The sequence below is a fragment of the Lycium barbarum genome, chromosome 11 (assembly GCF_019175385.1).
Source record: "Lycium barbarum isolate Lr01 chromosome 11, ASM1917538v2, whole genome shotgun sequence".
NCBI classification, from domain to species: Eukaryota; Viridiplantae; Streptophyta; class Magnoliopsida; order Solanales; family Solanaceae; genus Lycium; species Lycium barbarum.
Window position 1 is genome coordinate 55072438 of NC_083347.1, and position 72089 is coordinate 55144526.

General features: G+C 38.2%; 2 protein-coding genes and 1 long non-coding RNA gene across 52 annotated transcripts; 1 reads left to right on the plus strand and 2 right to left on the minus strand.

Annotated features, from left to right (window-relative positions):
• Nucleotides 1-28828: 28828 nt before the first annotated feature.
• LOC132617058 (coatomer subunit alpha-1-like) lies at nucleotides 28829-39248 on the minus strand. Its single transcript, XM_060331931.1, has 3 exons — nucleotides 38782-39248; nucleotides 33687-34181; nucleotides 28829-32030 (listed from the first exon to the last, which is right to left on the minus strand). Exons 1-3 carry the CDS (start codon nucleotides 38987-38989, stop codon nucleotides 29074-29076), a joined length of 3660 nt encoding a protein of 1219 aa, XP_060187914.1. The 5' UTR covers nucleotides 38990-39248; the 3' UTR covers nucleotides 28829-29073.
• A 16363-nt stretch (nucleotides 39249-55611) lies between these two features.
• On the plus strand, nucleotides 55612-59067 carry LOC132618926 (uncharacterized). The gene is made up of 3 exons (XR_009574387.1): nucleotides 55612-55749; nucleotides 57549-57599; nucleotides 58872-59067. It is a non-coding gene; the product is annotated as an uncharacterized LOC132618926 (long non-coding RNA).
• Nucleotides 59068-67159: 8092 nt separating this feature from the next.
• LOC132616977 (uncharacterized) lies at nucleotides 67160-71246 on the minus strand. 50 transcript variants are annotated; one of them, XR_009573508.1, is made up of 8 exons: nucleotides 70665-71173; nucleotides 70525-70577; nucleotides 70388-70423; nucleotides 69422-69444; nucleotides 69264-69351; nucleotides 67878-68556; nucleotides 67623-67697; nucleotides 67160-67468 (listed from the first exon to the last, which is right to left on the minus strand). XR_009573508.1 is itself a non-coding variant. In XM_060331802.1 (8 exons), exons 1-6 carry the CDS (start codon nucleotides 70800-70802, stop codon nucleotides 68283-68285), a joined length of 486 nt encoding a protein of 161 aa, XP_060187785.1. In that variant the 5' UTR covers nucleotides 70803-71246; the 3' UTR covers nucleotides 67160-67468; nucleotides 67623-67697; nucleotides 67878-68282. The 50 variants fall into 50 exon arrangements, 14 of the variants coding, with proteins under 14 accessions (XP_060187785.1, XP_060187784.1, XP_060187782.1 ...); XR_009573493.1 differs by having other exon boundaries at nucleotides 69205-69312; nucleotides 70525-70581; nucleotides 70665-71171; XR_009573505.1 differs by having other exon boundaries at nucleotides 70525-70563; nucleotides 70665-71170.
• Between the last annotated feature and the right edge of the window lie 843 nt (nucleotides 71247-72089).

The following is a 72089-nucleotide window of genomic DNA, read 5'->3' on the forward strand; positions in this document are numbered from 1 at the left end:
ACGGGGCATCATGCTCGGACTATAGTCAGCGACAAAGTCCGCTAGGGCTTGCAACTTAATAGCAGTCTGGGTTGATATGTGATATTGTATGTGCATATCTCAATCGACCAACTTGCTAGTCTACCCGAGAGCTCGGGCTTATGCAAAATATTCCTTAAAGGGAAAGTTGTTACCATGCAGACCGGATGGCACTGGAAGTATGGTTTTGAGCCGCGACCACTATAGTTATGGCCAATTTTTCAAGGTGTGGGAAACGCAGTTCAACCTCGGATAGGGTCTTGCTGTTATAATAAATAGGGGATTGTGTACCTTTCTTTTCGCGGACGAGCACAACACTTACCGCCGTTTCTGAAACAGTCAAGTAGATCAGTAAAGGTCTTTCTTCCTCCGGTTTTGCTAAAAGGAGCGGGTTTGATAAGTATTTTTTTCAGATCTCTTAAAGATTGCTGACACTCGGAGGTCCACTTGAAATCATTTTTTATTTTTAAGCACTCCGAAGAACTTTTAGCAGCACTCGAACGATCGTGATATGAATCTTCCTAATGAAGCCACTCTCCCAATCAGTTGTTAAACCTTTTGGGTGTTATCATGGATGTCCGGTATTTCTTTGATGGCCCGAATGTGATCCGGGTTGACCTCGATGCCTCTGTTAGACACGATGAATCCCAAGAATTTTCCAGAGCTTACTCCGAAGACGCATTTTTCTGGATTCAGCTTCAGGTTGTGAGCATGGAGAATATCGAATGTTTCCAGTAAATGTCTTATGTACTCCTCTATTCCCAGGGATTTAACAATTATGTCATCTAAGTAAATTTCAATACTCCGACCCATTTGATGCTGAAACAGCTGATGGGCAAAAAGATGAAAGGTGACCCCTGCATTCTTCAAGCCAAAAGGCATGACGCAATAACAGTATGTCCCTTACTCCGTGATAAACGAAGTCTTTTCCTGGTCTGCGGGGTCTAACCGAATTTGGTCGAACCATGAGAACACGTCCAGGAAGCTGAGCAATTCGTGCCCGGCCACCGCATCAACCACCTGATCTAAGCGAGGCATAAGTATGAACTCCTCGAGCATGCTTTATTCAAATCTTTCAAATCTAAATACATTCGAAAGCCCTCAGGCTTCTTAGGGAGTACCACGACATTATCCAACCAATCCGGGTATTTTACCTCCCTGATTGCTCTACACTCTATGAGCTGGGCTACCTCCTCTTTGGCGAATTCACTGCGTTCTGCAGACATCGAGTGCCTTTTCTGCTTAATCAGTTGGTAGTCTGGACTTACGCTCAACTTGTGGGTGATATATTCCGAAGGGACACCGGCAATATCTGTTCCTAACCAAGTGAAGCATTAATGCTATGTGTTATAAACTTAAGCAGTTTCCCCCGGAACTCTGGCTCTAGGCCTGAGCCCAGGTATACCTGTTCCTTTGGAAAATCTGGACAGCATGCAATGAGTTCAAAGCATTCTGGCGTGATGTTCCCTACGTTTTCCTCCTCTAGGGAAACAAATCCTCTAGGTATCCTTTCCTGCGAATTTCTGTTGAGCGGCCCTTTTACCTGTTCTGCTCTTTCTTCATGCCCAGCCATGGACTAGGCCCCAAGGTCGGCATTCTGTAATTGCTAGTAGTCGTCGTCCCTACGGTTGTTCTCTCCTAGGGGTAGTGCTTCCTTTACCAGGCTCTGGGTCCCCTCGAATTTTAGCTATCCCCCAAAGAGTGGGGAATTTCATGACTCGGTGGAAAGTAGAGGGGACTGTTTTCATGCTATGCAACCACGGTCTTCCAATCACCAGATTGTAAGGCATGTCTCCGTCCAAGACATCGAATAAGCCCTTTGCTAAGACCCCCTGCATGTGCATGACCAACTCGATCTGCCTCGTGTGGTCTCACTCGACAAGTTGAATCCAGTCAGAATTTTGATAACCGAAATCACTTACTCCATTAACTGCATTTCTTTGAGAAAAAAGAGTTGTACACGTTCACAGTGCTACCTGGATCAACAAGCACACGCTTGATGTTAAAATCAGAAATTTGAAGGGATATTACCAGTGCATCGGCATACGGGCCACTGACGTTTCTTCCCTCCTCTGCTTCAAACGTAACGCGATCCTCGGGATGGTTCCTTCCCCCTTTTCTGGAAGGGGAGGTCTTCTTGTCATAAGGATCTCGTGCTATTTCCCCCACGGTTCTTCCCTTAAAAATCACGTTGATCGAGCCCGGGGGAATCTACTGTCCGTGCAAAGTACCAGTGTCTTTTTCCCGAATATGTTTGGACCGGTTATTCAAGTACTTTTTTAGGTGCCCCCTTCATAACAAGTCTGCTACCTCATAACGTAGGTGTTTGCAATCTTCGGTTAAGTGGCCTGGAAGGGTGTGGAACTCATACGATAACTCCACATCACATTTGTTTGGGTTGGATCGCGTTGCAACCGAAAACCTGTCTTCTTTCATTTTCTTCATGGTCATGACTAGTTCAACATTGAAATTATATGACGCCACGCGTGGGGGGCTTACCTTCCTAGGTTGACCCTGATTGTATCGTGGTTTTCGAGTTCCTGTGTTGCCTCTCGGGGGGGACGGATTGTGTGTTGACACCTAATTTTCACCTCATAAGACGCGTATTTTATTTTTCAAGTTTTTCGGGTCAAAGACGGAGCAAAAGTACACCCTTGAAAATTTTAAAATTTAAATATCCCGAGAAAATTGCAAAAATTGACATTTTATTATTATTTCATAAAAATTGACAATTACAAGAAAATTACGAGTTATTTACTTTCACAAGTATGATTTGAAAAGAAGATATATATCCCGCTCCGTCTAATTCGGAAAAATTGCTAATTAAAACGACGTATGAATTACGGCTCATTTTGACCGCATTTTTCACATTTAAAATAATGCTCGAAACTATGTCAATATTAGGCTTGTTTTAAAGATAGTATTTTGAATCTACGAGTTTTAAATTTTAATTAGCCTAAATAATTATTTTACTTAGTAATATGCATATTTATAATATATAGTCTTTAATTGATTTAAATTGGGGGGGGGGGGGGGGGGGGGTTAACTTAAATGTTTTTAAAACTTAAAGGGTGGGGATTTTAAAAAAAATGGGGATAGAAGTTTATTAAAAATAAACTTCCACCCCCCCCCCCCCCCCCCCCCCCCCCCCCCCCCCACTTCATTTCCTCAACCCCGACTCTCTTTTCTCTTTCAGGCGACTTAGGGCTAGGTTTTTTTTTTTACCACCATTCACGATGGTTTCACGGCAGATTTGTGATTGTTTTGACTGAAATTAAGAGGGCTTTTATGTCCTCCCATGTGTTCTTGTGAGTACCAGGTTTAATTTCGTTTAATTTTAGTTATTTACATCATTTTGAGCCGTGTTTTGGGGATGTTGCTCGGTTTTATCCACACGTGATGGTTGCCATGGGCGGGACCTTGAGTCCCTAGCCATCTTACGCACCACACGCATTTGTGTGGAAGACCTAGGGTAATTTCCACAAATTTCCACCGTTTGGGTACGAATTTGGGGGATTTTATCCATTTGGTACAATTCTGGTACAATTGCACTGTTGGAATAGTACCATGAGGTGGTTTGCGCTAGCAAGTGTACTATTCCTTGTATTTATATGATTTTTGTGAATTTTATTGGATTCTAGGGTACAAGTTTGTTAGCTTTTCGTTTTGTCCTATCTGTTTTGATTTTGAAATCAGGATGAGGTACGAATTTTAGGGAATTTGGGGGGGGGGGGGGGGGGGGGTTGGGAAATAGTGGCCAGGTGTCCTTCTATTTTTGTCATAGGGTTCCTATAGATTTGGTGCTATAATAGCAAGTGGGAGAACAAGTTACCGGTCCAGATTTTATTCCTTAAAAAAAAACCTATGTCTCATCTACACTAGCTATACAATTGATAAATATATACAAAAATACAATATAGAGAGAGAAGAATATAAAAATAGAAGAAGCAAAAGGTGATTTTAAGGATTGGAGAAGGTTTTGTGGCTTGGAGTGTTGAATCAATCCCCTTTTGATCTTTAGGTTGCCTCAATAAAAGGTAAATTCTTATTTCAAGTTATGATTATATACTGTTTGTGATGTTTATTAGTTAGAAAAATGATAACACATTGGTTTGGTTTCTATTTAAGTGATTAAGTGAGTATTATGTGTCCTTATTGTTGTTTTGAAATAGAAAAATGAATTAGGAAGCCTACACTTAGATAATGTTAAGTAACTTTGAGTTGCTTAAGTTAATAAAAATGAAGAAAAGATAGTTTAGGTTAGGTTTCTTGATACTAAGTTAAGTAGAGTTGATATTTTGGTCTAAGTTAGTTACTTTTAATGTCTCTTGTTAAATAATATTAGTTTGTTTGAAAATCTGTCTCATTTTGTGCTCTTATATCTTCTTAAACACTGTTTAATGGTTTAAAATTATGAGTTAGATTAGTAAAATTATTTGAATAGTTTGAAAGGTAGATATGATCAAGTTGAAAATGCTTCTAGGATTAGGAATATGCCTTTTTGAACCTGTTTTAGTCTTAAGTATAAAAACTAACCTTTTCCTTCATTACAGAGTAGATGTTAACTTGCTTAAGTAAGTTTGGTCCATTTGAAGAATATGTGATTGTTTGAAGTATTGGAATTGTTTTAAATGAGTAAGTTAGTTCTTAAAATAGATTATGAAACCTTGTTTTAAATTTTTAAATGAAATTCTTGAAAGTTGAGTGTCTTGTGTAAGTTTGAATTTGAAAAACAGAGCTTGTAATTCATTTTTAACTACTAAAACTGTTAAAACTTGATACTTAGTGAAGTTATAAGACCTTAAGCTTGATTGTAATTTGTAAAGTTTCTAGTTTTTGTCAAAAAATGATTTTTAAAGAGGTACAAGTTATTTTGGAATGTAGTTTATAGATTTTAAGATTTCAAAACTGTATAAGTGTAGGTTAGAGTCTAAAATGAAAGTTAGATACCTTTGATGATTCTTAACTTTGCCTAAGTAGTTTAATAGGACTATAACTTTATCTTATGTGTGGTTTGTGGAATTTTTGAGATCCTGAAATTGACTAGGTCCAAAAATTGAAACCTGTTTTGCCAAATTATAGTCCTATAAGTCTATGCAGTCTTATGTGTGTTCTTGTTTGAAAATTTTGAAAGCTTAAGCAACAAACTAGGCCAGAATACCCTCTATTTCAATATTTGTTTTGTTTGAAGTCATTTAAGTTTTAAAAAGTGGGAATTTAAGTTGTTGTTTTCAAAAGATAAAAGTTGAGGTTCAAACCAGTGTCCAGGTTGAGTGTAGTGCTTGATAGCTACATAAGTTGTTTTTCTTTCCTTTTATGTACCACAATTTGTGAAAACTCATTTTGTTATATAGCTTAACTTCTTCTAAAGTCATCTAGTTGATTACAGATTTTTTAAATATTCAAGTTTATTCTGGGAAATGGAATATACAGATGCTTTTAAGTAGAAAAGGAAAGATTTAAACTCTGTGCTACTCCTACAGAATTTCAGTTTGCCTTTCTTAGTTTCAGAAAATAGTCTCAAAGTGTGCATTGTCTATCTTATCTTGTGTAGTCTTGACTGTGTCCATCTCAGTGTACCTTCATGACCCTAGGCTAGTTACCATGTACCCTTTATGATTTTCTTTTTAGATTTCTGTGAACTAGTGCATTTCCTGGTAAAAACTACCCTAGCTGTGTGACCTTAATGAAAATCTTGCCTTAAAAACTGTTCCTAGATTAGACTGTGCTTCATGTTAACTCATTAAGGTATTATTTGGTATCATTTGTGATCCATTTGGTTTGGAACACACCCCTGTGTATTGTAACTTACCCATGCTTGTAATTTGACATTGTCTTGGATTCATTTGGCAATTTTGGAAGAGATTTGAGCTTGCTGTTTGATAAATAAGGCTTTTAAGACTAAAATTTTAAGAAAAATGAACTTGTTTGACTTGAGAGTAGTGAATTATGATTGAAGGTTGTGTTATAGCTTGCATTTGTTCACTTTTTTCAAAATTTGAAGAGTTAAGATTAAGAAAACTAACTTCTGTGTCAAAACTGTTTCTTTATGATTCTTGTTAAGTGTTGAAGTATTGCCTGAACCTAGCATTAGTTATTTGAAGTTAAAACTGTGAATCGTTTTTTTTTATCTATCATTGATCATTAAGTCTACTTGACGAATAGGCTATCAAAACTGTAAAAAGTAGAATTTCAAAACCCTTATGTGAGACTATGTGTTCTTGGGCTCATTTGATTGCTTGTTTTTTACCCTATAGCTAAATGGAATCCTTTTAAGAGTATTAAATCTTAGTCTGTAAAATTGGTTTTTGACAAGAAGCGGTTTTTGGCATAACATGTAGTGTTGAGGGGATTGAAGGATAGAAAGTGGAATTCTGTGAAGGTTCAGCCTTTCCTATTTTACTTGGATTCTCTTTACATAAAACCATGAGTCATTTTTGTTAGCTCAAGAATGTATTGTCTTTGGATTTGAAGAATTAAAACTGATTTGAAAATAAGAAGAAGAGGCTATGTGTGTGAACTGTATGGACCATTTGTGTGTTCATTTGCCTTGCTTCTTCCTTGTTAACTGTTTTTGTGACATTTGGAGTCTGGAAACTTGTCTAAAATGATTGAAAAGGTGCTAAGTATAAGATTGGGAACCTTTTCTTTTCCTGGAAAAAGATTATAAGAGTTTGAAAAGGAAAGCTGTGAATATTTTAGAAAAGAATGAAACTACATTTGTTTGGTTGTTTAACTTGGCAGCTTCTCAGTTCTATTTAGTGTGTGATCCCACCTTAAAACCACTATAATACTGCCTAGAACCCTCTTTGAGTCTTGTTTGGATTGATATACTTGACTAGTTAGGAAAACTACTAATAAGAAACTGTATAATTCTGTCCTTTTCTCCTTGATGGAAATTGCTGTGTTTTGAATATAAGTCCTCCATGATTATTTAGATATAGTTTCCTATTTGGAATTACTTTCTTCTTTTATTAGACCTATGCTTGAATCTACTTGAAATCTGTTTGAAAGCTTTTTACCTAAAACTAACTTAGACTGTGTGTAATTGATAATTGCGTTCACTAGTTTAATGAGAGATTGAAAACAATTTGAGACTTGAAGCTTCATTTCAAAATCTGTGAAAACCTTACAAAACTGAACATTCTTGGTTAGTTTTAACTTACCTTAACCTGTGCCTGGAGACTCTGATTGCATCATTTTGACATGTTAGTACCCTTGAATTCTTGGAAGATAAGTTTAAAACTGAACCTGCATTATAGACTTTATCTGTAGCCTAGTACTGCTTAAGCAAGCTTGAAACATCTGTGACTATAATTCTAAAAAATTGGAAATTTAAGAATTAGTATTGTCAAATTAGAAATTTAAGAATTAGTATTGTCTTACTTTTGATTAAATTGACCATTCTTTCCAAATAACAATTTGACCTTAAAATTGCTCTTTGCATTAATGTTGTGGAAACCGGTTCATGTGTAACTTGTTTGGTTTGAAATTGCTTCTCTCTTCTCTTCTTGTGTTGGTTGAATTGCCTTATGATACTCTTGCCTGAATTTGTTGTCTTGAAGCTGTGATTTTGACTGTTTACTTGGTCCTAGTTGTTGGTTAAGTATTGAGTAGTACAAGTCCTAAAAACCTATTTGACATCTGCTGGAAATTTTGAGGGCTTTGTGTGTGATCTGAATGTGGTATTTGGAAGTGAGTATTAGATGAGTATATAGCGTATATTATTGTATGTAGAGGGTATGCCCTTAACTGGATTTTGCTCTCTATTTCTGATAGTATATCAATGGTATACTATGTATACACAGTCTTGACACTTAGGAAAAATTTGAGAAAAAATGTAGTATACCAGTGGTATATCATGTGTACCACCTCTTGACACTTAGAAAAAAATAATTAAGAAGAAGACGGCTTGGGCTTGTTCTTTGGGCCTGTCATTTGCGTTTCTATACTTGACTTATTATTACTACTGTTTTGGGCCTATTTCATATTTAGGCCATTTTAGTTATTTGATGTCGTTGATTATGGATATGCTCATATTACACCTATTAATGGTATAACGCGGACGTTGTCAAATATAGTAACCCAATGAGGTTGGAGTCGAATCCTATAGAGAATATGGCGTGAAAAGTTTACTAAACGAGTATTATACTAATCTTGCAGTCCTGGTGTATTCCAGAAAAGGATTTTATAGTTGATTTGGTTTGTGGACTAATTTAAACTGACTGGAAATTTAAAGTTGTAAATATATGGGTAAAAAGAACCAAGGTTGTGTCCCCGTTAGATAAAGTGTATGATCATGAGTATCGATCTTGATATACTTCTAATGGACTGTTTGTATGGATGCACTTAACCTCTATATGAATCTAAACTATTTCCCAATAAGAAAAGATTATTTCTTTCTATACTTTTTCCAAAGATAAGAAAGTATGCATGAAGAACGGTTAATTATACCAAGTAAATTCCTCTTATTCCTAAGTGAATTTATTAAACAAGGTTTAAAGCCTTGAGTTCTTGTTATTTGTTCTTACCTAACCCTAGCTATTTTCCCAAATAAACTAAAGTTTATGGCGTGAGCTAATGTTTGCAACCACTAACTCTATGATGAATACGAAGAACAGATAAACCCTAACAATCCATTATGTGTATATCTTTCACGATCCCCAATCACAAAACACCCATCCTTGGGTTCACAACCTTAGTAAAGGTGTTTAGCTACTCATTGCAACAAGAAAACAATAAAAGATTGAAGATTGCATAATTGAATTTGTGTAAAAACTTACGAATAAAACTGGAAATCAAGCAATTGTAATAGTCTTGAACACTATTGTAAGCTACTAAGAACAAATTGTCTCAACACCAATCTCAGAATTTTAGAATTCAAAATATGAAAAGTGATAAAAAAAATATTCAAAACCCTATTGGCTATTTATAGGAGTCAAATCCCTCTTCAATATGGACAACAATCACGTCACCCGCACGGAAGGAGTACGGGACGTACATTGAATTACGTCCCGTTCTTGCAAAGCACGACCGCTGAATAACTTCAAGGTGCGAAAGATGTACGGGAAAATGTATGTCCCGTCTTTTGGAGTGCGGGACGTATTATCAGGTCGTTCCTTCCCTCACAGGTGTATTGCCTCTCTGTTACTTCAGGCCAAAGGACGAGCAACAAGTACGGCCCGTCTTTATAAGTACGGGACGTACTTTTCAAGACGTACTTCCCTCAAATCTGACAGAGACTTCTATGACTTTCCTTCAAAGTGCGGGGAACAGTACGAGGCGTTCTTTGATATACGTCCCGTCCTTCTTCGCGTTTTTATCCAATTTGCTAAATTCTCCATCTTTGGACTCCTACAATGCCAAATACCTAAAACACAACAAAAACACATTAAATTGACAAAGACTTGCTCAAAAACAAGTAAAACTCATAGCCAAAAGCGTCAAATGTGCCATAAATTCCCGGCACATCAACACCCCCAACTTAAAGTATTTGCTTGTCCTCAAGCAAGCCATACAAAACAACGACTCAGTCTAACATCTAGATATCCTAGAATAACAATGTCTACATTGGTTTTGACTCTGAACTACCGGCATGCATGTTTTTCTTCAAAGGACCACCCCAATTTTCTATTTTAAAGCAATATACACAACTCAAGAACACTATGACTAACAATGAAGCTTCAATGCATGACATTACATTATCAAACACATTATGATGCACACAAATTCTACTTTAGGCGGTCACTTTATTTTGCTCAATTCTCATCCTTATGCCCTTACATAGACCAAAGAATGTCCCAACACACATAGATACAACAAGAATGGGACGAAGACGAAAGAGAAAAGAAAAACACTCACACTCACAAAGAAATTCATATCTACACATGCAAATACCATAGGCTTGCCCTTATTTTCTATGTTTTCATCCTAGGCTCGTTCGGTTATGATCACATTAGGACTGGTTTTGGCTTGTAATGTAGGCTTAGGGATGGGTAGGATTCTTTTTGGATATTAGTGACTCACCCTCCTTGAACACTACAATATTTTTCACCTTAATTCACCTCTTTTCTTTCCAACCCCTTTATTTCCTTTCAAGTTTTCAACCTCGATGTGGTTTTATTCCTAACCCACTTACAAATCTTTTTGTGTTACAATTTTCTGATTTTTCTCTTTTTTTTTTTCTCCTCTCTCTTTTTTTTTTTTATATATGCAACTACCACATCGAATTTCCACTAGCAAACTCCATCACCCCCAACTCATGTTTTTAACATCTACTCCACATTTAATTCACCCCCAACTTAGGCATTTTGCCTCATCTATATAGTAGCATCAAGGAGGGAACGAGTGTGAAGATGAATTAATTGTACAAAGGGTAAGGTTTCATAATTGACTAGACAAGAAAAAGGTCAAAAGGCTCAAAATGGGACACTAGGGGTATTTGAAATATTGGTAAGGCTTATTTAGGCAAAGAGGCTATTTACACAAAGAAAGCCTAAGATTATCTCACAACCAAACTAACTTTCGGATTTCAAACAAGACCAACCGGGCAAGTTCTAGATTATACATGCATACACAGAACCAAACTAACAACTCACACACACATTGGCATAAGGATAATTATTTTTACACTTGTGACCTCCTAAGTAGTCATTCATCACACATAATACCCCAATAATCATAATGTCATATAAGGAATCAATCATGTCAACCAATAACTGTTCTAAGTATGCATTTTTCAAATTTTCGAGGAGTCCAATATTTCCAACAACTAATAATGACATGCCATCAGTTACAGAGTAACACCAAATAAGTCAAGACTACTCTATTCAATCTAAGCAAACAACCTAAACATGTCAGTTTCAACAAAAAACTAAACCCCTCGGGAAAAGAACTTTGGTAAAGAAAAGCCGAGAAGGTTCCTAAACAAATATCTACATTATGACAACGCCAAAAATCCCCACCCCCACCTGAAAATTATGCAATGTCCCCAATGCATCAACTGTAACTATTCTACGGGTAAGGAATACCTGGCAGCACTAAGTGCTAGGATCAGTCAGAGGCACTAGCCCCCCGTAGTGACTAGAGGATGTGCCAGTAATACAGCTCGTCGGTGCTGGACGGCGATGGTCAAACAACGATCTCTCCGTAGCAATCCGCATATGCTCCTCTTCCTCCTCCGCTATCCGGGCCAGCATTTCCAACTCTTTCGCCCGAGGAACTGCATCTTCTGCAACCTGTTTCCCTCTATCATCAGGGGGTGCAGTGTCCTCCTCGGGCATCAAATTCACCACATTTATCAAAGAGGAGAGATCCACCTTGCTCGGCTAAGGGGGATCCTCAACCACACTTTGGGTCCGCGTCTGTAAGGCCAACATATCAGCCTTTAACTGATCTAGCTCAGCTCTCATACCTATCAGATCACCACCCGAACCTGCACGCTCCACAGTAACCAACCGTGCCTCAAACCTGTCAAGTCTCGCCTGATATAACTCCTGGGCCTAGTTGGCAACGGCTGTCACTGGTGCTAAGGCAATGTCTATCTGCTTCTTCACATACTTCTCCATTTTCCTAGTTAAAATCCTCGATTGCTTGTCACCTTATGCAGCCTGAATTACAACCCGTCGAAAATTCGCTTTGTTGAATGCGAATGGATCTTGGGAAGGCTGATGGGTGGTTGGAGGACTAGTATGGGCTCTCTGTCCTTCCGAAAGATGCAAGGGCACTGTGCTAGTGGCCTGATGTTGTGTCATTGTTGTGGGAGGCGCCTCCGTGGCAGGTGCCTCAGTGATATCAGGTCTTGTGGCCCCCAAAATCTACCTGAGTGTCGTCCCCAACTTGCCCCTCAAGTGCTGCTGCCGATGGACCTTCAAGTAATAACCTCGCTTTTTTTTCTTTGTTATCCTCCTCTTTCGTCTTATGAATGTCTTACATGTGACTGGATTTTACACAATGATCTATCATATGTAGTGGTTCCACATTCGCTTGTCGACATAAAGCAGTAATAAGGCATGGGTATATCAATGAAGTGGCATCATGCTGTGCCCTATCCCGAATCTCCCTTGCAATAATCAATCCTATGTTAAGTAGGTATCGGGTCATGAGAGCTGCCACTGTCACTGCTTGATCGGCAGTGAGTGAATTATCACTTTGGGTAGGAAGTATCCGAAACCGCAATACACCCCACCAAAATTTTGCCTCTAGGGATAGTGTGTTCTTGAATATCTTTGACTTTTTACTCAACCACGATGGGCTACCCTTTGCTATAACCGACGCCAACCACTCCGTTACCGATTCGGTCATCCTCCTCTGCATCTTATCATCATACTCAGCTGTGATAAGAGGTAGAATAAACTCAGCCCCAAAATAATACATGTTTACTGCGGCGAGTGATACATTAATTTTCACTCTTCGAACCTCAACCACGTCCGCCAGTGGGACATCCTGCTTCAGCATTCCAGGCTTTACAATTGTGCTCAAGTGTGCTCCATAGTTGGCATAGAATTCCCGCACGAGAACTGGGCAGTAATCACCCGGTTCTCTGTTAAACACTTCGAATTTGTAGTAGGACAGCAGGTCCCTGATCCCCGAGTGTTCTTCCAAGTCTCGGAATCCAATTTGCCTTTCCTCCCAAATATTTCGCCTAGGAGTACCCCCTGCCTTTATACCTTCAATGCCCCTGTCGAACCGCTCTCGTGACCCTTTACTGCGAATCGAAGAGCATCCTCCGTCTCGACCCTTATTAGGTTTGCCTCATCTCTTTGATAGTCGGCTACTTCCTGGGGGGTGACAGGGGTTACCACTGGATTCCAAACTACTTCTGATCCTCGGACTTGTTCCGGCTCGGACCCTTCCTCACCTGAGCTAGAGGAGTCCTCCTCCTCAGACTGGGAGGACACCTGAACTGGGTTAGCTCGGCCATTTATTGAGGTCATGATTTGTTTCAATGGCCTGGTGTCCTCATCAGACAAGTCTTGGTCTGAGGGAAAATGTTTAAGCCTCGTGGTAACCCTGCCCCTCTTTCTTTGCGTAACACCTCCAACTTTGGTTTTAGGCGGCATATCTGTGAAGAAAAAACATTACGTGTGTTAGACAGTTGATCCATAAACCACGAAATAAGTGGCAAGCTCTTTGCTTGCAAAATGCCATGTACGGGACGTACACTAAGGTACGGGGCATACATGTATCACGTATTCTCAGGAACTGCCAACAGCCCTTTTTTTTGCGCATATTCTCTACGACTTACACAACATCACCAACACATAATTTACTTCTTTCATGCTTCAATTTCGGGGTTTTGGGACGCGAGTTACTCAGACTTCACCCGTGTTACAATTATTTTCTTTGTGGCAATTTATGGAACAGTTGGCGGGCATAGCAACTTTAGGCTTCAAAACTGAAACCATTCGTTGGAATGCCCTCCAACCCAGTGGAAAGTACGGATTCGTACTCCCACGAGTTCTTAATCATGACAACATACCAATCCCTGCCCCGGATTACGCCCAATATGATCCCAAACAAGCATGAACATCATTAATCTATCACCCTACAACTAATACCGCAAGTAAACAATGAAAGAACTAAAGGTGCCATACCTGTGAACAAATGATGATGAGACTATTGTAGCAATACAAGTTAATGACACAAGTTTCTTTCCTTCACTTACTTCTTGGGCCAAGAGATGAAAATTTTGCGTTTGTAGATGGACTATTAAGACTATGATTTATAGGGGGCTTATATAATGAGTTTGGGGAGTTAATAGGGGTGAGTAGGAAGGTGGAAGTCATGGGTTTTAATGGGGAAAGTGGAAGGGAGACGATGGAAGACGAGAGGGCAAAGATGAGGGAGAGTACGAGACGTAGGGGAAAGACGGGGAGGAAGACGAAGGTTTCAAACCTTCGTCAACTTTTTAATAATTTTTTTTTTGTACACGGAAAAGATACGCCACGTACAATGGAGTACGGGACGTACTTAGAGCACGTACCTCCTTTCCTTCAGCCAGTGAGTAAGTTTTTACTTACCTGATAGTACGCGGATAAGGTACGGGACGTACAATGAAGTATGGCTCGTTCTTGAATCATGTACTTTCCAATATTTTTCGGTGAGTTTGGAAATTTTCTTCTTTGAGTACGGGCAAGAAGTACGCCTCGTACAATAAAGTACGGGACGTTCTTCGCAGCCCGTACTTCGACCGTCGAACCTTTCCCAGGTAAGTAAATATTTCGTGCTTCCTACAAAATGAACAAATGTTACACTATTCTAAGAAAGCTGTAAAACATGGGTTGCCTCCCATTAAGCGCTTGATTTAACGTCGCGGCACGACGGTGTTATCAATTTACTCTTGGTCGGGACTCTCCGAGTCAGCATTCGTCCCAAGGTGCTTCAACCGATATCGGTCCGCAATTCTATCTCCGTCAATCGTACCATGGTAGTGCTTCACCCTCTGCATGTTCACCTTAAATGTCCGAGTTCTGTCTTCGGACTTCAATTCAATAGCTCCATGGGGTGAGACACTTACCACTTCAAAGGGACCTGACCACCGTGATTTTAATTTGCCTGGAAGCAGCTTCAATTTAAAATTAAACAGCAAGACAGGGTCACCCTTGTAGAATTCCCGCTTCAGGATTTTCTTGTCATGATATTGCTTCATCCTCTCTTTGTATAGCGCTGCACTTTCATATGCCTAATAACGAAACTCATCCATCTCGTTAAGCTGAAACAACCTAAGTTTGGTCGCTTCTTCCCAATTCATGTTCAGCTTCTTCAAGGCCCACATGGCCTTATGTTCAAGTTCAACTGGCAGGTGACATGCCTTTCCGAAAACTAGCTTGAAGGGTGAAGTCCCAATCGGAGTCTTGAAGGCAGTCCCGTAAGCCCATAGAGCATCATCGAGTTTGCGCGCCCAATCAGTTCTGTTTGCATTCACCGTCTTTGCTAAAATACTCTTTATCTCCCGATTAGAGACTTCAACTTGCTCGCTTGTCTGAGGATGATACGGGTTTGCCACCCTATGCTTGACTCCATACTTCTCCATCAATCCCGCAAAGGCTTTATTGCAAAAGTGAGAACCACCATCACTAATTATTTCCCTTGGGGTACCAAAACGAGTAAATATGTTCTTTTTCAAGAATCCCATGATACTCTTGACTTCATTATTAGGTAAAAATACTGCTTCTACCCATTTAGAGACATAATCAACAGCCACCAAGATTCATGCCACAAGAGCTTACAAAAGGACCCATAAAATATATTCCCCAAACATCGAACACTCCAACCTCCATTACAAAGTTCATAGGCATCTCTTGCCTCCTACCAATATTCCCTTGCCTTTGGCATTGATCACAAGAACTCACCATCAGATTGACATCATGAAAAAGAGTAGGCCAATAATAACCACATTCGAGAACCTTGGCAGCAGTCCTCGTACCACTATGATGTCCCCCAACCGGAGAGTCGTGGCACGCCCTCAAAATCTCCAATACCTCACTCTCTGGGACACAACGCCGAATAATATTATTAGCGTAAGTTCTGAATAAGTATGGTTCATCCCAATAGTACTGACGAACATCCCGCAAAAACTTCTTTTTCTGATACGATTTTATCTCGTCGGGAATGACACCAGTCACCAAGTAGTTGGGAAAATCGGCAAACCAAGGTGCCACCTGCATAGTCACCGCTAAAACTTGCTCATCTGGAAACGCATCTTCAATGTCAAGTTCTTCTGTTGGCACCCCAGTTTCTTCAAGTCTAGAGAGATGATCTGCGACCTGATTTTCGGACCCCTTTCGATCTTTTACTTCGAAATCAAACTCTTGTAACAGAAGGATCCAACGAATCAGCCGCGGCTTAGCTTCCTTCTTTGCCATCAAGTACCTCAACGCAGCATGGTCAGTGTATACCACAATCTTGGACCCCAGCAAATAGGACTGAAACTTCTCAAAAGCATATACTATTGCAAGCAGTTCTTGCTCGGTCACCATGTAGTTCATCTGTGCCGCATTAAGTGTCCTACTAGAATAGTAGATCGGGTGTATAATTTTATTGTGCCTCTGACCAAGCATAGCACCTATTGCAAACCCACTAGCATCACACATCAACTCAAAAGGTAAGGACCAATCTGGAGTAACAATCACAGGAGCAGTAGTGAGGTGCTCCTTTTATTCATCAAACGCCTTTCGGCACTTGTCATCGAACACAAATTTAGCCTCTTTTTCAAGAAGCTTGCACATCGGGTTAGCAATCTTGGAGAAATCCTTGATGAAGCGCATGTAGAACCCAGCATATCCTAAAAAACTTCGGACACCTTTGACTAAGATGGGTGGAGGAAGTTTCGCAATCACATCTATCTTCGCTTGATCGACCTCTATTCCCTTTTCAGAGATTTTGTGAGCGAGGACGATCCCTTCCTTCACCATGAAGTGGCACTTCTCCCAATTTAGCACCAGATTTGTCTCCTCACATCTTTTCAGCACTTGACCCAGATGGTCAAGACAATCATCAAACGAATCACCCACAACAGATAAATCGTCCATAAATACCTCCAAGAAGTCCTCTACCATGTCAGAAAAGATCAACATCATACACCTCTAAAAAGTGGTGTATTACACAACCCAAAGGGCATTCGGCTGAACGCAAACGTCCCATATAGACAAGTAAAAGTCGTCTTCTCTTGATCTTCCAAAGTAATGTTGATCTGATTATAGTCTGAGTATCCATCTAGGAAGCAATAGTAAGACCTCCCAGCCAGCCTATCCAGCATCTGATCGATGAAAGGCATGGGAAAATGGTCTTTACACGTGGTAGTATTCAGCTTCCTATAATCCAAGCAAACACGCCACCTAGTAACTGTACGAGTGGGAATTAGCTCATTCTTTGCATTAGGCACCACAGTGATACCTCCTTTCTTTGGTACACATTGAACAGGACTTACTCACTTGCTGTCTACAATCGGATACACTACCCCAGCATCTAACCACTTTATGATCTCCTTTTTCACGACCTCTTGCATGTTCTGGTTCAATCTTCGCTGATGCTCAACACTCGGCTTGTTGTCCTCCTCTAGTTGAATTTTATGCTCACAAATACCAGAAGGAATACCCCCCCGAATATCTGCTATGGTCCAACCAATAGCACATTTGTACTTGCGCAAAATCTCCACTAGACGCTCAATTTGTTCCTCAGTCAATAATGCTGAAATAATTTTTGGCAATGTCTTGTTCGGACCAAGGAACTCATACCTCAAATGTGATGGGAGCTGCTTGAGCTCAAGCTTTGGAGGCTCGACAATAGAAGGCTTAGCTGGTGGAGTAGTTCTATTTTCAAGATCAAGATCAAGCTTTCTTGGGTGATAAGTGTAAGAACCTCGACCCTCAAGCGCGTTTACAGTTTCCACGTAGCCCTCCATATCACAAGCATCAAAATTTATCAGAACTGCAGCGAGAGCTTCTCCCAGACTTTCTTCTTCCAGTTTATGTTCAACAGCATCATCAATCCCATCAAACGAATCAATAACCGAGATACTCTCATAAGCGCTTGGCAACTTCATCCCCTTTCTTGCTTGGAAAGTTACTTCTTCATCATTCACTCGGAACTTAATTTCATTCTTTTCAGAATCCATAAGCGCTCTTCCCATAGCAAGGAACGGTCTTCCCAAGATAATGGGAATATCTCTATCCACCGCACAATCCAGAATCACGAAATCAGCAGGCAACATGAACTTACCCACTTATACCACCACCTCATTTATGACTCCAACTGGTTTCTTGATAGATCTGTCTGTCATTTGTAGCCGCATAGAAGTCAGTCTAGGGGTCCCCAATCCAGATTGTTTGAAAATAGCAAGGGGAATCAAGTTAATACTCACCCCATTATCACACAGAGCACGGGCGAATGCATGAAGCCCAATATTGCACGGAATAGTGAACGCCCCTGGGTCTCCTTTCTTCTGAACTGTGGTGGAAGCAATAATTGAACTCACTCGATGAGTTAAATTCACTGTCTCATGTTGAACAGACCTTTTCTTTGTAAGCAGATCTTTCACAAACTTAGCAAATCCGGGCATCTCTTTGACAGCATCTAAGAATGAAAAATTCACTGTTAACTGCTTCAACTGATCATAGAACTTTTGACTCTTAGCATCATCATTCTTCTTTGCCAACCTCTGAGGAAAGGTAGGCTTTGCTTTGTACATCTGAGTCAAAGGGCGAAGAGCCCCTTTTATCGTGTGCTTCCCTGTATCAGCAGCAACTTCTGGAATATCAGCAACTTTTTCTTTACCTTGGACTTCCTCGTCAATAATGGGCACTTCATAACGCACCTCTTCTTTCTCAATCATAGGTTCTAGATCAACCATATTCTTGTCAGCACCTTGAAGTATTTTACCACTCCTTGTGCTAATAGCAAAAGTACGTTCCACTCCCCCACCATTCTTCGGGTTTGGAATAGTATCACTAGGAAGCCCTCATTTTCTAGAAGGATGCTGTTCTCTAGAAAGATCACGCATTTGCTGTTCGAGATTTTGAATAGCTGCTGAATGAGAGACCACCGTCTCTGAAAGCCCAGATAATGTCTTTTTAGTGTTCGTTTGACTTGCTAACACTTTCTCAAGCATTGACTCCAACCTTGAACTACCTTGATCATTAGATTTCCCTTTTGGTGGAATGTAAGGGTTGGAACTTCTGTTCCCAAAATTACCGTTGTTGTTGTTGTATCTCCCTTGGTTCGGTCCACCATAGTTGTTATTGTAGTTCCCTTGGTTGTTGTTGTAGTTTTCTTGATTATGTGACCCCTGCCCTTGTTGGGGTCTCCAGTATCTCTGAATCGGCCCAAGAATGTCCCCCTTCGCTTTGTAATCTGCATATTAAACATTCTCAACTTGCGGAGGGGGGCCCTCTTGATACGACCCTCTGGGACTTGGTACATTCCAGGCGGCATGCCTGAGATATCTTCACATACGTTCTCCTTCTCCGCTTCTCTCTCATCAAGCCTCTTTGTCAGTAGAGAGAGACTTGTGGCCAATTGTGCCAATGTTTGCTGCGTTTCTTGGCTATCTTTCACAATGTTTTGAATCAACGGTGTTCCAAGTGATAGCCCATCAGAATTATTTGAATTCCATGCTTGGCTGTGTGTAGTCAATCGATTAAGTATATCAATAATAGTAGCATAGGACTTATTCATGAAACACCCGCTGGCAGCATTGTTGGCATAGGACTCTTTCAAAATTTGTTCTGGAAAACCATAGTTTGGACTCCTATCCAAATATTCTTTGTACCTCTCCCAAGCTTCAAAAAGTTGTTCCCCATTACGTTGTTTGAACTCGTAAATCTGATCACGAATTTCAGCCCTTTTACTCGGGGGGTACCACTTCCTGAGAAAAACTCTAACCATTTCTTCCCATGTAGCAATAGAGTTCCGGGGTAGCTTTGTGAACCATTTTATTGCTTCTCCGGCTAACGAATATTTGAAGAGTTTCAGCCGGACTGCTTCTTGAGTCACACCTCGTTGGATATGCTGAGAGCACACATCCAGAAAGTTTGTTATATGTTGGTGAGGGTCATCATCGACTGCATTCCGAAAGTATCCCTCTTGTTTGAGCATATGATAGAGGGAATTGTCAAACTTGATAGTAGTAGCAGTCATCCTTGGATGAACGATTGCGGATGCAAAGTCTTCATCTGCTTCTGGTTCATCAGCAAAAACATTCTCGACTGGAAGTTCGTTGTTGGTCATGATCACCTGGTTTACAAGGTAGCAAACGAGGTGTGTTGGAATATGACAAAGACTTTAAGAAGAGTAAACACTATTTGGTAATTTAAAAACCGTATTCCCCGGCAAAGACGCCAAAATTTGGTACGCTCAAATTACACCTATTAATGGTATAATGCGGACGTTGTCAAATATAGTAACCCAACGAGGTTGGGGTCGAATCCCACAGAGAATATGGCGTGAAAAGTTTACTAAATGAGTATTATACTAATCTTGCGGTCCTAGTGTATTCCAGAAAAGGGTTTTATAGTTGATTTGGTTTGTGGACTAATTTAAACTGAGTGGAAATTTAAAGTTGTAAATATATGGGTAAAAAGAACCAAGGTTGTGTCCCCGTTAGATAAAGTCTATGATCATGGGTATCAATCTTAATATACTTCTAATGGACTGTTTGTATGGATGCACTTAACCTCTATATGAATCTAAACAATTTCCCAATAAGAAAAGATTATTTCTTTCTATACTTTTTCCAAAGATAAGAAAGTATACATGAAGAACGGTTAATTATGCCAAGTAAATTCCTCTTATTCCTAAGTGAATTTATTAAACAAGGTTTAAAGCCTTGAGTTCTTGTTATTTGTTCTTACCTAACCCTAGCTATTTTCCCAAATAAACTAAAGTTTATGGCGTGAGCTAATGTTTGCAACCACTAACTATATGATGAATACGGAGAATAAATAAACCCTAACAATCCATTATGCGTATATCTTTCACGATCCTCAATCACAAAACACCCATCCTTGGGTTCACAACCTTAGTAAAGGTGTTTAGCTACTCATGGCAACAAGAAAACAATAAAAGATTGAAGATTGCATAATTGAATTTGTGTAAAAACTTACGAATAAAACTGGAAATCAAACAATTGTAATAGTCTTGAACACTGTTGTAAGCTACTAAGAACAAATTGTCTCAACACCAATCTCAGAATTTAGAATTCAAAATATGAAAAGTGATAAAAAAAAATATTCAAAACCCTATTGGTTATTTATAGGAGTCAAATCCCTCTTCAATATGGACAACAATCACGTCACCCGCACGGAAGGAGTACGGGACGTACATTGAATTACGTCCCGTTCTTGCAAAGCACGGCCGCTGAATAACTTCAAGGTGCGAAAGATGTATGGGCAAATGTACGTTCCGTCTTTTGGAGTACGGGACGTATTCTCAGGTCGTTCCTTCCCTCACAGGTGTATTGCCTCTCTGTTACTTCAGGCTAAAGGACGGGCAATAAGTACGGCCCGTCTTTATAAGTACGAGACGTACTTTTCAAGACGTACTTCCCTCAAATCTGACAGAGACTTCTGTGACTTTCCTTCAAAGTGCGGGGAACAGTACGGGGCGTACTTTGATGTACGTCCCGTCCTTCTTCGCGTTTTTATCCAATTTGCTAAATTCTCCATCTTTGGACTCCTACAACGCCAAATACCTAAAACACAACAAAAACACATTAAATTGACCAAGACTTGCTCAAAAACAAGTAAAACTTATAGCCAAAAGCGTCAAATGTGCCATAAATCCCCGGCACATCAATTATTATTAATGGGCTAGGCCCAATAAGTTATAATTCATTTTGGCTTTGTAATAATTATTGTAGTCTTAATTTTGTACTTAGTTTGATTTACGAATGTGTACTAATGTCATGTATACCCATTTGTATCCTTGTCCACCCAAACCCGTTGGTGAGTCCCAACGCGGCCCACTAGCGTATCTAGATCGAGGCTACCAACTTGGAGCAAAAAATGGAGCATACGTTTTGGACCCGAGGCTACCCCGTTGCATAACATCTCTATTTGGGCTTGGTCGGCCCAATATACTTATCCTTTATTATTTGTGTATGCAAATTCCATACTTGTGTATTTATTTATACATTGGAACCCTTAAGGTTATCCCACATTTAAAGTCGCCTAAACTTGATTTTTTAAAAACTGAGCAAAACCGATTTTGGAAGCTTTAATATAACTTGTGACTTTAACGGATTGATTTAGTATAATTTGGACTAAAAATGATCAATTTTATAACATATGGGATTGATTTGAACATTTTTAAAACCTGTGGACTAATATGAGCCTGTGGACCATATTGATTTGAAGACTTTATGGACTGTTTTGACCGTCTTAATAACTTGGATTATTTTGGACTAAAATTGGCTAAAAATCTAAAAACATAAAATATGGCTAAAATATGGATAACAATAGTATGTCAAAAATGATTTTTGAAACTTAAAGTAAAAAACCTTTTTCTAAACTCGGGTGGGCTTGCGTGGTGTTCTACCTAGGTTAACGCCTTCGGGTTTTAACCTAGGTGTTCTAGTCCGAAATCCAAAAAGCCCAATTTTGAGCAAAATTCTACCATTCAAGTGGTAAAAAGCTTTACGAATTACTGCACTGTTATTTTTGAGGAGGAATATGTTTTCTTCCTTAACTATTTTTTTCTTCTCTTCTAAATAGCATCCAACATCGTCTTCTCTGAAATGTGATAGTGTGAGAAATTTCTTCTTCTCTTTGTTCTTCCACATTAACACACAAGAAAGGCATTTTGTTCATGAGTAGAACTCCACATCCTGGAGAGACGAAGTCGGTTTGGAGCAATTCTTCGACACAGTCTCTACAAGGATTTCACTATTGTCAGCAGATATACAATCGAAATTCATGTTACTGTTTAATTCTTACACCGACAAATAATATTAACAACAAAAAGGAAGAAAGAAAGCAAGATAAATTGTTGGTGTTAAATGAAGAGTTTACTGTTCACTTAAATGGAGGTTACTTTCAATCTCATCATATTACGTATACTTTTAGACCAACATTTATGAAGATAAAGGAAAAGGAAGAAAGCAAGCTAAATTATTGGTGTTAAGGAAAAACATTATTTTCCACTTAAATATGGGGTTTCAATCTCAGAAAAGGATCTCCTTTACCATTCTCTTCTTCAATATTCACATGACGACCACCCAACCTCAAAATATAGAAAATGAGAAAAGATAAACCTTAGAACAAGGTCTACTATGTAACGAACTAATTAAGAACGGTACAGAGCTCCCATCCTTGTCAACTTATGCCCGTTTGGCCATGCGTCAAATTTGAAATTTGGGTTTGTTTATGACATTTGAACAAAAATTTTAACTCCAATTTGAAATTTTGATTTCATATCCCAAATTTACCTAAAAGGTAGGATTTCAATTCCATATATGTGATTCCAACTTTTTTTAAAATTTAAACCTCGAACCATAATAATTTACAAAAAGACCCATAATTTTAAATTTTGCAAAAAGAGACTCATGCTCAACGTGAAAAGACAGAAAAGATGACAAACCGTATGCCAGTTCAGCAAAAAGTTCCCAAAGATATTTTCAAAGTTTTTTGGTAAACCCCACTCTTTCCTCTCTCATTCCAGCCCTAAATAGAAACATCTTTCAGACATATCTAAATAGATACTATGTTTACATATGGATCCCTACATCGTTACATTCCATTTAAGATTAGGAATACGCGATGGTCCATACCGTACCATGTGGGAGGATTGTATAAAGAATAGCTAGTTAAAAGTACTACTATTTGTTAATTTATTGGACTAGTTGAACTTTGTAAAATTATGTGTATTTTGAAAGCATGTAATAATTACAAGCATTTATTTATAAAATAAACATGGAGATATGCAATTTATTAACACAACGCCTTAGGATATTTCGGTACCTTGTTTATTAACTATAATTTGCTTCTTTGATAAAATCTTATATGAGTTAGGGAAGTTTTGATAGTTTTTCACAAATTGTGGAATTTTCATATTTATAAAAAAAAAAAAAAAAAAAAAAAAGGATACAACTTTAAAATCTAAATTGCACGTCTAAATAAAATTTCAACATCAAATCATCCTCTACTCAAAATAATATTTTTATTCATGATTTCAAGTTCATGTTCAAACGCCTGCTTAGAAGGAAGGAGTCCCACTGGTTAGAGTGATTTTCCTTGCAGACCATATAATAATTTGGCCAAATACATATTCAGCCCCTTAAAGTTGTCACGAATTTTCATTTAGACATTTTAACTAAACTTATTTCCTATTGAACACTAAAACTATCGGTAAAGTATACCTATTGAACACAAAAAATTCAATTACGAAAAAAGGGAGCGTGTGAAACTCAAACGCTGCTTAGGTGGCAATATAACCAATAAAAAAAAGCCACGTCACTAAAATGCACATCGTCTCTTCCGATCAAACCCACAACCGGCCACCTCTGCCTCCCCTCCCTGCTTCCCTCTTCCACTATTACAACATGATATATGTACCAACAATTACTGTCTAAAAATGATCACAACCTCCTTTTGAAATTTGAACTGGAATTTTTAATAAAGACAACATACCACTCCCAATTGCACTTATTACAAAGAACAGAAAAATCAATCACCAAATTGGTGCTTTGAATCTTTTTGTTATAGGATTAAGATAAGGAATCAGCAACACCCAGGAAGTCTACCACCCTTATTGCACTCCTTAGATGTTCAAAACCCCAGAAAAAAATCCAAATATAAATGTAGTAAATAACTAATAGTTTCAGTTATGGTTCATTTTGACATGCTCAAAGGACTATCTAGAGAGAAACCGTGGTGGGTCATCACACCAGTGATGGATTTTTCGATTATCAAATCCAAGTAGTCGGACCACTTTCTCTCTTCAATTCTCGGTGTCCTCACTCTCTACCACAACCTTGGACTGACGCCGCCGCAACCTCCAACACCACCTTTGTTTTCTTCCGTCAAAAGTAAAGCTTACAACAAGCTCAGTTACTAGAGTAAGGAAACAGCCTTCTCCTCATTGAATTATGCTATTCTAGCGTTTAGTTATTTGATCTTTGAAATTTTGAGGTTATATCATTCACTGAATCTCTAGGAAAATCAACACAAGAAATTAGCAGGAAGATGAAACAGAAAGTAGAGGACAAGAAAAAAAAAAAAAAAAAAGGGGAAAACAAAATTACATTTCAGTCATAAGTACAAGGCTTCACGCGCACAATTTCAGGTGACATTCACTAATTGTGCCAGGGTGTATGTTATTTGCGGATGACATAGTCTTGATCGACAAGACACGCAGCGGAGTAAACGCTAAGCTGAAGGTTTGGAGATAAACTCTGGAGTCTAAACGGTTCAAGTTGAGTAGGACTAAGACAGAGTACATGGAGTGCAAATTCAGTGACATGACACATGAGTCTGGCGTGGAAGTGAGGCTTGGTACCCAGGTCATCCCAAAGAAAAGAAGTTTCAAATATCTCGGGTCTATTATACAAGAAAATAGGGATATTGACGATGATGTCTCACATCGTATTGGCGCAGGGTGGTTGAAATGGAGGCTTGCTTCAGGAGTGCTGTGTGATAAGAAGGTGCCACCAAAACTTAAAGGCAGGTTTTACAAAATGGTTGTGAGACCGACCTTGTTGTACGGGGCAGAGTGTTGGGCAGTCAAGAGCTCTCACGTCCAAAAGATGAAAGTTGCAGAAATGAGAATGTTGCGATGGATGTGTGGGCACACCAGGCGAGATAGGATTAGGAATGAAGATATCCGGATAAGGTTGGAGTAGCATCAGTGGAGGACAAGATGAGGGAAGCGAGGCTAAGATGGTTTGGGCATGTGAGGAGGAGAGGCACAAATGCTCCAGTGCGGAGGTGTGAGAGGTTAGATATGGATGGTTTCAGAAGAGGTCGGGGTAGGCCGAAAAAGTATTGGGAGAGGTGCTGAGACAAGACATGGCGCAGGTTCAGCTTACCGAGGACATGACCTTAGATAGGAGGTTTTGGAGGACTCAGATTAGGGTAGAAGGCTAGTAGGTAGTCGATGTTTGATCTATAGTCTATTGTCCTTTGTTTCTTGCTATTATATGTGGTTTATTGTACTTCGATTATCTTATTTATCTGTGGTAGCTGCTGCTCCTTTTTGTTTTCAGACTGCTCTATTTTGACTTATTCGCTTTCTTTAGTTTCATTTGCATTTTGCTTTGAACTGCTTCTGCTTATCTAACCTTTCTCGTTGTGATTTCTCTTGAGCCGAGGGTCTTTCGGAAACAGCCTCCCTGTCTTCTGAGATAGGGGTATGGTCTGCGTACACTTTACCCTCCCCAGACCTCACATTGTGGGATTTCACTGGGTATGTTGTTGTTGTTGTTGTATTCACTAATTGTGCCACGTCTAAATACACTTTGTCAATAGTTTGAGTGTTTAATAGGAAATAAATTTAGTTGAAATGTCTAAATAAAAACTTATAACAACTTTAAAGGGTTGCTTATGCATTTAGCCCTAATAATTTTATACAGGTTTCCTTTTCATTGGATCAGGAGATTTAGTTTTGTAATGCATTAAAAGTATTATTTTAGTTATATGACACCTTTTATATGAGAATTGATAAAAAAGAAACGGAAAAGAGCCAAAATTACCCCTAAATTTTGGGAAATAGTTCATTCATACCCTTCGTTATACTTTAAGGCCAATTATACCCTTACTGTTATACTATGGGGTCAATTATACCTTTGTGTCTAATGGCTGCCACATGGCATCATCCCAACCCTTCAAAATTATTTTACCCTCAAATAATTTTTTACCCACTAAAATAACCCAACCCGTCCCCATTTTTTTTTCCAGCCAAACTAATACGGAATTTTTTATTTTTTTTGCTGGAAAAATTATCCGTATTAGTTTTGCTGGAAAAAAAAAATAATTCGGGTTGGGTTGAGTTATTTTAGTAAGTAAAAAATTATTTGAGGGTAAAATAATTTTGAAGGGCTGAAATGATGCCACGTGGCAGCCGTTAGACATAAGGGTATAATTGACCCCATAGCATAACGGTAAGGATATAATTGGCCCTAAAGTATAATGAAGGATATAGATGAACTAATTTTTAAAGTTCGGGGGTAATTTTGGCCCTTTTCCAAAAAAGAAAATACAGAAAAATTGATACGGAAAAGGGCCAAATATACCCCTGTACTATTGGAAAAGGGTCAAATATACCCCTCGTTATACTTTGGGTTCAAATATACTCCTGCCGCTATACTATTCGATCAAATATATCCCTACTCCGTTAAGTTTGTCCAAGATGGACATCCACTCATACATGGCATTGTCATTTGATGAGGTGGATGCCACCTTATCGGCCCCAACCCATTTTACCATTCCCTCTATCCACTAAAATTTCCTTCCCCTCCGTCACCATTTCTACCGCCATGACCTCTGTACCTCAAAAAGATAACCTTTGTTTATCTTTTCATGCCCTGCTAACTGTCTCTGTTTTGTTCTTGTTGCACCTTTAGCGCTGCTACTGCTTCTCCGATGACTAGTGTAAGAGAAAACAATGGTGAGCACACACATATGCGACATTCAGACGCTAAGAAAAGTCTGGCCAGCTACAACATTAAAATTGGCGAGAATGGCCATGGTGGCGGCAATGGCGGTGGAGGGGAAGAAAATTTTAGTGGATAGAGGGGAGGGGTAAAATGGGTTGGGCGATGAAGTGGCATGCCACGTGGCATTCACCTCATCAAATGACAATGTCACGTATGATTGGATGTCCACCTTGGACAAACTTAACGGAGGAGGGGTATATCTTATCCAATAATATAACAGCGGGGGTATATTTGGACCCAAAGTATAAGGAGGGGTATATTTAGCCCTTTTTCAATAGTACACGGGTATATTTGGCCCTTTTGCGAAATTGATAACTAAAAATATTAAAAAGGTTGTAGGGTCATTTTCTTCTCTTACAGGAGATCATTGCCTTTCCGACATCACAACTTGTGTGATGTTTCCTATTGTCAAGTTGCACGTTTACAAGAAGCCCTGTTTGAATTAGAGCCCGTTTGGATTGGCTTATAAGTTGCCTATAAGCTGTTTTCAGCTTTTTTGAGTGTTTGACTGGCCAGCTTAAAGTCATTTTATCCATGAAATAAGCTCAAAAAAATAATTGGGCCCTTTTGGCTTAGTTTGTCTAAAGCAGCTTATAAGCTGTTTTCAGCTTATAAGCCAAAAAAAAAAAGTTAGCCTACCCCAACTTTTTTTTTTTTTGGCTTATAAGCTGCTTATTTTAAGCCCATCCAAACAGGCTCTTAATCAACGAAATGAATAAACAGCAAAACGACTGCTCTGACGTTTAAGTTTAACATGATACTGAAAACAGAAAATTTACGTTTAGTTAATGTATACTAAGCCATAATTTCTGTAACCATCATAACTCATTAGTCGCATTCGTTGAGAAAGATTATTCAACTCTTTCGCTAATTTCACATGAAGATCACGTAAAATAAATCAACATCGACATGCGCTTAGCATACTTCATTAACTCTTGTGCTAATTTCAATAGACGATAGGTAAAATAAAATCAATTGGGAGTAACTTCTTAGAATAAATCATGTTAAACGGTATTACTAGTTAAAAAAATTAGCCATTTGAAAATTAAATAGTAATGCAAGTTTTAACTCAATAACATTCAGAAATATGCATATGCAATATCTAAATCCTAACATGAGAAAAATATTATTTCGGTGAAAACATTATGCTCTAAACACTAATGATATTTGGGTAAAATTGTCACAAATCTACCCCCACAGTGACGCAATCATACTATACAGTCCATATGTGCAAGTGATTAATAATCACATTTGAACTCCAAAACATAATTCATAACCTCTTAAAAGTGTTCTCAAAAGAGGGCCTTAGTTTCATTTCTGTTGTCCTAGAACTCTATGCTTGGTGCTTCAAAAATGTTGAACAACAAATCGTTCATTATGTTAATTTTGCCAACGATATCTCCTAATTACTCTTATGCTGGATATCAGCAAAAAACTCAATCATGCGCAGCTGTAAGGATAATAAGGTAGTAAAAATTCTTAGCAAACTTTCAAACTCATCCATATACTTTCAGGCCAAAGTAACAAAGGCACAGAAAGAGTCCCAGTTCTTCAACGCTGACGACACATGGAGCGCTGAGCTACGAGAATATATAGACCTAGGCAGCATTCAGGTCTTCAGGCGTTTGCACTTTATATACCTAGCATACTTGGTCACCACACTTCAAAAAATTGGTTGAAGTCAAAATCTTACATGTTTTATTACAATAAAAAAATTAGCCACGAAACTAAGTAAGGAACGCAAAAAGTCTGTAAAAACTGACTGCAAAAATATCGAAACAAATATAAACCGCAGATACAATCCGATAAAGAGCATGTCCATAATTACCCACGCCTAAACTTCTAAGACGTAGAACTAGAATCATCTGAATGACATGGCCGAATACAACTGCATTGAGAAGCTGAAATCACCTGATCTGTGATGCCGAGCAAAGTAAGCCAGAGGCATCAGCTCCAACAACTGCAAGATCACAAACAGTACAGAGCTCCCCTTGCTGAGATGTTACAAAATGTGTACCACAGTAAGGACAAGTGACATCCTTCTGACCCCGGTATATCGGGACATATGTTGCCCCACAGACTGTAAAGGGATTTCTGAAATCATAGTTCAACTGTGAAACATCTCGCATATTTTTCTCAGCTGCCTGCAGAACCTGGCGGGCTGTTCTGGCTTGGCTTTCATTGGTGGGATTGGTCTCCAAGAGTCTCCTAGCAAAGTTGGCTGCGGTGCTAAGATTTCCTGCCTTGTAGCAGATAGACATAGCATTCTGTAATGCGAGTCTCAAGTGAGGAAGCTGTAGATTACAGTGAGTGAAATAGGCTGCCAGCTCCTGCTGACGAACAGGATTATCTTTCAATTCCTTCCTCTTAAGCTCCATCTGCAAACCCAAAACATACTCTTTCACTATGACAATCAACTCCTTGACCTCATCCACTTCTTGTCTCGACTCAACCACAATCAACGGAATGGTGTGAAGGATGCTCAGGAATAGTCTAAGGGCATCAGAAAATTTCCCACCGGTTGTCGCCTTATAAGCAGCTTTAAGTTTTTCCTCCAACTGAGCAAAATCGAATATAAGAGCAGGTGGACCCCGAACATTAGGACTAGCTGACTCAGTCCAGCCTCTCTCAATTGCCACAGTGATGACCGGCGCCGAGGAGAAGGCAAGCAGATGAGTGTGGCTTCCCACATGAAGATCAATAAACAATGGTTTTAAAGGAGAAAAGTTCCTAATACCTAGTTGTCGGTTCAACAACCGCATAGCAGTGTCAAAATTTCCAGCAGCTGCATGTTCAGCAGCTAGAGATGATTTTTGGACCCAAATCTGGCTCACAGGCATGCCAGGTGTTGGGGTGACAAACACAGAAGAGCGCGCATTGGAAGTAGCCTTTGGTGTGTCAGTATCAGGTGGCAAATCCAGATCCTCAAGATCCCATCCTCCCTCCTCATCATCATTTCCTTCTTGCCCTTCCTCATCACCAAGCACCATACTGATGTCCCCATTCTGCAGATTTTCCACCTCACCAATGTCCAATGACTCGCCCCAGTCTGCATCCGCAGCCTCTTCATATTCCTCTTGCCCTCCCCTGCCTGCAATATCCAAACCACCCTCAAATATCCCTTTTGTAACCATCAACAAGGGCCAGTCTCCACCACCCAAGATGGGAGTTGGGGGCATCAACAGTGAAGGTTCCTTCCCCTTTGGCAATGATGGAACATTATCCCCCAGTTCCTCTGCAAGACGCTCAGCAGTATCATTGAGCCCGTGGACTGCAGCTGTGATGTATGCAAGAGGCAGATGACCAGCATTTTCCAAAATTTTAACACGCTCACGGACATCACCGAGGTACAAGGCATCATGGAATTGACCCATTACTTCATTTTTTACCTCAGCAATTTTCATCATTTTAGATAACTTTTCCACGTTTCCTGTTATTAGATATAGGAAAGACAGCCTCTCAAAATTCTTCATCTTCTGGTAGGCATATTCAACAATACCTGCATTGCCCTGCCGAAGGGCTTCCACGCCAAGCCTATACCAATTATCTTTTTCATCAATCTTCTTAGCAGATTCAAGAGCTATCTCAATATTCCCACTTTCAAGTGCTAAGTTGAAACGAGTGCGCTCATCCTTCACAAAATGAAGAGCAACTTCTGGAAAACCCTTCTGCTGCAAATATGAAATCATGGCCTGACCACAGAGCTCTGAGTTTCTTATCATACTCATAACTTGATCGTATCTCTTTCTAAACAGACACAACTTGAAAACATATTCAGTTGAATCAATAATAATAGGACGGTTTTTGCCATCTCGATCCAAGCAAAAGATAGTGTTCCCATATATTTTTGTAATATAGACAGGAACATCTAGGGTTTTGACGATTCCACAATCCCCATTGGGGAGACAGTACTTAATGTGGGTAAGTGTGGTATATATGAATACCCCATTGTCATCCCAGGCACCGCTCTTGACACGAATTGTCTCATGAAGGGTGCAACGGTGCGCAAGCTTCTTATCAGCTATAACTATGGAATGCTTGCTAAGCAAAGCGACACTTTCCATATCAGGTGACCAAACAACATACCTGATGAAAGAAGTCTGAAGATCCCCAAGAATAATTCTCTGCTGGAGATCAAAAATGACAACTCTATCCTCTGCCCTACATAGTAAGTTTCCAGTGCCAGCATAAAATATCGCATCAGTAGCCATAGGAAGAAGGCTTTTCTTGACAATTTCATTCCTGAGATTTTTGACCAGGACTTGATTAGTGCTCTTCTCAAGCACCGCAAACCTGTTTCGGGCAACAAACACAGCTGATCCTCCGGTACCTCTCTTTGCATCTTGAACAGTATCACCCCTACCATAACTATCTTTAGGTACAATGTAAAGTTCATAGGAACCACCATCCGTGTCTGAACATATCAAGACAGCATTTTCTGTAGGACTATATGAAAGTGTTCGTGGACCTTGATTCACATTGTTTGAACCGGGCCTTCTAATTGGTATCAACTGTGTGTCCTTCTGAGTTGAGTACTCATACACACGGAGAAAGCGATCCTTTACATAAAACAGAGAATCACCGCTCACAGAAAAAGCAGGACGTTCTCTCTCCAACTTGAATACTATCATCCCACTGTCATGACCAGCTGCTAGAAGATTCATCTCAGGATGAGATGCAAGGATCCAAAACCTGTCATGCTCCCTGCGAAAAGTCTGAAGACCAGTCCTTTTTGTTGCATCCCACACTCGAATGCTCTTATCCTCTGAATTTGAAACAATAATATCTTGCCTTGGATGGAACAGAACACATGAAACATTGTTCATGTGGCCTCTCAATGTGTCCACCTCCCAAGCCTTTGTATCTAGGAACAAGAAGGCACACTAGCAATCAGAAAACACTTAAAAATGTAAGATTTCTTCAACAAAATAAGCAGTCTTTTACCCAGAAAGATTCCGTTCAATAATTTTGCTGCCTAGAATAACAATAAGATGTCCATAATCCTTCTCAAAAAAACAATAAGATGTTCATAGTTCTACAGGCTGAAGCAGCAACTTTTATCCAGCTATTTGCGTCAAGGTGAAAAACCCATTCTTGCTCCAAGGAAGGAAAATTTAAAATCAAGAGTATGATCCTTCCAATGAGGAGGAAATTTTTGCCACATTATCTATAGCAAATAACTGAACTGCAGTATTAATGCAAAACCGCTCATATGGAACAAAGCAGCTATATGCAAGTTGCTGTGGAATTTGTGTAAACAGGAAGACAGATCATCAAGGCAAAGAGGTATCTGGAGGACATCGGAATCAGTGAACGAGACTTGATACAATTGGATAAGTACTTTCCATCAGGATTGTATGCAAGCTTCAGAGGTAATATCCCTAAAGTACTATGGAGGAAACTTATCTGTAATAATCACGGAACTCCTAAATGGTTATTCATCTTAAGTATTGCAGCTCATGGCAAACTTAATAGAAGGGACAAACTGGCTTCATGGGCTGTTATCACAGATCAAATCTGTCCCTTGCGTAATAGAGAAAATGAAACCAACAATCACTTATTCTTTGGATTGAATGTGATTTTTCAGCTGAAGTTTGGGGGAAGATCTTACAGTGGCCAGACAAGTTTTCAACTGGCAGGCAGAAATGGATTGGGCACAGGAGCATATGAGAACAAAAAATGCAACAGCTGAAGTCTATAGAGTGGCAACGGCAGGAAGTGTCTATTTAAACTGGAAGGAAAGGAATCAAAGAATATTTCAAAGGAAGCTGCCAGGCTCTCAAGCTCTCAAACTATAATTAGACAAGCGATCCGGGAAGTAGTCTGTAGATGCTATAGGAAGCCAAAGTTATCAGGAAGGCTCAGGGAACTGAATAATTACCTTTAGAGTGGCAATTTTGATACTTAGTACATGTAATACCTGTTGAAGCTTATGGTGCATGTGACAAACTTTAGAGTTTAGAGTATGTTGGTTTTGCTCAGATTGTAAATATTTCCTTTGGTAATAAAAGTTTTATTTACCCAAAAAAAAAAAAAAAAGTTTCAGCAACAAATCAAGCAAGGTCTAGACCCACCAACCCACACCCCAAAAAAAAACCTGGAAAAGAGATGACGAGGATGAAACTTTTTGCTGTAATGACATCAAACGTACACAGCATAGAAAAATGTAGTTGACAACATTTATAAACTAACGGTAGGGATATGACCATGTCAGATTTCCAAGATAACAAACAATTCCACTGATTGAGGAGATCCTACTGGACCAGATTTCTGATTATAAGCTGAAAGGAAGACACAAGATAATCCTACTTCTAAGGACACGTCAACAACACAAAAGCTTGCTTTAGGGCTAGACTGAGCTATAACTGAAAATATAAAATAGCATGAATTTTGCAAGGTATCTTTTCATTAAATGTACTTGATTTGGTGTTCTAGGTTCAACAGGATATGCAAACTGACTATGTGTGACAAAGCAAGTAAAGATGACCATCCAAATACATCAGGAATTTCAGGAGCATACCATTCATACGCCAAATTTTCACTTGGCGATCATCTGCACCAGAAACTATAAGGGGGAGTGTAGGATGAAACGATGCCCAGTTAACCCCTCTATCATGACCCTCCAAGACATACTTCACCACAGCATCCACTCCACCAAAGAAATCAGTATTCATCTGACTCAACCGCAAGATATCATCAGCGGGAGAAACGGTTTTCTTTCTTAGGGCACCAATATCCCAGACACGAACAGTCTGATCCAAAGAAGCAGAGACAACCAGGTCCTCTTTGGGATGAAATGAGGCGCACATTACATAATGATTGTGGCCAGTCAAGACAGAAATACAAGTACGAGACTGCCAGTTCCATATCCGAATAGTCTGGTCGTCACTTGCACTAACAATCCATGGATATTCATGGTGAAATTGAACAGTTCGGATATAATCAAGATGTCCAAGCAGGGTAAACAAGCACCGATGCAGCTTATAGTTCCAAACCTTAATCTTGTAATCATCTCCTGCAGTAACAAGAATTTACATATACAGAGGAAACAGTCTATAGTCAAATTCACATTATGCATGCATACAGCAACACATACTCTTAAGATAAGTTATCAGTAAACCAAGACAACAAACCGTCTGAAAAATGGACTATAAAATAGGTGCCTTAACATTTTTGAAGTTAAGAAAACATAAAAGAAACTACTCATTAAATTTGGCAGGATCATGCCAAGTTAACAAATACTCGTATATTTTTCCAAAACTATGTTAATCACAAACCAAAACTGAGGCTTCCAATAATGTGCCGTATAAACATTTTCTTCAAAAGACAATGCAATATTAGCAATATGCCCCGACTCTTTAATAAGTTCAATAATGGACAAAATTAAAGAAGAAAACACACAAAATTAATCTACAAGTCACAACAAATTCGTCAGATCTCTGATAAACTATCGTAAACAGAACGAAAATGGGAATAAAATCAGTCATTCTTCAAAACTTGAGGCGCATGGAGAAATAATGGGAAACCACAGCTACCAAAGTGCATCAATTACAGAGACCCAAAAAAGGTTAAAAGGGAAAAAGGAGATCTTAGTCCCTAAATTATTGTTTTTCAGTACCCGCAAGGGTGGCTCAGTTGGTTGAGCATGGGGCTTTCATAATGAAGGTCTCAGGTTCGAAACCCCCTGCCTACGACAGCAGGGGATTTGCCTTCTGGGTCGAGCTCATCGCAGGGGGCTTGCCTAGTGCGGGTCACCTCTCCTGTGTGGTTTGCGAGCTATTGCAGAGGAGCTGGGTTTACCCTGTGCGCTCCCGAAGGGTAGCGGCTGCGGGTTCCATGTCATCAAAAAAAAATTATTGTTTTCCAGTATTGGTCACTATGTAATTCAACTTTAACATATTTAACTTCAATAAAACCATATATACAAGTGTGTACCACTTGCACATATTAACTGGAACTATAATTCAGAAGATAAAATAACAAAAGTAACTTCATATATTCATGGATCACACATATACTGGCCCACATACATCAGCAGATCCATAATCCATCACACCACGGTGCAAATAGCATTTTAGCCACTGTAATTTTTTATTCAGGTTTTGGTCCCTCCCATTATCAATATAACACATTAAACCTTCAATTGAACCAACTCTGTTATTATGTTCCAGTCACACATCTATCTATATAGAATAGGAGAGGCAAAAGCATGATCTGATGACAAGTGTAAGCACCAGAAAATTTCAAATTTAAAATAGAAATTAACAAAAAAAGTTAAAACTGCATATATCAGAAAATTCAAAAAAAAAAAAATGTCAAAGTGGTTACAACTTCTGAGGGTTACAACTTCTCAGCATTGTAGCCATCATTGTAGAAGTTTCAGTCTCAGATTAACTTCCGAGGGTCTCTCTTTGGTTTCTCTGAATCTGAGTTTCAAACGAGTCAACAGAGGTTTCGGGAAGAAGATGAATTCCTCATATCAGTGCGCTCCCTCTACTGAACACGTCAATCACTATTTTCTTCTTAATTTTTCTGGTTTGGACTGATGATGGGGCTCACTCAAAAGGTTATGAATTACCCATCATATAAAAGGCAGCCACTACTATATGGTGCTCATCTCAACATAACACGTCTATTATTAATGACTTTTACTATCTTTTTCTATTTTCTCAATGTATTCCTTTTTGGTACTCTAATTAATTTATTTCATCTTTCTTTTATATTGATTACGTTTATGTCTGTGTGCTTACACATTTATTATGCAGGTTTTTGGAAAGCAATTGGCTGTGCAAAAGGTTCATTAGATTGTGTAAGAAGTAATTGAAGACGCACATTAAACAAGCTCTGTGTGTTGGCATGAAATGGTAAAAGCGAAAAATGATTCGCCAGGGGTTGGCCTGGTGGTAATTGGCTTGAGCCTTGGGGTGCTCCCGTTCGAAACCCACTGGGTGCAAACAATTTCTGAGGGCCATCGGACTGGGGTAAAACCCTGAATTACCCGTGGTGCACTTGCGGGAAACTCCTTGCCGAGGGCCTGTGCACCCCCGGGATTAGTCGGGGCTCAAAGAGACCCGGACACCCGGTGCTTAATCAAAAAAAAATATGCGGACCTGTTTCTACTCAAACCAAGGTTTACATGTGAGTGTTTCTTACTTTTTTATATTTAATTGAGTTATATCAAATCCGAGTAATTCACAAATAGTATATTGTTATATCCAATATAGGTTATTGTAAAGCAATTGTCGATCTTATGTAGAATATACTGCAAAGATGTAGAAGATTAATGTTGAAAGCTAGGTGTCTCTGGGTGATGAGAAGGATGACCTAACTCAGAAAACTTAATAATTCATAAAAATGGCATTATTTTGTGCTAACTTTTTTCAAAACAACTTGCAAAGGATGATCTAAATTGGATTACAATCCGTTCTAAACAGTAAATTGTGTAAACTCACAAAACTTGATAATTCATAAAAAGATGTCTAATATATTTTTCAAAAATAAATATAAAATTTATTGAAATATAGAACATAAAAATAAATTGGAATATAAAGTTAATTGAAATATAAAAAAAAACACAAAATTAAATATAAAGTTAATTGAAAGATAGAACATAAAAATAAATTGAAATATATAGTTAATTGAAATATAAAAATTAATTTGAACTGAAAAATAATTATTTCAAACTAAAAAGAATATCCTCTAATTGAAACGATATAGACAGCGCAACCATTCTTCCTTGAGTTCAACTTATGTGGACTATATGATGATTCTAAAAGAATAATTTGTTTATTATTTTTTTAAAACGAATCTTACAAGAAATAAAATCTTAATTATTTATACAATGAGTTTGAAGATATTGACCCTATTTCAACTTCTGCCGGGTTGAATTACTTTTATTTAATTTTCCCATGAAATCTTCCAACATTTACTTTAATTTGCTTTTCTTTTAATTTAAAGTATAATTTAAATTTTATGTAGATAATTATTATTTTTATCGATCTTATTATATTAAAACTGTAACCTAGACATTTCTCTCTCAAATGAAAAGGCATGGTTATTTCTGTCTATGGTTTGCAAGTTCCATAACGTGATTCTAGAGATTTATTTCATAATTTTAAATCATGTTACAATTCAGACTGTTTGTATCATCAACTATATATGGTTATGATACTTAGAATTTTCAAAAGTTATTCCATGACTATATGATTCATTTACTTTAATTTCATAGAGTTGTTGTTTTTAGATACATTGCAAAAGGAAGCATAATGACAATTGAATTTTTTATGACTAAAAAAATTAATTTTTCGTGATCAAACAAGCAAGATCAAAATTTGGTACAACTATTTTCCTTCGTAACGCCGCGCATCGCACAGGTACTAATACTAGTTTCAGAATAAAAACAAATGTACTTCCTCAATTCAAAGATCAAACATACTCATCCACATACATCGGTAGATCCACACTCCATCACACATTCACACTGTGATGCAAATAGCAATTTAGTCGCTGAACTATTGTTTAATTCTGGTTTTAGTCCCTGTAGTATTCAACTTAGCACATTTAACCTTCAAGTAAATCAATTGATGATTACAGTCCAATCACACATACAAACTGGAACTATTAATCAAAATATCTTTATATTTTTTATAAAGGATTCAGAAGACCTTTTTTCGTCTATCGACAAAGCAGAAAGATAAACCAATAAAAGCAACCTTCTCAATTAACAGATCCCATACTCATCCACATACACCAGTAGATCCACAGTCCAATCTCAATTCTCATCCATATACGCCAGCATATACACATTCAATCACATTTTGATGCAAATAGCATCTTATGCCCTGAATTATCGTTTTATTCGAGTTCTAGTTCCCGTATTATTCAACTTAGCACATTTAACCATCAATAAAAAACCAAATGTGCCATAATGATCCAATCACACATATAAGTTGGAGCTATCATTTAGTAGATAAACTAGCAAAAGCACTCGTATCTTTCTAAATCGCGGAACACACACATGCTCGTCCACGTACATCAGCAGATCCACACTCAGTCACACTTATGCAAAATATCATTTTAGTCCCTGCATTACTTATTTGATCCAGGTGTCACCATATATTGCTCAAGTTAGCTCATTTAACCTCATACACTAGTTTTTCCATTCAGAAGCACGGATCACACATATAACCATCAATATACATCAGTAGATCCACATTGTGATGCAAATAGCATTTTACTCACCGAATTATCATTTTATTCCGGTTTAGCCCCTACTCAACTTAGCATATACCTCAATTAAAACAAATGTGCAGCTACAGTCCAATCACGCTTAAGTAAACATAAGCAATTGCAAATTCATGGATCACACATAAAATCATCCACATACATCACCAGATCCACATTGTGATGAAAATAGCATTTTACTTCCCGAATTGTCATTTTACTCTGGTTTAGCCCCTCAATTAAAACAAATGTGCAGCTACACTCCTTTAAACTAAACATAAGCAAGTCGTAAATTCACGGATCAAATATATAATCATGCACATACATGACCAGATCCACACAGTTTATCACAAATTCATATAAATTAAATAAAAAAGGAAAATAAATCTGACCTCCAGAAACAAAGAGAGGTTGAGATTTGTGAAAATGAACACCGCGAACGGGGCCATCGTGTTCATCAAAGCGATCAATGAGAGTTCCCATACGGTAATCCCATAACTGAATCACACCGCTATGAAGACTGGCTAAGATCCATGGCCTTTGGCTATGAAAACTCAACCCTTTAACTCTATTACTCTTCGTCTCGAACTTCGTCAACATCTTCTTAACAATTTAATCCCTATCTATGCACAGAGACTGTTTGATTGAAATTGAAACCCCTAAATGATTTTGTGAGATGGAATTGGAATCAGATCTGAGATCAAATGTGCATTTTTAGCCTCAAGGCTATGCGCTAGTGTGTGCGTGTATAGATCGGGCTTTAAGAGAGAAGGGGATTATTATTTTTGGAAATAGAAGAAGAGGTGCCGCTGGTGGATCTACTTTGTTGATATGTAATTGGAGAGGTGACGAACCCGACTTTTAATATTAAGACCCGAAAAGGATTTTGGAATTGCTTTTATATTTGCTAACTAATACTAGTGAATATTATAAATTATATTCTCTCTTACAAATATAAATATCATAGATTTAGGGTGAAGGAAAATATTTTTCAAGAAAAATGTGTTCTTGAAAAATAAGTAAATTTGTACTTATTTTCTCATGTTCGGTTGGGTAATGGAAAATCAATGAATTTCTTACTGTTGACACCTAATTTTTTACTTTCCATAATTTATTTTAATTACTCAGAGTCCTTGGATAATAAATAAAATGAGCCATGCATCTTAAAGGGTTTAAATATTTTTTATAAAAATTGTTCAGGTCAATATTTACTCCTTTAAATTGATAAAGAGATTTTATGACATTACAAATCATTTAGGAATTAATTGGTATTTTATGACATTAAGAAGTATTCTGTTAGAATTAATCAAAGGCAAAACATTTTTGAATAATTATTTACTTAATGGCTAAATTGTTAAAAGTCAAATTGGCAAATGATTTATCCCCTCTAAATCCAAGCAATTTGAGTAATTAAGGGAATTGACCATTTTACCCCTCAATCTTTAATTCTGTGTGTTTGCATAATTGTTTGAAATTAATAAATTATTTTAGTGTTTAATTAGATTAATTAATCAATTAGAGGGTCGATATGGCAAATTGGTTTAATTACTAATTGTTTACATTATGGCCACATTTGGATTAACCAATTCATGGTTTAAGACAATTGGGGTCATTTTGCAAAATTAGCCTCTAAGGGGCCTTGATTGAAATGACCAAATCCATTGGCAAATCAATTTAGGTCATTAGTGCAAATTCAGCTTTAACTGGTTAATTAGGATAAATAGGGCCGCAATTGACATAGTTAATTAGATTAAGATTAACTAAGGACATTATTGCAATTAGTTAACAAGAGGGTCATAATTGCAACCCTCGTTTAGATTTAAAACCAATTGAGGCTATTCTTGCAAATCAAGACTGTTTAAACAATTAGTCGTGTTTTAAAATTAATTAAAAATGCTGATCATGTCCTAATTCCTATAATGTGATCAATAATCGATACTTTAGCATTTTTTGTTTATTTTAGTCTACCCATTTTGCCCCTTGTATGCGTATATACACCTAATATACGTATGTATACCTAACTAATATACATGGTATATGAGGCCCTCCGCCCTTTCTTTTAAAGCATGGACTAGGCCCAGTCCAAGTTGGACCGACGTGGTCCAAAACACCCACAGACATAAGGGCAAAACCCCTACTCCTCACACTTCCTTACACCAAACACATCTTATACTCCCTCTCTCTCGTCTCTTTCCCCTTCCCTCTTCTGGTAAACCCTAGAGGCGCCGCCTCTGAGTTATCTCTCTCTCTCATCGCAAAAATGGCAAATATTCAGAGCGTGCAGAGTCCTCGCAGACATAGTACAGCCCAAATCGTGAAACAATTAATGTTTGGTCTCCTTTTCACTCAAACTCGTCCCAAACATGGTACTAAATCCCTCCTTTTACTCTTTCTTTACATTTTCAAGTGAAAACTACGATTTTCTATCAATTAATGTTGTATCACTTTATGATTTTTTGCGTTTTTCTATTGGTCTTCGAGGGTTGACCCGGATCGACCTTGAAAGGAACGAATTTGGCCGTAGGTGTTGTTTCGCTTTAAATCCTAGACGTTAAATCATATAGTCAGAGGTGGCATTTGGAAAACTGATTTTGTACCACATCGAGAACGTTATGTCTTTGGATATTTTCTCTCACAAAAAGAGGGGGGGGGGGGGGGGGGGGGAAGACATTGCTTGAGATTTTGAGTGAATAACTCGAAGACTTGAGCTCTCAGTTTAAAAAATTTAAGGCTTAACTATTAAAAGTGGAGTCTCATTAGTAAAAAATATTTATTTACTTGTTTTTCTTTCTTTCTTTGTGGGGCTGAGTCTTGAGGTTGGAAGCACAAGGTCTTGTAAATCCATTCTTGACAAGGTCTGCACAAACATAAGGTAATACTTTATCTTGTTTTTGCTCTTTTAGTTCATTTTGTTTAAATATGATTGTCACGCCCCAAAACCCACCCTAGACGTGACCGGCATCCGACGTCATGAACAACATCGGAAGAACCTAAAAGATGCACAATGACACTTGAACCCGCCAGGTTCAATAATCACCTCCAACAGTTTATAAAATAAATTTAAACAAGTCTTTATAATTTAAATAATACAACCAAAACATGATAGTGTGCCCGAAAGAGTTAAACAACAACTCTTCTTCTACCCACATTCGAATGTATACTAAGGAGCGAATAAGAATAAGGAATAAACGTCTAACTCATCGGGATGCAGCCCGAAAACTAATATAAATAAATGGAATCAATAAATGGGGTGTCCCACGAACAAGCATGTGGGCTCACCAAATCAGTAGTATCAGCAAGTTCTCCTAAACGTTCTGAATGTCACGAACATACTCTTCTTCGTTACCTAACATACCATAAAAAACAACAATGGTATGCCTGAGTACTTCGTATTCAGTGAATGCCTCGGGGACAACAAGTGATATGAAAATAAAGTGTAATAACATATAAAGAAATCAGTTCTGAGGATAGTGTGACACAATATGGAAACAATTATTCAGCTTGTTTATCTCAATGAAAGACAATTATCAAAAACAGGTTATAAAGTCCTTGTCAAGTTCCAACCTCCAAATATGCCATTTAAGTTGATCATGATTATTAACAACAGTTCCATTAAAAGATAAGAATATCACACTTGCCAATACAGGCCCAAAAATCAATCATAACGAAGGGATGACCTTTGAGGTTCCCTAATCATAGCAGCGCATCACACCGGAATATGAAATTCAACGGTGGCTATCCTTCCTCCTGAATAGCTAGGCATAATCACACCCCAGGTAGCGAACCTAGAAGTGGCCACTCTTCCTCCCGAATGGCTAGGCATTATCACACTAGGATTCATAGTGGCTATCCTTCCTCCCGAGTAGCTAGGCAAAACACAACAACCAGTTTTCATAGCATAGAAGCCAATTCATAATTCATTTGTAATGTAGTCACATCATCAATTGTCATTAAGGTTCATTATGCCATATTGAAAGAATACGTCATTCCAATCAATGTTTTGAAAACGTTTAACTTCTTTACGAAAGATTTCCATATCCTAATTCATCAATGAGAATATCATTACCAACCCTTAACCATCATTATTAAGCATATCTTATAGAGGAAAACGTTCATAATATCATATACATATATAGGGTTTTTAAAAATCTAGGTTTAATGTGGGTTTGTCCCCTCACACACATTAACCACCATTTAGACATGAATTAGAGTTCAAGAAACATGAAAAGATTACTTTCTTTTCATTCATTAAAGAACCTTGAATGAAATTTATACTTCCAACAATAGCTTCAAAAAGTGATTTTCATCAAAAATAAGTTTTCAAAAGAGAGACATACCTTAATTATGCTTTATGTATCTTAACAATTCACCTTCTTAGCGAAGAACACTCAAAAACCTAGCTTGAGTCACTTTGAGAAGGATTACTTTGCAAACCCTAGGTTTTTGTTACAAGAATTATGTTAAGAATCATGGGTTTGATGCTAGGATTGATTAATAATGATAAAGAGCCTGTTTGATTGGGCTTATGCCTATAAGCTGCAAACAACTTATAAGCTAAAAAAATAAGTTGGGGTAGTCTAACTTTTTTTTTTTTTTTGGCTTATAAGCTGTTTTCAGCTTATAAGCTGCTTTAGATAAGCTAAGTCAAATGGGCCCAATTATTTTTTTGAGCTTATTTTAAGCACAAAATGACTTTAAGCTGGCCAGCTAAACACTCAAAAAAGCTGAAAACAACTTATAAGAAACTTATAAGCCAATCCAAACGGGCTCAAAGATGTTCTTACCTTTGAGTTGAAGACTTGGAGGAATGGTTTTCGTTCTTAGGGTTTTTCAAAAAGTGGAGGAATAAACAAAACAAGTGCCTTATTTATATTTTTCTAGTGAAAATGGGCCAAAGGACGCCCCCGTTTAGCTGAAATTTCCAGAGAGTTCTGGTGATTTTTGAGGCGTTACGGTGTAGTGTTATGGCCCGTAACACATGTTACGGTCCGTAACATCTCACCGTAACACAGGCCAAATTTCTAGAATGTTTTGCGTCCAGGTAGGTTTAAGTAAAACGAGCATAACTTTTTGTAAGTAACTTTTCTTGGGCTGGGCGACCTACCATTGGAAAGCTATTTCAAAGATATACAACTTTCATCAAGGAAGTTTTTCCAAATTCTCAACACATTTTCATGAAAATATCCCAGAAGACAGACCTGCCAAAACTTAGGCGAGATTAGGAGCCCTTAAGAACTTCACTGGTTGGTTTGACTTCAAAAAAACTACCTTCCACCCGAATTCATCAAGAATGGATTCATATAGATAAAATATCATCTTAACACTAGTATCCTCTGTTGATGGTTATTTAGTTCATATGTTAGTGTTTATGAATTAGTGTTGATGTGTGTTAAGGATTAAAGTAGTCTGCTCTGAAGTTCATCTAGATGGAAATTAGTTCCTATTACTTAAATGATTAACATATGATTGCTTGAGTGTTTACTTGGATTATGTGATTTGTTAATAAGATTGTTTTAGACCTTGGTAACTCTGTTAGATAAGTCTTGATTAGATTGCTGCTTGATCATCCATTTCCTTTAATGAGGTGATCCTTTTCTATGAAGCTTAATGACTTAAATGATCTTTGTGTTACTGTTTAATCTTGCTTGAACTCTTTAATCATTGATGTTTGGATCACAAGTTCTTACTGGTTGAAATAGCATGAAATGGTGTTAACTCATTAGTTTAGAGGGTTATTTGGTTCATTGACTTAAGTACTCTGATCTGAGAATTCTAAATTTACTCTTGATCTAAACATACTTACTCTCTTGTTATACTACTTGCATTAACCATAGCTAGGTCAAACAGAGGTTTACACTTGGTCTAAAAGGGATTCATTGAATCCAAATATATTTGTATGAGTCTTAATGTAAGGTCAAGGTTCTTGAATGTAATTGAATGAGATGTTATTGCTTATAAATACGTGTCAGCCTACTTGAATATGCCTAAGCTTGCTAGTTCTTCCTGAAATGGCACAAGAGTGCCCTTGGTGCAATCAGACTAAGTATATAGCAAGAGTGAAATAGTAAAAGGGCTCTAATTGGACTGTGTAAGTTTAAACAGGAAGACAGATTCATTTATATCTTCATGTGATCAAGTCTAATCTAAAAATGATGCTTTGATTGTTGAATGTTCATGTTAAAAATCAGTCATTAAGAGGAATGATTAAACTTCAAAGAGTATTGTCTGAGTCCTAGGGTTGTAGGATACAACTTTTGAACTTATTATGTCTTGCTATTTGAATCATGCTCTGTTAAACTTTAAAATTTGATAAGTGTGATGTAACATCAAGGAGGAATCTCCCCTAGCTTGGTCAAGAGAAAATGATAGAAAGGTATTTTGGTCTTGAATCTGCAGTCTGTTTGTTTGTCTGAGAACACAGAATTCTGTCCTCGTATATTTCTCCCAATCTGATAATTAGAAGTGTTCAGAATCTGCTTTGGTCAGGGTGATATGGATATTTGTCTCGGTTATAATAAGATAAAGGAAAAGAAATAAAATTTGGGCACAACACCTAGCTAGAGTTACCTAAGAGATGAGGCATGAGTTTTCTATGATAAAAATGGGGAAGATTAGAATGGTTTTAGTAATTTGTAGCTCATCTAGTTTAAAAATGTCTATTTGCATCAGTGCTACTTAGGACTAGGATGAGAAATGGCTCTAATGACAGGGTCTTGTATGGTCACAGGAGCCCATGATGTGAACTAAAAACCACATGGCATGAAAGAGCCCTTTTTTCCAGGTGCCTTGGGAGAGGATCAAAGGGGAACCAAGCAGTTCTTGGTTCATAACACCCTTCCTCCACATAAAAGGCACCATGGAACTTCTATAAGCCTATGGGGGTACATGTTCACTATATGAATATTCCATGATCTTACAGACTTCGTCATTAGACCAAAGAGGGTGGGGGGGCACAGGTTAAGGTCAATTTACTTTGTCACCATGACCCATTGAGACTGAATAATGGATTTGTGTGTAATTGTTTAGTTTGGATATAAAGGAAGAAGATTTAGTTAAAAAAGAGACCTGAATCCTAAGAATGTGGAATCAGAGCCATTTAGACCATTAAAATCACTTGAATCTTTCTTAAACAGCATGATTGTTCTCTATCTCTTTTCCATCATTTGAGTTTAGTATATACAGATTCTGAGTGACTATATATATACGTTCCTCTCATCTCCTTAAGATTAACTGAGGCTCGAAGGTTATTATGGTGCTACCTAGGAATCTTGAAGTTCATCATATCCTGCTCAGTCTATGTTATCCTGCTTGTACCATGCTTAAGTTGTTTTGATTGCAATAGCTGTCCTTTGTTTTAATGCACCACATATTGCTTATATTATGTTATTGTTGAGTATGGATGTTGTCCTATCATTCTTCTCCTATGGCTGTACTGGTGAGGATGCGGGGGTAATTTGGGGTCTGGTCTTAAGCCTTCCCCTGGTGTCCTACCATACCGTTCATGAAACCTCTTGGATCTTGTGCAGCATCAGGAATACAGATGGTGACGACCTTCCCCTTTTACTGTCTAAATCCCTACCAGTGGAACCCAATAGCACATAAATAATTACCTTAATTGCATGACTCGTGAATAAATTTGATACATATACATGTGAATGGTTACATATGTGATAAGTTCAGTAAATATAAACTAACCGGGTCCCTTTTCTTTTCGTCTCCTTCACTGCATGGCCATTTGGGCCGAGTACAAAGCCAACCTGTTGGGCCGAGGCCCAACATGTAACACCCCGTACCTTTAACCTAAGCTTTGACCATGATCCTAGACTTAGAAAATCAGATAAAGAATGCGGGAATTGGAATTTACCTGTTCAGTTGTAAGATGGTGGTTTACGCCCATGAACAGTGACCGTATTTCAGTATGCGGCCCGTAATTCAAGTCGTATACTGGTACCAAGGATTTCTGAGCATTCTGGAATTTGGCAATTGGATGTCAAATGGTTAAATACGGATCGTATTTCAAAATACGACCCGTATTTCAAAACTTATTTGGAATTTGGGAAAAATTCCTTGATGAAAGTTGTAGAGCTTTGAAATACCTTTCCAACGGTATATTATAGGGGTCAAACGGACATCTGTGCAAAGAGTTATGGCCATTTTACTGAAGAGACGCAGTGCAGTCCGTATTTCAAAATACGGCCAGTATTTAACTGGCCGGAAATTTTATTTTTTCAGAACAGTATATATTCGTCCGTATCAGTTCACATCATTATTTTTCATTCCTTCAAGCCCTAGAACGACCTCCTACCCTCTTCCATTATCAAGAACACCAATGTAAGCCTACTCTAATTATTCCAACTCAATTCTAACATATACTCTAATAATCTAAGCAAGAAATCATTGTTCATAAACTAGGGTTTTCAAGAAAACCCATCTCAAGGTTCAAGAATTCAAGATTTTAGAAATCTTCTTCAAAGCTCAAGTCTTTAATTCAAGTTTTGGAGCGACTAAGGTATGTAGAGTTACTATCTACGTGTGGGAACATCATTGTTCTTCCCCACGTCTCCTAATCCATAAAGTATGAAACTTTACAAAACTAGGGTTTCTATTATATACTATGTTCATGATAACCCTAGGTCCATGTCCATGATTATATTATGTATGAATTGCTATGATTCTATCATTGCGTTCTTAATAACTCCATATGATTATTGAGAATCAGTCCGTAATCCATGAAAACCCATATCTCGTATTCCATGGGTTCTTGCATGCATGTTTTTAAATAAAAATGATTATTTCATGAATATCCTACATGTCTACAAGTTTTCATGCAATTATATTATATAATTACTTTCATGCTATGATACAAGATACATACATACTAAATACAAGTTATTTCATGAAACCATGTTTACAAGTTATTTCGTGAAATCATGATTACAAAACAAGTACAAGTTAATTCACGAAAATCATGGGCTTCTTAGCCAACTATATTATGTTCATGTTTTTGGGAGTTGCACGAATTACCGAGAAGGCTCAGATAGCCTGAAACTATGTAGCCACCATAGGACAAGAATCGCTCCGCCCAGTTAGGACGATACCTTAATTTTACACTGAATGGATCCATCAGACACGTTACCACCTTATACCCTGGCAAGGTATGAGGGCTCTGCTGGTCCGGTGAGGTACCAGACTCCACGTACCCACGTGATGATATCACATGTCGGTTTATGAAATGCTCTCCCTACTTATCATGTTTTACTTATGTTATATATATATATATATATATATATATATGTACCCATGCTCATGCTCATGTCCAGGTTTTCAGTTTCAGTTCTTCTCATGTTATTCCATGTCCCATGTTATTTCTTTCAGTTGCTTTACATACCAGTACATTCAATGTGCTGACGTCCCCTTTTATTGCTCCGGGGCCTGCATTTCACGATGCAGGTACTGATATACAGGACGACACATCTGCTCTGTAGGACAGCATTCGTATCAGCTTATTGGTGAGCCCCATCTCATTCGGGGTTTAGTCAACTTTTGTTTTATGATTAGTTATGCATCTAAGGTATGCTGGGGGCCTTGTCCCAGTAAGTATGTTTTCCAGTCAGACTCATGATAGAGCTTTCATAGAATAGACAAGTCAGTTATGTTATGTCAGACATTCAGAGTCGTATAGCCGTTTTGGCTCATTCATGTTGTTTCCGCACTCATGTTTAAACAAGTATTTTTATTAAGTATTATGACTTACTACGTTTTATAAAGGCTCATCATGCATTCACGTTATATTCCGCTCATGTTATGCCTCATGATGATTCAGCAAGCCATGTGGTTCGTTCGGTCACATGCAATAAGGCACCGAGTGCCGTGTTTCGCCCAGGCCATGGTTCGGGGCGTGACACAACAAGCAATTCCTTTGCATTTTTGATCGAGTCCAGTAAAGAAAGGGAAGCTAATATTATAAAAAAAACACATAGAAGGCCAGCCATGGGTGAAAATGACTAACTAGGGGCTTGGTACGCCCCTAGCCTTCCTCTTCTTCTATTTGATAATTTATGCTTTTCCTTTTGTTTAGTTTTGATGTAATTGTATTTTTAAAACTCTATTATATTGGAATCTTTATGTTTTGAACTAGCCGTCTTAAGACAACGGTACTTATGTCGTTTAGTTTGACTTTAAGTCCCCAGCGATTTTCAAAACCCGGGCTTAATATAAACGTTTTTTTTAAAGAATAACTAGGCAAATGAATCATTTTATACAAGTTTAAAAAGGACAAGAAAAGAATTATACTATTACCAACAAGCTGTCACGTTCTTTTAAAGCCAAATTGAATTATGAAAAAAACAGAACAAATACATTTTTTCTTTTAAACCAAACTCAGTTTTATGTTAACTAGCGGTAAATTTAAAGAAAATGGACTAAGTTTTATGTTAACTAGCGGTAAATTTAAAGAAAATGGACTACTCAATTTTATTCTTGGACACCAACGATAAATTAAGAACTCGGGCCGAGCCCAATCACCGAAAAATTGGCACTTCTTTTTGGCTACACTTAATTGATTTTTAGGAAAAAGGGGTAACTATTTTGGGCCAAGCCCATATACAAGATACGACTTCTTTTGTTAGTATTAGACCTTAAAAATTCAAGAATAAAAGAGGTTCATTCTTTGTATAAACACAACCTTTTACCAGATGAAACTTATTTAAACCATTTGTATACATAAAGTTTTAGACAAGGACATTCTGAAAACGTATTAAACGGATTAACCCGAACCATGTACGGGTCACACATGAACAAACATCTATTCATTCCGCACTTTAAAATAAGTAGATTTTCACATCTTTACAAAACCATTACTATCCTTATATAAAAGGAAACTAGTTATATCCGGATAATATATATCCGAATCTAAATACCCTATATGTAAAGGGGATATATTCAGTTTATTTCAAAAAATGATATGCAAAATGACAGACTTTATAATGCGGGAATAAAACACTAAATAAAAGTTCATGCACATACTCATACATTGGAATTCGAAGGTCAACTGTATAGTACGGATCCTTAATACTTAACACCTTCCCTAGGGGATCATCAGAACCCTTACCTAGAACTTTTGATTACGAAGGTTTTTTCATTGTATATGAATAAACCCTATAAAACTGGGTTTCCTAATTTCCTAAAAATTAGGTGGCGACTTTTTAAAAACAAAGTCCAAAAGAGCACCAATAAGTTCGAAGTAGCTTTCCGAACGCTAACCCCCCCCCCCCTCGCGAAATGCGAACCGTTACACTTACTTATTTTCTCGTGTTCGATTGGTTAGCAGAAAACATTTTTCGAAAAATACCACCCATGCCCCACCAACCCCACCACCCCATACCTCACCAACCCCCACACCCACCACCCACCCCAAGCATCCACCCTCCACCACCCACCCCTACCCAGCCACCACCCTCAAACGCACTTCATCTTCAGCGACCCCACACCACCACCCATCCCAACCCCAACCCACCCCACACCACCGTTCTATCCAACCCTCCCACCCTTCCCAAATTTTCTATTTCATATATTTTATTTTATTTTTATAAAAAATGGGAATTTTTTTTAATCCAACCCCACCACCACCCACTATCCCTCACCCCCACTACCTACCCCACACCAAATTTAACCACGCAAACTTTCCATTTTTATAAAGGTAAAATTAAATATGAACTAGAAAATTCGGGAGGGGGTAAGGGGTGCGGGCTGGGTGGGTGTAGAAAATCAAAAAAAGAAAAAAAATTCAAAACTTTTTTTTAAAAAAAATAAATGTTTTGGCAGGAGGGAGGGGGAGGGAGGAGGGTGTCGTAGAAAATCAAAATTAACAACAAAAAAAAACTTTTCAAAACTTTTTTTTTTTCAAAAAAACACCTTTTTTGGAGGGGGTAGGTGGGGTGTCATAGAAAACCAAAAACAAAAAACTTTTCAAAACGTTTTTTTTTTAAAATACCTTTTTTGGAGGGTGTGGGTGGGGTGTCACAGAAAACCAAAAAAAAAAAAACTTTTCAAAACTTTTTTTAAAAAAAAAACATAATAGTAATTTGTTTGGAGGGGGTGTTGGGGTGGTGGGTGAGGTGTCGTAGAAAAGCAAAATAAAAAAAATAAAAAAACTTTTCAAAACCTTCTTTTTTTAAAATAATAATTTTTTTGGAGGGGGTGGTGGGGTGTTGGGGCGGGGGGAGGGGGGGAAGCTTTTAGTATGGGGGTGGGAGAGGTGCGTGGGGTTGTGGGAGTTGTTGGGTTTGGTGGATGAAGGGTGGGTCGGGTGGTGGTAGGGTGGTTGGTGAAATGCCAAGTGTGTACTTTTTTTCCCTACTTTGATTAGGGAAGTCATTTTCCCATTTTTAAGGAACTTGTTTTCCAAAAGAAAATGTTTTCCAAAATTTTTGACCAAACGAACATGAGAAAATTGGAAATCCTTCATACCGAACACACCCTTTATGAAAAAGGAAAAGTAAATATACAAAAGAAATAGTAGTATAGATAAGTAGAATAAAAACAGGTATAAACACATATACTTAGGGGTCATTTGGTTCTTAGGATAAGGATAATAATCCCGGGCATAATGTGAGATTATTTTATCATGCGTTTAGTTATGGGTATTATTTAGTCCCGGGATTATTTTATCCCACGATTGTTTTATCAAGTACTTACTGCTATTTGGGGTGAGATACATGAGTCAATTGTTAAACTCTTACACAGACTTCAAGGGAAAGCTATTGAATACCATTTTGCTGAAAGTTTGGACAAATATTCGGCTATTCAAGCGTTATATTGTCACGAAGAGACTGGAATTTACGAAACAACCTACAATTGTAAAATCTTACACTCTAACTTGAAATTTTTAAATTTTTAATTAGTTTTAAATGCATATGTTCCATAAAATTTAATTATCTGTTTTTGTTTACAACATAAAAGGTACATAAAAATAATTTTTTGTGTACTTTTGTTTATAGCATCTAAATGAGATCTAAATGTCAAATGCTAGTATACATATGTAACACCACCTCACTATAGTAGCAATGAAATTTTCAAACAAACATTGCCACTACAACAAGGTTTGACTGTATGTAAAGAGTTCAACCTTAAGCAGGGGCAGATCTACCTGTCACGACCCAATCGGAGGGCCATGACGGGCACCCGGAGCTAACCCACCGGGCACCTTTCATCATACTTCTACAATCATATCTAGGTGAGTCATATGGCCTACTCATAATCTCTATGCATCAATAACACAATTTTCATCGGACTAAGGCACTTTTATATCAACATCAACACTATGCCCATATGTATACACAAGCCGACGAGGCTAACAAAATGATATACAAAAATATGAGCCGACAAGGCTAAGAGACATCTAGCTATACACAACTGTCTACGAGCCTCTAGAAAGAGTATGTAACATCGCAAAGAGGGGACATGACCCCGCCATGCCTATATATGTACACAAAATAATAGTACCAGCAGCTGCAGCTCCGGATCAAATGGAGCTCCTCTAAGCAATCTCTAGATAAGCAACCTAAGGATCAAGTCTATCTCCCTGTCCACCTGCGGGCATGACGCAACGTCCACAAACAAAAGGACGTCAGTACGAACAATGTACTGAGTATGTAAGGCATAATCAATAACATAATGGAAACATGAAGGATTACATGAGATAGAAGAGTCAAGAGATAGTAGAGCCATTTATACCTCTAGCGACGTTCATTATATTTACTTACCCTCTTTCTAATAGGAACCTTCCATTACATAAACATACATATATAGTAGTACCATACCCGACCATAGAGGTTCGGTGTCACACATACCCGACCATAACAAGGCTCAGTGTTATACATACCCAGCCCTACCAGGGCTCAGTGTTATCCGTACCCAATTGCAGTGGTGCACAATAGATATCATACCCGGGCATATAAGCTCGGTGTAATAAAATAGTCATACATATACATATACCCATAGAAATGCATAATTGTCATCAACATCATCATCATCACTAAATCTTTCCTTAGAGGGTCAACTATCGTAGAATGGGACCAATGGTATCATGAGAGTATCAAGACTTATGAGCTTTAGCACTTCTAGAAATAGAGTCATCGTGGAAGATATTATGGATTTCACATTCGGGTATACAACAATGGAATCATGCCTTAAGAAAGAAGGGTTAGCCTTACATACCTTTATGTCTTCCTAACTACTTAACGTTCACCTCCAAAGCCCGAGAAATCTACATTTAAGAGGGTTCATACCAAGGTTAGGCTTCAAAGACATCCTTAAGTTCAAACGAGTATAATTCGTAAGCTAGCGAAAATTGGGCAGCATTTCCCCTATTTCATCTACTTCTACCAAATTCCAAAACAACTCCCAATCAATAATGACACTATCAACAATACCACAATCAAGAGGTTTCATTCAAGTTAAGCATTATCCAATCCCCAAAACTTCTTTTCATGATCATTCATTACAATAGCTACAACACAACACCATATATACTTGTGTACAATACTTTCTCAACATCAGTAGTATCACCCACAACAAGATTATACTCATAACATGCCAAGAATTACAATTCAAGTTAACCTATAGCTCATAATATCCTCAAGTTCACACTTGAACTCTATTTTCACTTTTCTTCTTTTACCCACATGGTATAACAATCAAACAACCTTAACCATATGTAAAAGATGTGAAATATTATCTTAATCACTCAAGAACAAGTCTTGGATCAACTCACTCCACTCAAGTGAAGTCTCCAACATCAATACCAGAGGAAAACTTAAGTTCCACAAACCCTAGCAAGCTTCTTTGCACTTGAATCTCTTGGATTTGACTTGGATTAGTTTATGGACTTGGAGAGAGGGTTTTGGAGAGACCTAAAATCTGTTTTGGGGAAATAATGAGCTCAAATAGGTGAAATGAAATATATAAAGCGTGATTTAAAATCCCGTCGGGCAAATCTACGCTCACTTTGACGGGCCGTCAAAATTCCTACGGTCCGTCAAAATGCTCCGTCAAACTGCCCAGCCAAACATGGCTCACTGTGACTGTTTTATGCTGGGAAAATACCATTTGACGGGCCGCAGAAATTTCTGTGGTCTGTCAAAATGTTCTGCCCGAGCAGTCTATCTTAAAACACCCATAACTTTTTACTCTGATGGCATATTGACGAACGGTTTGTTGCGTTGGAAACTAGACTCAATGAACTTCAATTTGGACAGAAAAACACACCAAAACTCCTAATATTCTAGGAAATATATCTCTCTCAAGTTGGACCAAAATCCTGTCCAAAATTTTGCCAAGTTTTCCCAAAGTTCCGACAAACTTAATTTCCTTAATTCGCTTGTTCTCAAATCCTTCCATAGCTTATTTCATGAACTTAAACCCCCCATAACCATAAGATAGGAACATATAATCTCATATATCCTAGAAGATAACTCCAGTTTCCACGATTAGGACAATCAACACCTAATGAATTTCAACGTACAAAACTATGAGGTGTAACACTACCTTAGACCGACGGGTGTCACGTGACATTGCTTTGTCGGAAAATTTTACTAAATGAGTACAGTCAGACCTCTCTATAACAACATCTGCATATAATAGCATCTCTCTATAGTAGCTAAGTTTTTTCGGAACCGACTTTTTATGTTATATTTTACTTCTCTATAACAACATTTTACCTATAACAGTAACAACCAACTTTATAACAGTACACTCTTTGTAAAATTACCCCCATATAACAGCTATCTTCTTTTATTGGTAATATAATAATTAACAATCTTTATAAAAATAGAATATCTATGATTACCAATAATAAGTGTAGAGACTTTAACCAAATATTAAATTTGGTACTTTAATATACTATATTTATGACAGAATATTACATATGAATACATCTTTGTAATCTAAAACATTCATTGTTTTCTACTTTTATTTATAAATAATTTTCAAAAAGGAAAACAAAGTGAATTAGGAGTATGAATCCTATTCTTTAGAGCAAGCAAAGAGACAAATCTTTGATTCCTAATCCTTTTAAAACGGAACCTATGAAACCAACTACAATTATAAATTTCTTTCATCATTCTTGAAAGAATTTAATATTCATGTAGATTTAAAATGTGTGACTTGGAGCTTAAAACTTTACACATTCAATTATGAATTTATTGAAATTGTATTATCTTTCTTTAATGTCTAAGTAGTGAAGTATGCATATCTTTGAGATTTAAAATCTAAATAATTTTTTATAACATTGAAAAATAAAAAATTAGATTTTATGCATCTTTTTTGTCTATAAAAGCCAATTATTATTTCAATGACAAATGTTGTTATAGCCTTATAGGTGTATAACAACAATTCTCTATAACAACCAAAAAATTTCGGACCCAACGATGCTGTTATAGAGAGGTTTGACTGTATATATAATTAAAAGGCAAAAGGGAACATAGAGGATATATTGTGTAAAGTGACACCCTTTGCCACAAGGGACCGTATAGCTCAAGTGGTTAGGCGCTTAAATTTTCAAATGAGTATGCGAGTTCAACTTGAACCAATTGGTCCACATTCACATTTGTACATTAATACGACAATAAACAGTTCAGATAATAAAGAAGGATCTTGTTGCTTCCTTAGTTAGTTGTTGTGCGGTTCTCTTTTATGTTTATTTTTTCTTTCACCTTCTTTCTCTCTAATGAAATTAATTAAGAACAATTTACAAAATTAGATGAATAATGAGTTGTTTAGTAATTATTTGGTGCCCTATATAAAAAAAAAGTATTTGGTATTATTTCTAATGAAGTTATTTTTTAATATGATGTTATATTGCTTATTTATTATTTCTCATTTTAAAATGTGACACCGCTGATGTAAAATGCAAGTACACCACTGACATTAAGGATGCCTTTTGTTCAGAGGAAACTATTTTTCAAACTTTTTGTTTGATTTCTTTTTAAAAAGTAAGTTCTCTAAGAAACATTTTTTCCCCTTGAAAGAAAAGAGAAATTCTTTCACTAACAAACTAAGAAGATTGAGGTGGCAGGATCCCAAAACTTTTTTAAGTGGTAGGGCCCCCATTTTTTTTTATCTAGAAATTAATAATGACCTGATTAGCAAACACGCGGGGGCCTTTTTATACTTTTAAAAACTTCGAGATCCCTTTTTCTTTCCCTCTTACTTCTTCATTCTTTTTCCTCCAACTCCACCGATCGTTGAGCTTCACATTTTCCCACACCTCCATCTCCAAAAACTTTGAAGGCAACTTTGGGAGCGAAAAAAGCTATTGCAAGAGCCAATATTTCATTATTTCAGCTGAAGAACAGTTGCAGGTTACAAAAGCCCTAATTTTTTTCCTATTTTGATTTCTTTTGAGTTCAAAATGGTATTTTTAATGTGATGTTCTGAGTTTACAGTCATGGTGAGCCCTAATTTGTTGATTCTGGGTATTTATTGATTCCGATTTTACAGTTATGACGAAGCCCTAATTTATTTTTTTCTGATTTTTTGTTGAGTTCCATTGTGTTTTGCATGTCATATTTGTTGCGTTCCATTGTGTTTTGCATGTCTTATTTGTTGATTCTTTTGAGTTTATAGTCATGGTGACGAGTAGAGGGCGTTCCGGATCACTTTGGACAGTTGACTACAAGCCTTCTTCATCTAGAAAAAGGTTAAGAACTGTTAAATCCGGCATTTTTGCATATTCGAAAAAATTTGAGATAACTTGACTTGTAATGAAAAAGGCCATAGTTGGACCTTACTTGGTATGAATGTGTCGGCTATGAATGCATTGGTGTGGAATTACGAAAGGAGGCCAAGGGCAAAATTGGTATTTTGGAAACTTGTCTCATGAATTACAAAATGTAACCAATTGGACTAAAAAAAAATAAGAAAATGAGGCCCAAACAAGGGAGCCCAACCGGCCATGCACTATTGACCCAAGCCCATGGAATTAATTTCCATGTGATAATATATATTCATCCATATCTATAGAAACTTCAAGAGAAAACAAGAAAAAAAAACAAGAGAAAAGAAAGAGAGGCAATTCGGGTAAGAGAAAGAGAGAAGAGAAAAAGAAAGAAAAATTCTTGGAGCCAATTCCTTTGGTTCAAAAATTCAATTCTTGTGGGATTATTACCAAGCTCAAGATTCTCTACAACTTGGTATAATTATTTTGGCCAAAAGGTGACTTTGGTGGCTAGTGAAGAACTTGAGGAAAAGGTATGAATTAATTCATTTTCTTGTGTTATGAAGTTTGGTTTATGTTGTAATATGTAGAATTGAGTAGAGTGTATGAAAATATGGAAGTTTGTAAAGTGGGTATGTTGTTTGGAAGTTGGCCGTGTGTATGCATATGTTGCATGTATATAATGACTTGAATTCATGTTGGAATCTAGTTGTGATTATGGTAGAAATTGTATTAGAAATGAAAGTTGAATGAATTAGTGAAAGTTGGAAAAAAATAGTATGTGGCCGTGAGATGCAAGGATTGAAATGGAAGTGAATTAAATTTTGCTAGTATGTTAAGTGTGTTATGGTGAAGTGAATGAAAAGATAATAGTTTTTGTTGTCATGGAAAAATGGTTATTAAGTTGTTGTAGGAATTATGCAAATTTATTGTAACTTATGTAAATATGGAAATGAAAGTAGTAAGAGGCAAATTAGGATTGTCATTGATGAAGTTGGAAGATAGAAATATGTCATGAATATGTTTGCTAAAAGATTGGAAGTTGTGGGTGAATTATGCCTTTGGTAGGAAACTTGTATATTGCGTATACCTTATGTATATTTGGTGAAAACGATATGATATGCCTCCGAATTATGTTGTAGTGATCTTGATGAGCGATGAATATGAAAATGATAAGATTGGTTTGGAAGTGTAAGGTCGGAATGAAAGAAGTTATGTTATGCCGGAAAGATGACTAGTTATGCCATATTATGTGTTTGTAATGCTTGTTGTTGTTATTGATGTTGTTGTTGGGTTGCTGTGTTGACATATTAAGCCGAGCTAAGTCTCGGGGATGTTATATGTATAGGGGAAATGCTGCCGAAATTTCGGTAGGCAAATATGTGCTTAAGTTTGGAGTCTTAAGGTTTGAAATTGACAATTGGTAAACTTGACCATTTGTAGATTCTGGACGAAATTGGAATCGAAGCCAAGCGAGCGTAAGACGCAATCGAGGTATGTAAAGCCTACCCCTTCGTTCTTAGGCATGTTCTGAACATAATAGGCTCGGCCGCGAGCCTTGAACACGACTCCGTTCCTCGGAATTCGAGATGGAAATCCGCTCCAATACCTTCAGTACGATTGAAACCATTTCCTTATAAAATGCCTTTAAAATGAACTTTTGTACGAAACTTTCCTAAACGGAGTCGAAATACTTCCAAATGATTATGGATGACCTCATAAGGTCTATTATCAGTAATTTACATATGTCGCCTCGGGTTGGTCCGAGGTGGGCCCATGGAGCCCCGATACCTCTTGTATGACCTAAATTGCCTTATTCCTGTCCGTTTTTCAAAAGTAACATCTGGACTATTATTCTGATCATGATATGACTATTTTTATATAAACCCTACGAAATGGTTTTGATATCTGGAAATCTGATTTCGGTGATAATCTGTCGTGCCTTCCCAAGTAGGATATAGGCGCGTATTATGAACACTATCCGAATACTCTGATTTGACTCGCCATATGGCCTACCTCAATTTGATTGGGTCTGTATAATGATCTGTATGTATGTGGTTTCTCATTAATCAGTTCGTGCATGTGCTATGATTCCTTTCACCGGGCCGGTTTATATCGTGCGGATGGGCCGCCGAGTCCCTTGTCGGGGGCCGGGTCCCATGTATGAATTCCGAAGTATGATGTGTCCGGTTCCGGGGTACTGTGGTATATGTCCGTCCCCGGTTACCGTGTATATGTTACGAAGTATGATGTGTCCGGTTTCCCGGCGTGTGATCTGTCCCCGGGGTTACCGTGGCTATGATATGATGTGTTATGTGACGGAGATGTTCGAGGATATGAAATCTTCTGAAATATGATATGTTGTGGCGCCAAAGGCAGGAGTGGCGACCACGTTTCTGTGCCCTATTATGATTCTGTCTGTCTGATTGGATTCTGATTCTGTCTGTCCGTATGGATTATTATTTTGTCTGTCCGTATGGATTATTATTCTGTCTGTCCGTATGGATTCTGATTCTGTCTGTCCGTATGGATTATAATTCTGTCTGTCCGTATAGATTACGATTCCGTCTGTCCGTATGGATTGTGATTCTGCCCGTCCGTCTGGACTATAATTCTGTCCGTCCGTTTGATTTATGGTTCTGTCCGCTATATTTCTGTGCTTCCGGTTCATGCTATGATTATGTTTGTTATGTTTCTGCTTTACATACTCGGTACATTTTTCGTACTGACCCCCAGTTCTTCGGGGACTGCGTTACATGCCCGCAGGTACAGACGCACCCGGTGATACGCCGCCAGTCGAGGGCATAAATTCTGCTATTTTGGAGAGCTCCTTTGATCCGGAGCGTGTACTTTTGGTATATACCTTCTGACATCTGTATATTCTGTATGTATGAAAATTCTGGGTACGGCGGGGCCCTGTCCCGTCATCTGATGTTGTATGTCTGTTAGAGGCCTGTAGATATGTATGTGGGTTACGGGTTACATCTGTTCAGGTAGGCGTGTACGATTTTGCGACTCTGTCCGTTATGTTAGCCTCATCGGCTTATGTGAAAGTTTCAGTATGCTTATGCACATATATAATTCCGAGCGGGCTGCATTTGTATTAGTTTGAATCTGAGAACGCCTATTCTGAATTTTCTGTCTGGCACGCCGATTCTGTCAGGTAGGTACGTATGGGTATCCAGTTAGGATACCAGTCGCGGCCCACGGGGTTGGGTCGTGACAGGAGTGGTATCAGAGCGGTTAGTCCTCAGTATGTCTACAGGCCGTGTCTAGTAGAGTCTTGTTTATCGGTGTGTTGTGCACCACATCTATAAACAGGAGGCTACATGGCATCTAGGATGTTACCTTTCTTTGAATCTTAGATAGTGCGATAGAACTGTATTAGTAGGATGATCCCCTCCTAACGATTTGTTATGTTTTCAGCGATGCCTCCGAAGAAAGCAACAGCTGCCCAGAAGGGCAAGGCGGGGGGTTGAGGTAGGAGAAACCAGCCGGGCCCAGAGAGTTACCAGGGCCAGTGCGCGGTTAGCGCTTGAAGATGAGCCCCTGTCAGCCGGCTCTGTTACACCGCCCTTATCAGAGGAGATTGGAGCAGCAGCAGCTGCTGATCAGAGGGCGGCTCCACCGCAAGCTCCCGGGGTTCCAGTGCCCGAGCCTCCAGCTCCACAGCCAGGGGCGGAGGACAGGGCTATGCGAGATGCGGTTCAGTTATTGACCACACTGATGGCGGAGCAGGTTCGCAGGCATGGATTTGGGGGTGGTCGTGCGGACAGATACGAAAGCTCCAGGGCTCGTGAGTTCTTGACATGTAATCCTCCAGAATTCTCCGGGACAAAACCCGAAGAGGACCCCCAGGAGTTTATTAGAAAGATGGAGAGCACGATACGGTTGATTAAGGCTTCGCCGACTGAGTCCGTTGAGTTGGCCTCGTATCGGCTATATGAGGTAGCGGCGAATTGGTATGAGTCCTGGCAGCTATCCAGGGGTGACGGTGCTGCCCCAGCAGTATGGGCCGAGTTCACTCAGGCCTTTCTGGATCATTTTCTACCTCCAGAGCTACGGAGAGCCAGGGTTGATCGATTCTTGCACCTGAAACAAAACGGTAGAAGTGTTCGAGAGTATAGCCTAGAGTTCGACTCACTGGCTAGGTATGCACCCGCTATAGTAGCGGATATGGCCGATAGGGTGCACCGATATGTGATGGGGCTGGATGACTATTTGATCGATAGCTGCCTGGCGGTGGCTTCTCAGCCAGGGATGCATATTGCCCGGGTGCAGGCGCACGCCCAGGGCATGGAGGACCGACGTAGGGAACGTTGGCCTAATAAGGGCCACGACAGGAGCCGGCCTAAGAGAGCCAGATCGGCCGGGTATTCAGGGGGAGTTCAGAGCGAGTTTTCTCAGCGGCAGGGTAACAGGTATTCGTCCCAGCCAACACACAGTACGCCCCCACAGTTCTCGGGACAGAACTCCATGGCTTCGAGTTCGCAAGTAAATAGGAGTTTCAGTCAGATCGGGCCATCCATACCTCGGTGTCCTTATTGCAGGAGGCGTCACCCTGGTGAGTGTTATCGTGCCACTGGTGCCTGCTTTTCTTGTGGCCGACAAGGCTATACGATGAGAGAGTGTCCGTATAGGGGTGGTCCAGGTGGTTCAGCCCAGCTTACCGGGTCAGTTGCTGGCTCGTCTTCTCCTTCGGCAGCCATACGCCCCACGGGGCGAGGAGCACCAGCACCAGCGCCAGCACCAGCGAGTCGTGGCTGAGGTCGAGGTGCAGCTTCTGGTTACAGCGGTCCTTCGAACTGCGTATTTGCTTTGACCGGCCGGCAGGACCCAGGAGCGTCTTCAAGTGCACACCCAGGTATGTTAGTGATCTTTTCTTGAGGGATATGTGTATGAATGGGTTTATACTTTATCATATTATGTGATTTTCTTCTTCTGGGTATTAATAAGAGCAAGGTAATTGTTAACCTGATAGACATTGAGAATTCGGAAGGGCGATATGGTAATTGTATGGTTTAGCCCGGGGTGGGACCCACTATGAGAATTTTCCGAAAATTTATTAAGACCCCGATCTGCCCTAAATTATGTGACAAAGGTCGTGCGGGGATGTCGACGAAATAATACCAGCCCTAACGCGTCAAAATGCATGAGAGCTTCGAGGTTAAGCGTGCTAAGGCTAGAGCAATTCTGGGATGGGTGACCCCCTGGGAAAGATACAAAATTTTTCATAAATGTAAGTATGATATATAAATGGAAATTTTGGGTAACCTAAAGGAAAAGAGGATGTGTGGAGTAACTAGTGCCCTTACAGGAGTCGCGCAGAACGAGGCGGACTAAAGGGGCGAAAAGAAAAAGTGCAATACCGCTCGGGAAATTGAGCGAATTTGAATAACGGTCGGAGACGTTCGCAAATAAGATATTAGTAAATGTATATGTATGTGTATGATTCTCGTCTGGTGATTATGTGGATCAAGAGCCGAGTCCCGGCGATTAATGTTATGATAGACGAAAGGTTTTACTAAACTGAATACATGAAACGAAGCGGAGACGAGGATACGAATGTTGTCAAAAATATATATAATAGATAAACTTCGGTTACGTTACCACTTAGTCTAGTGCGACGATATTTGGAAAAGAAAATGAGTATGGATAGTAGGAAAGATGAAGGATAAGAAATGTGAATAAGCAGAATCTGTGAAAGAGCTGACAAGCGACACGTAAGACGATTTGAATGACAATTTGACGAACAAGTTTATGAATGAGTGAACAGGTTTCGATGAGATAATCTGTGATACAATGGTCGGGGTGAATAACGAGATGTCGACAAAGGAAAATTTTCGTAAATCACTGGAGCCTTAATAGGAGTGGTCCGATTCTAATCAAAACTGTGTTTGTTGTACTTCTGAACCTCTGATTCTGATAAGACTCTGTCTATTACGCCTCTGTACTTCTGAATCCGATTACGTTTCTGTCTGATACACCTCTGTCCGATTGACTCGGGTTATGAATCCGTCTGGTACATCTCTGTATGTCTGACTCTGATTACGAATCTGTCTGATACATCTCTGTTCGTCTGACTCTGATCTCGGATCTGTCTGATACCCTCCCATACATCTGACTTTGACTACGAATCCGTCCGCCATAGTTTAGTACGTCTGCCTCCGATTGCGAATCCGTCTGATATGCTTCTATGCGCCCGATCCCAGTTGTGAATCTGATTGGTATGACGTGGAATCATGATAATATGGTAAGGAACCGAGGAGTGCAACAAGAAGTGATATTGATTATGATGTCTGAAAAGCTTTGAAGGAAAGGAAGAAGGGACACAATGTCTGTGAAGGAGCGAAAATCATTCATCTGTTACGGGAATATAATTCTTGGCCCAGTGACTGTGTGGGATATAAGAAGATATGTTATAAAAGCATACGAGTCAGTAATGTGAAGAATTACTCCATCATTTTGGTAAAGAATCCATATCGGAAAGTCAACAAAGGACGATTATAAAAAGAACCCTCCCGAAGTAGTAAGACGCCCCATGAGGTCAATTTAACATTCGAGGACGAATGTTTTAAAGGGGGGGAGGATGTTACATCCGGCATTTTTGCATATTCGAAAAAATTTGAGATAACTTGACTTGTAATGAAAAAGGCCATATTTGGACCTTACTTGGTATGAATGTGTCGGCTATGAATGCATTGGTTGGAATTACGAAAGGAGGCCAAGGGCAAAATTGGAATTTTGGAAACTTGTCTCATGAATTACAAAATGTAACCAATTGGACTAAAAAAAAATAAGAAAATGAGGCCCAAACAAGGGAGCCCAACCGGCCATGCACTATTGACCCAAGCCCATGGAATTAATTTCCATGTGATAATATATATTCATCCATATCTATAGAAACTTCAAGAGAAAACAAGAAAAAAAAACAAGAGAAAAGAAAGAGAGGCAATTCGGGTAAGAGAAAGAGAGAAGAGAAAAAGAAAGAAAAATTCTTGGAGCCAATTCCTTTGGTTCAAAAATTCAATTCTTGTGGGATTATTACCAAGCTCAAGATTCTCTACAACTTGGTATAATTATTTTGGCCAAAAGGTGACTTTGGTGGCTAGTGAAGAACTTGAGGAAAAGGTATGAATTAATTCATTTTCTTGTGTTATGAAGTTTGGTTTATGTTGTAATATGTAGAATTGAGTAGAGTGTATGAAAATATGGAAGTTTGTAAAGTGGGTATGTTGTTTGGAAGTTGGCCGTGTGTATGCATATGTTGCATGTATATAATGACTTGAATTCATGTTGGAATCTAGTTGTGATTATGGTAGAAATTGTATTAGAAATGAAAGTTGAATGAATTAGTGAAAGTTGGAAAAAAATAGTATGTGGCCGTGAGATGCAAGGATTGAAATGGAAGTGAATTAAATTTTGCTAGTATGTTAAGTGTGTTATGGTGAAGTGAATGAAAAGATAATAGTTTTTGTTGTCATGGAAAAATGGTTATTAAGTTGTTGTAGGAATTATGCAAATTTATTGTAACTTATGTAAATATGGAAATGAAAGTAGTAAGAGGCAAATTAGGATTGTCATTGATGAAGTTGGAAGATAGAAATATGTCATGAATATGTTTGCTAAAAGATTGGAAGTTGTGGGTGAATTATGCCTTTGGTAGGAAACTTGTATATTGCGTATACCTTATGTATATTTGGTGAAAACGATATGATATGCCTCCGAATTATGTTGTAGTGATCTTGATGAGCGATGAATATGAAAATGATAAGATTGGTTTGGAAGTGTAAGGTCGGAATGAAAGAAGTTATGTTATGCCGGAAAGATGACTAGTTATGCCATATTATGTGTTTGTAATGCTTGTTGTTGTTATTGATGTTGTTGTTGGGTTGCTGTGTTGACATATTAAGCCGAGCTAAGTCTCGGGGATGTTATATGTATAGGGGAAATGCTGCCGAAATTTCGGTAGGCAAATATGTGCTTAAGTTTGGAGTCTTAAGGTTTGAAATTGACAATTGGTAAACTTGACCATTTGTAGATTCTGGACGAAATTGGAATCGAAGCCAAGCGAGCGTAAGACGCAATCGAGGTATGTAAAGCCTACCCCTTCGTTCTTAGGCATGTTCTGAACATAATAGGCTCGGCCGCGAGCCTTGAACACGACTCCGTTCCTCGGAATTCGAGATGGAAATCCGCTCCAATACCTTCAGTACGATTGAAACCATTTCCTTATAAAATGCCTTTAAAATGAACTTTTGTACGAAACTTTCCTAAACGGAGTCGAAATACTTCCAAATGATTATGGATGACCTCATAAGGTCTATTATCAGTAATTTACATATGTCGCCTCGGGTTGGTCCGAGGTGGGCCCATGGAGCCCCGATACCTCTTGTATGACCTAAATTGCCTTATTCCTGTCCGTTTTTCAAAAGTAACATCTGGACTATTATTCTGATCATGATATGACTATTTTTATATAAACCCTACGAAATGGTTTTGATATCTGGAAATCTGATTTCGGTGATAATCTGTCGTGCCTTCCCAAGTAGGATATAGGCGCGTATTATGAACACTATCCGAATACTCTGATTTGACTCGCCATATGGCCTACCTCAATTTGATTGGGTCTGTATAATGATCTGTATGTATGTGGTTTCTCATTAATCAGTTCGTGCATGTGCTATGATTCCTTTCACCGGGCCGGTTTATATCGTGCGGATGGGCCGCCGAGTCCCTTGTCGGGGGCCGGGTCCCATGTATGAATTCCGAAGTATGATGTGTCCGGTTCCGGGGTACTGTGGTATATGTCCGTCCCCGGTTACCGTGTATATGTTACGAAGTATGATGTGTCCGGTTTCCCGGCGTGTGATCTGTCCCCGGGGTTACCGTGGCTATGATATGATGTGTTATGTGACGGAGATGTTCGAGGATATGAAATCTTCTGAAATATGATATGTTGTGGCGCCAAAGGCAGGAGTGGCGACCACGTTTCTGTGCCCTATTATGATTCTGTCTGTCTGATTGGATTCTGATTCTGTCTGTCCGTATGGATTATTATTTTGTCTGTCCGTATGGATTATTATTCTGTCTGTCCGTATGGATTCTGATTCTGTCTGTCCGTATGGATTATAATTCTGTCTGTCCGTATAGATTACGATTCCGTCTGTCCGTATGGATTGTGATTCTGCCCGTCCGTCTGGACTATAATTCTGTCCGTCCGTTTGATTTATGGTTCTGTCCGCTATATTTCTGTGCTTCCGGTTCATGCTATGATTATGTTTGTTATGTTTCTGCTTTACATACTCGGTACATTTTTCGTACTGACCCCCAGTTCTTCGGGGACTGCGTTACATGCCCGCAGGTACAGACGCACCCGGTGATACGCCGCCAGTCTAGGGCACAAATTCTGCTATTTTGGAGAGCTCCTTTGATCCGGAGCGTGTACTTTTGGTATATACCTTCTGACATCTGTATATTCTGCATGTATGAAAATTCTGGGTACGGCGGGGCCCTGTCCCGTCATCTGATTCTGTATGTCTATTAGAGGCCTGTAGATATGTATGTGGGTTACGGGTTACATCTGTTCAGGTAGGCGTGTACGATTTTGCGACTCTGTCCGTTATGTTAGCCTCATCGGCTTATGTGAAAGTTTCAGTATGCTTATGTACATATATAATTCCGAGCGCGCTGCATTTGTATTAGTTTGAATCTGAGAACGCCTATTCTGAATTTTCTGTCTGGCACGCCGATTCTGTCAGGTAGGTACGTATGGGTATCCAGTTAGGATACCAGTCGCGGCCCACGGGGTTGGGTCGTGACAAGAACATAGGTCATTGACCTAGATCCCGACGTAGATGAAGTTGAAGCCTCAAAGAAGAAACAAGAAAAGAAGTTAAATAATAGATGAAAGAAATAAGCAGAGAAGTTAAATAATATACCAAAGAAACGAGAAGAGTTAAATAATAGACGAAATGATGAACCAGATGAGTTCATCAATAGATGAAATGAATAACCAGATGAGGTGATTAATAGAGGAAATGAAGAAGAGGTAGACAAGATGTCTCGTGATAAGATTCTCAAGGAAATTGATGAATTTGAATTCGAAGAAGAAGAAGAAGAAGAAGAAGCAGCCAATTGTGGTGCTGGAAAAGAGGAATGGGGCGCATGCGAGGTTCCGGAAGATGAGGAGGACAATAGTGATCGTCTATCTGTTCCTAAAAAGGTCAAGTCCATCGCCGTAGAAAAGCTGGAAAGGCTCGGATTGACTTCATGGATTTTGGAAGGCGTTGATTTCCCAGCCAGTATCATAGTAAGGTCTTCTATGAAGTCGTGTTTTGACTTTAAAGTTCAATTACGAAAGCATAAACTTCTAAATATGTTTCGTAAAACTTGTTTCGGCCATTTCTTGGACTTGCCCTTACATTGGGATAAATTTAGTGGAAAGTTTTTTCATTCGCTTCTTCTAAGGCAAATTAATAACCGAAAGAAAAAGCATGAGATGTGGTTTTTGATTGAGGATATGCCATGTTGTTTTGGGCTAAGGGAGTTTGCATTGGTCACTGGGTTGAAAATTGGTGCCATCCCTAGTGGAAAGGAGTTGAGTTTCAAGGTCCATACAAAAGAAGACAAGTTCTCTAAAACAGTTAAAAAAGTTGGTTTAGGTGTTACCTAGGATTTGCTTGTGAAAAGCTTGGAAAACAAATCATTGACCAAATTCACTACACCAAAAGAGGGCTTTAGTGGCAATAGATTTTGCTTTATATTGCCGCAAAACCATTTACCGACAGTTGATTAAATGACATTGGATCCAAGGTCACTAAAGCCACTAGTGGCATTTATTCATAATGCTGGTAAAGACCCATATTATTGCCGCTAAAAATAATTACTTTTAGCAGCATTTATGTAGTGGCTATAGCCGCTAAAGCTACCTTAAAATCAACATGTTTTGAGGCTTTTGTTATTGCCGCTAAAAATGCAATAACTGCCAAGGGAATCTGTTTTAAAGGATATTATTATTATGAAAGCTAAAGTTGACCATAGATTCACCTTAATCCATGAATTTAACCAAGCACTATTTTATAACATTTTTTCTTCCCAAGAGAACAAGATTTGTTTCCATTCTTATAAAAAAATTCAGTCTCACAGTTTGATTTGTCCTACATTTCATCTACTAAATCAAACACAACAAAATGTTTCTTTGTATAGCCAAAGAAATTTTGAGCATCTAAACAAGCTCTTGCAACACACCCTAATCAAAAAGACTGAAGCTCATATCCTCATCTGATTCCTCTTTTTCTCCAACTTCTCATCTTTCATGGATTCAGCTGCGGCAGGAGCAACAGAAGCACCACCACTACCGCCTGCAGGAGCAGCCATGGAATTAACACCTCTAATTGCATCCAGTAACAATTAATTCAGTTATATCCTCACCCTCCAGCTGATACAGAGCTATTTTTAAGTCTACTGCGATTACCATCAATGCAATAACAACACAAATTTCATCAAGAAACTTACATCATTTCGCACACTTGGGATTGTAAGGTTCTCTGCGTTCTTTATTTCGAGAGTTGACAGCTCCATAGAAGATGTCTGCACCAGAAAATTTAAGACCATTGCAGAGAATTATGGTCACAACAGTGTGATAATTACAAAAAATTAAGACAAGAATAACTACATCTTGTTCTTAGGAAAAGAAATGTTAGACCTATACATGAGGCTAATATCTAGATAGCTCTTTCTAAAAACGTCAAAGTTTAAATGAAAACTGACCATGCCACGTGACAGATACAGTTGAGAATTTCACTTTTTGGCCCAACCAACTTCAACTAGCTGATCAACCGAAAATTTCTCCCCAGCTCTAGTAAGTCAATTCTAAGACTTTGTCAGCCAACTAAAAAGCTACATCAAAATTCATCAACTATTGGAATACAACAAAGAATAAAGTGATCTCCATTTACTCCAACAACTAAATATCAAAATTCATCAACTATTGCTACAAATAGCAACATGGACTTACTAATACACTGAACAAAGCTACCACCAATCAAGAAGAAAAAAATCTTATGAACATCGTCTTTTAGGTTGGACTCGAATTTTTAAGCTATGGTCTTACTGAGAGCCAAGGGTAGGAACTCCAAAGCCTACACAATGAAAGAATTTTCTATTATTGATGTGTCATTTAGTGTCCCATATGCACCAAGCCTTTTGACCTGCCAAGGCAAATCATTCTAAGCATCTTTGACACTTTGACTTCAGGAATTTGAAGAAACTATAACATAACTATGCTTGCATCCAAAAATCCCTACATTTGGAATTGGTTAACATGTGAGCCCACACTTTCAGGACAATTAAATGGAAGTTTCTCCGAATTATATTTAAGCTTGTATACCTGTGTCCTTGTAATTTTTTTTTCAACACTTCTCCCAGGAGTGCTCCTGTTTTATCAGATCTGCAAATACACATCAACAACCATCATCAGAGTTTGTTTTTCCAGAAAAAGAAATATGATTCTCTAGTTCGAAACAAAAAGGTGCAGTAAAACTGCTCTATGATTTAGGCAATAAGAGGCTGGAACATAATCGACACCATTGGAAATGGAAAAGGCAGGAAGAAATTTCAGAGATTAGAAATTCTAGGATACAAAACTTAAAATGCAAATATGGGTAAAGAATTTGGGTTCTTCCTTTTTGTTTTCATCCTCATAATTAATTACCGCCTTCTCTTAAAAGAGATGAACCTTTATATTGCAGAGAAAGGGTAAGGAAAATATCTCTGCAACCTCCTCCTCCTAGATCCATATCTCACACCATAAAAGAACGCGTAAAGTAAAAGATAAGCATCAAAGATCAATATTTGAAAATGAATTTAAACAGGTTATTCTTCGCTTTGAGTTGATTGTACCTAGTTGGTGAGGTTTCCAGGTTGTAGGGCCATCTTTAGCTATAACAATTGCTTTATATGAACTATGTGCAATGCATCAATCAAAATAGAAGGACGTGATTGGCGAGGGCGCACCAGGGCCATCTTTAGCTATAACAGTTGCTTTATATGAACTGAATAAGGCAAACATTGGTAGAGCAAACATAGGTGTACGTACTCACAAACTATGTGCAATGCATCAATCAAAATAGCGGGACGTGATTGGCGAGGGCGCACCATTTTTATGAATGTAAATCGGCAGGTTGCCATAAGCTTCTTAAACATACTGTAGAAGTTCATAAAGACCAGAAGGTATCACTGGATACTAAAGTCAGACAATGTTTAAGTGACATAATGTATAATCTCGAAACATCACATAAGAACTTAGGCCTCACCTGATCTGCCGCCAATGCTGCAACTGCAGAAACCCAAAATAGATAAAATTTGTGAGCTCATTGATATCACTTATTCCATCATAAGACAAAAGATAAAGTCTATATCCAAATCATTCTTAGATCGTTCTGTTTTTTTTCTTTTCGATGCTCTCATATTCAGTCAAATTAGTTTGATTCTTTAGAAAGCATTACTTGAAGCATTCAATATAATTAAAAGTAAAAGAAAATTTGAAGCATGTCACTTCTTCTTCTTTTTGAGAATATAATATTTTGAGAGAACAAAAGGTTGTTCAAGCCTATTATAAGAACTACAAGGAGGGGACATCAAGATATGCTATGGTTCCTAAAAATTCAACCTACCAGACCATGATTGTAACTAGTAATATAGATGAATCTTCAAAACAATCACCCGAACTTGATAATATACCTAATTGTGCTCAGATGCCATGCCAAGAATTTGTACGAACTGATCTCAAACTATGAGAATATAAACCCTGACAAATGCATCGATAATAACTTGCAGATTCTAGTAGAGCAATCAGGAGGAAAATAGATTAAATAACTCACAGGAGTATTGATTCTCCATCGTCATTGACAAGACTTTTCTAGACAAAACAGAGGAACTTTGATACTTCTGAACACTTTTTTGACTATCAAATTTAACAATCAAAATCAATGAAGCAACATAATTCACATGATATTCAACAGGAAACATACGAAATCCCAGATGAAATCAGATTTAATAATAGGATCAATTTTTTCCAACCAAATTACTGGACTCCGAGAAAGCTAATAGAACTCTGTTAATACAATATCGAATTGCCGTCAACAATAATCTCAATCCGCATAAGATCCACAATAATCAAATTAATTATGTCAAAAGCGAATTAAAAAGGTCGATTTCAAATAAAATTGTTCAAGCAATTCTACATACAAAGCAAATTGAAAATGACAGATTTGACTCACTGTGACTTGTTGAGACATCCAATTCAATACTTAAACCTAAAAGTATTACGAAAAAATCACCGATTTCACTCATTTTTCAAATCAATTGAACTAAAAAGTCAAAATTTGAATTATACATATGGATAATCGCACAGTACCTGCTTCGAGTATAGAACTTCATTTCTCAGTTTTCTCTCCTGTTCAAATAAAGCTATCTGTACGGTCAATTAGGGTTTCAAATTAGACTAAAAAGCAGAGTAAACTAGACAAAAAAATGAAGAGATAAAGAGACTTTAACCTTAATATCTTTGATGATTATGTACTGAAGAGATAGTCGTAAGAAACTTTCTGATGAAGAGGACCGCCGGAACGTAGCTATGCCGCCGGAGAAGTTAGACCGGTGTAGGAGATGAAAAAGAAAGAAAGGGAAAATCATAATTGACTTTCAACTTATATCTTTTTATCTGCTCACTTTTATTAATTGCAAGTATTTTTTTTAGCTGCAAAAATTTAATTGCCACTAATAATTGACTCTAAGAATATGATTAGTGGCAATAAAGTTAATGCTGCTTAATAAATGCCACTAAATGTCTATTTTGGTGTAGTGATTGCACAAGCTTAAGGTGTCGTTGTTGTGGTTTGTTCACTGCATTTTATTGGCACATGACAAGTCTAAAACAGTTGAGACGAAATGGATAAACTTGGTTGATTCTTTGCCGCGCTTTAACAAATATCCTTGGGGAAAGATATGCTTTGATCTGACATTGGATTAATTGACGAACAAGGTGGGCGTGTTGAAATTATTTAAACAATTCAAAAATGACCCACTACAAGCACAACTTACTGTCTTTTCGGGTTCCCCTAGGCATTGATGGTAAATTATCCATACCAATATCATTTTATTATAGACCATTGGTATTCGGTTGACCCTATTATGTGTTGAATTCCATTATAGGCATGGCATATGAAGTAATCCCCTTTGTTGGATGTAATTGTGCCAAATCAGGGGTTGTTCTACTTCCAACTCCAAGGATGCTGATATGGTGCACTTCACGCCAAAAAGAACTTAATCCATTAAAAAAGAAAATACCTACTGAAGAGGTAAAACTTTGAAATTAAGTCTATTAGAATGTCTATTTTGTTACATTATAAACTACTTGATGCATTCAAAACGAAAATACCTGCTGAAGAGGTAACAATTTGAACTTAATTTTATTAGAATGTCTATATTGTTACATTATAAACTTTTTGATGCATTCAAAAAGAAAATACCTGCTAAAGAGGTAACAATTTGAACTTAAGTCTATTAGAATGTCAATATTGTTACATTATAAACTACTTGATGCATTAAAAAAAAAAATACCTGCTGAAGAGGTAACAATTTGAACTTAAGTCTATTAGAATGTCAATATTGGTACATTATAAACTACTTATTTTATGAACTGATCTTGTTGATTTGTTGAACTTAAGAGGGTGCATCCTTTTCTTTACCCAACTGTTGGTGAGATGGAGAAGGACCACATAAGAGATCTTGTGCCTTATGACGAGGAGGAGGTGGATGAGGAAATAGATGCATTGAGGGACGAGATTGCGAATGTGACATGGATCAATAGGCCAGGAAAGCCCGACAACAACGTGTAGTAGAGCAGAAGCTTATGACTTCTAGTAGTGGGTTTTGCAAGGAGTGTGGTCGAGGGTCGAATACTGTTCTAGATAGACTTGC

Coding starts and splice junctions, on each gene's coding strand:
- LOC132617058 (XM_060331931.1), bottom strand. CDS start 38,989: ATGTTGACGAAGTTCGAGACGAAGAGTAATAGAGTTAAAGGGTTGAGT. Junction 34,182..38,781: donor ACCTCTCTTTGTTTCTGGAG/GTCAGATTTATT, acceptor TTGTTACTGCAG/GAGATGATTACAAGATTAAG. Junction 32,031..33,686: donor GAAAATTTGGCGTATGAATG/GTATGCTCCTGA, acceptor TCTTGTTCCTAG/ATACAAAGGCTTGGGAGGTG.
- LOC132616977 (XM_060331799.1), bottom strand. CDS start 70,802: ATGATTTTCCCTTTCTTTCTTTTTCATCTCCTACACCGGTCTAACTTC. Junction 68,557..69,204: donor GCATTGCACATAGTTTGTGA/GTACGTACACCT, acceptor GTGTATTTGCAG/ATCTGATAAAACAGGAGCAC. Junction 68,318..68,413: donor CATGTTAACCAATTCCAAAT/GTAGGGATTTTT, acceptor TTGCCTTGGCAG/GTCAAAAGGCTTGGTGCATA.